This window comes from Pipistrellus kuhlii, unplaced genomic scaffold (assembly GCF_014108245.1).
Source record: "Pipistrellus kuhlii isolate mPipKuh1 unplaced genomic scaffold, mPipKuh1.p scaffold_m20_p_6, whole genome shotgun sequence".
In the NCBI taxonomy this organism is placed as follows: Eukaryota; Metazoa; Chordata; class Mammalia; order Chiroptera; family Vespertilionidae; genus Pipistrellus; species Pipistrellus kuhlii.
This window is the reverse complement of record NW_023425562.1, coordinates 71,635,916-71,708,004: the sequence shown is the minus strand read 5'-3', so window position 1 is coordinate 71,708,004 and position 72,089 is coordinate 71,635,916. Positions and strand designations below refer to the sequence as shown.

The window sequence follows — 72,089 nt, the reverse complement described above, 5'->3', positions numbered from 1 at the left end:
GCCCCTCTTGGCTTCTACATACTGCATAATGATGGAAATTATATCTTTAAATGCAGCTGTTAGAGCACATTTTTTTTCAACTGGGAATCTGATGTGACCAAAGCAAGCTTTGGGCTGACAATCCAGCTTGGTCAACCTGATGTGATGTGATTAGCAGGTCATGACTTGGCTTTGCTCCTTATTAGTTGTTACTAAATCTCTATGAACCCCAATTTCCTAACCCTTTTAATGGTACTAATGAGACTTTCCTCCAAAATGTGTTATGCAGATAAGATATAATATGCATAATGTTTTCAACATATTGAAGACATTTGTGAATCTACTAGAGGCCTGGTGCACGAATTTCATGCATGGGTAGGGTCCCTAGGCCTGGCTGGCAATCAGAACTGATCAGGGCCTTCTGACTACCAGCAGGGCCTTCCAACTGCCAGCCAGGGCCTTCCTTCCCCATCTGCTGGCTGCTGGCCAGGGTCTTCCTTTTTTCTGCTCCACTCCCTGGTGGTCAGTGCACATTATAGCGAGCGATCAAACTCCTGCTCTCCCAGTCAAACTCCTGAGGGGACAATTTGCATATTAGGCATATATATATATATATATATATATATATATATATATATATATATATATTGTATATTACTGTTTTGTACATATTGATGTGGAAGAGATGCTAAGAGACTTCATTTGTTTTATTTTCATGCATTCTGTTAATCTAAAGCAATGAAAAGAGTTAATTTCTGGTACCTCCAAACTTAATTTGAATTCATTAATTTCACATATGTATGCCTGATGGCAACCAAAATATAGCAAGAGGACCATAAACCTTGGTGCCCAAACTAGATTTGAGCTCAGGCTCTGCAAACATAGAAACAAGAGGCCTTGAGCAACTTACCTAATGTCCTCAGGTTCAGTTTTCTCATTTGTAAAATGGGAATATTAATATGCACCTCTGAGCATTGTTATAAAGGAATTAGGAACATACACTTTAATACCTAGCAAAGTGCCTGGTTCATTTTAAGGGTTCCATAAAACTTACCTATTTTTATTATAGGATCTGCATCATTTTAAAACCTCTCTTTAACAAGTCAAAAAAGTGGTCACATACAGACTAAATATATATTCATTTCAAATAGCTGGCATGCTCCTATAATCAAAGAATAACTGAGATTTCATGTCGGTATCAAAATGTTGACAAATTAGCCAAAACTGGTTTGGCTCAGTGGATAGAGCGTCGGCCTGCAGACTGAAAGGTCCCAGGTTCAATTCCAGTCAAGGGCATGTACCTTGGTTGTGGGCACATCCCCACTAGGGGATGTAAAAAAGGCAGCTGATCGATGATTCTCTCTCATTGATTTTTCTAGCTCTCTATCCCTCTCCCTCTCTGTAAAAAATCAATAAAATATATTTTTTAAAATGTTGACAAATTATATTTCACATGCAACTTATTTTAAGATTTAAAAGATATTTCCGACAGAAAATTGTTTTTATGTTAAATAAGTGAACCAAACACAAAGCATAAAAGAATAAAAGAAAGAGAAGTTTGTGAACCTTAGAATCTAGCCTGGCCTCTACTCTAATTCATTGAGTGACCTTGGATGCGCCCAGGCTTGGTTTCTTTGCCTGTAAAATGAAAGTGGCCCTCTATTCCTGGTATTCAGCCTTTTCGTGGAGGACCAAGTCAATGCAATAAGATGAAGAAAGGAAGTTAAAGGTGTCCACATGTTAAACTATGGGTCAGCATTGCGGTTATTTGTAGACAATATGATTATCTGCTACATAGAAAATTTTTGAAGATGGGCAAATTATTCGATTTAATAAAAGGCTTCACCAAGATTTTCAGATATATGATAAACACACACACAAAAAAAAATAAATGATGTTCCTTTACACCAGCAATGACCAATTAGAGATTAGGATTTAAAAGAAAAGACTTTTTTACAATAGTGAAAGCACTACCTAGTGCCCAGGAGTAATCTAATAAAAGAAGTTCACAACCTTTGTTAGGGAAATCATAAAACTTTACAAAAGGACATGAAATGAGATGAGAAAATGGAGAGGTGAAACACATCCATGTTTGAGAAGACTCGCTATTATAACAAGAGTGATTTTTTTCTCAAATGTAATTTGTAAATTTAACAGAACTTCAGTCAACACCCAAATCAAACTTTTTGGAAATTGATACACTTATCTTACAGCTTCTATAGAACTATAGTTGATTTTTGTCCCCAAATAAACATTGGACAATGTCTGAAGATCTAGCAGGTAGAAGAGATGAAAACATTGCTAGTCACCCTACCATGCACAGGACAGCCCCCACCAAAAAGAATAATTCGGCTCCAAATGTCAACAGTGCAAAGACCGAGAAACGCTGATAAAAGAGGAAAGATTCTGAAATATATAAGGCTAATTGGAAAAAGAAAAATGTGGAGGGAAGTTTCCTGACCAGATATAAAAACTAAACGTAAAACGTTAGCAATTAAAACCATGTGGAAGTGGTACAGGAATGGACACATTTTTAAATGCAGCAGGATAAAAAGCCAACCCACACAGAGATAGGATGTGATGGCGGGCATTATAAGTTGATGGGGTGAAAAGGATGCACTACTTAATAAGAAGCATTAAGAAAACAAAATAGAATTAGATCCCTTAGCGACACTGTACACAAAAATAAATTTTGGAAGGACATAAGAACTTTAAAACTTTAAACCTAATATAAGAGAGTACAACCTTGGGGGAGGGGGGAAAGAATTAATTTAAAAGGTTAACTATGTGAAGAGATGAATTTGTTAATTAACTTGATTGTGTTAAATATTTCACAAGTCACACTTATCAAAATTATCAAGTTGTACACTTTAAACATATATAACTGTATTCATTAATTATATCTCAATAAAGTTGATTAAAAAAAGTTATTTAAAATAAAAATGTTTTTAAAAAGTCATAATTTGTTCAACTTGCAAATTTTAAATGGATGTATGACAAAAGGCAACTTAAGCAAATATAAACTATTAGAGGCCCAGTGCATGAAATCCATGCATGGGGAGGTGGTGTCCCTCAGCCCAGCCTGCATCCTCTCCAATCTGGGACCCCTCAAGGGATGTCCGATTGCCCAGGACATCCCTCTCACAATCCAGGACTGCTGGCTCCTAACTGCTCACCTGCCTGCCTTTCTGAATGCCCCAAACTACTTCTGCCTGCCAGCCTGATCACCCCTTAACCACTCTCTTGCCAGCTTGATTGATGCCTAACTGTTCCCCTGCCAGCCTGATTGCCCCTAACTGCCCTCCCCTGCAGGCCTGGTCACCCCTAACTGCCCTCCCCTACAGTCTTGATTGCCTCCAACTGCCCTCTCTTGCAAGCCTGGTCCCTCACAACTGCCCTCCCCTGCTGACCATCTTGTGGTGGGCATCTTGTGTCCACCTGGGGACAGCCATCTTTGACTACATGGAGGCAGTCATCTTGTGTGTTGGAGTGACAGTCAATTTGCTTATTGCATAAGCACCATCCATGGAGAAATACATACATAAAACTATTTAGAATATATATTCCTATAAACAGCCAAAACTGGTTTGGCTCAGTGGATAGAGCATCGGTCTGCGGACTGAAAGGTCCCAGGTTCGATTCTGGTCAAGGGCATGTACTTTGGTTGTGGGCACATCCCCAGTAGGGGGTGTGCAGGAGGCAGCTGGTCAATGTCTCTCTCTCTCAGCTCTCTATCTCTCTTCTCTCTCTTCCTCTCTGTAAAAAATCAATAAAATATATATATTTTTAAAAAATAATGTATATTCCTATAAACAAATTTTAAAAAAGAAAACGAGAAGAGGTTAAATTAGAAGATCTCTAAATGCCTGCCTGCCTTAGTAGCCAAGAATTAGTACGTTCTAACAAAGGTTTAAAGTGTACACATACGAGTTTTCCTGACTATCCTAGCATTATTTCTATTCTAACATGAAATTGCAGCAACTGGGATGGCCCCCAACAGTCTAGCTGCAGAAAGGAACCCCACCAAAAGGTCACTTGTCATAGACTAAATGTGGTGTTCAGTTTTTCTGTCTAATGGTATATATTCCACAAGCCTTTATAATTTTTCTCCAATTTACTTACATTGTAATTGCCCTCTAGTAATTTGGTGTGCTAAATGGTGAATTCAAGCAAATAATGTGGTGAAAGGAAAAGACATGCGATATTAGAAGTCTTGGTAGCCTGGGCTAAGCTCTAGACAGTGTATAAGTCCATGAGCTGTGGTATCCTAGGTTTTCTTCATTTGGTATCAAAGGAAAAAGTAACTGTCTTCCTGAAAGTCCCTTTTCCTCTTGGCCATCTATATGCTCAACAATAAATGAAATGTTATATATACCAATCTATACTAATAAAAGGGTAATATGCTAATTAGACTGGACATCATTCTGGATCTCCTTCCAGATGAATCTGGGGTCTGGGTGAAGCCAGCCACAGTCCCGGTCCCAAGTGCCTGCGGGTGGCGGGAGGAAGGAAGCCCGAATCCCAGATGCCGGAGGGAAGCCGGTGCCAACAGTCAGGAGAAGGGATTTTCGTGCCTCAGGCCTCTAGTTAAGAAAATAGGAAAATGACTCAGATCTTCTGAACTTCCTGAGCATTAGATAGGATGTTAAATTGTGTTCCTTTAAGAAGTGGATCTTTCTTGTAAGGAGCCTAAAATTCCATTAAAGTACCTTAATCCTTAGAATCATAGAAATTTAAAAATAGGACAGGCATCAGAATTTACCCAATCCAATATCACACCAATATAAGCATTCTCCTCCTGATACATCCCACTCTAACCTCATTCCAATGGTTTTTGACATTGTGTGTACATAGCAAGCTAATTGAGAGTTAGACCCAGGACACAGTGCAGTGTACTGGTAAAGAGCAGGGACTCTGGAACCAGACAGGTGCTAGCTGTGTGGCCTTGGGCAAGTCACTTAACCTCCCTGTGCTCCCCCCCCCCGTTCCCTCACCTGCAAAATGATGATAAAAGTGGTACATCCTTCATAAGCAGTGGGAAGACCAGATGAGCTAAGTCAGATAAAATGTGAGAACAGAGCCTAGTACACAGCCAGAACTATGTGGATGCTGGATGTTGTTAATATTATTCCCTTCTTAAGGAATGTTATAGGTCCTACTCACCTAAAGGATTAATCAGACTGGAAAGAAATTAGTCATTTCTCAATTGTCTATACTACTGGAAACAAGCAGTAATGCAGAATATAAATACCACCAACTATGGACACTCTATAACTGCACTGTTCAGTACACTAGCCACACAATGTTATTTAAGTTTAAATTTTAATTAATTAGAATTAAATAAAATTTTAAATTTATTTCCTTGGGTGTATTAGCCATATTTGACATGCTCAATGCCACACATGTGGCAAATAAATGGCTGACATATTGGGCAGGGCAGATGGTAGAGTATTTCCATCATCACAGTAAGTTCTATAGGACAATGTTTATCTAAAAGCCATGTATTAAAAATGTTTCTTCTCGCCTAAACCGGTTTGGCTCAGTGGTAGAGCATCGGTCTGCGGACTGAAAGGTCCCAGGTTCGATTCCGGTCCAGGGCATGTACATTGGTTGCGGGCACATCCCCGGTAGGGGGTGTGCAAGAGGCAGCTGGTCGATGTACTCTCTCATCGATGTTTCTAGCTCTCTATCCCTCTCCCTTTCTCTCTGTGAAAAATCAATAAAATACATATATTTTTAAAATGTTCCTTCTCATTTCTATGTGACCAGAAAAAAAAGCCTGCATTGTCTAAGAACAGGTAAGCAGAGTAATGGGGGAGGGGACCTAGAGCATGCTGGGTAGCAGGGAGAGTCTTCTTAAGGTTAGCATTTCACATACCAAACCATATATTCCTAAGAAATCTACTTTGGCTCTTTCTTCATAAAAACAAAACAAAACAAAAAAAAAACACCATACTTTATTTTACCTTTTTAAAACTAAATTCTGTGCCAAAACCGGTTTGGCTCAGTGGACAGAGTGTCAACCTGCGGACTGAAGGTCCCAGGTTCGATTCCAGTTAAGGGCATGTACCTTGGTTGCAGGCACATCCTCAGTAAGGGGTGTGCAAGAGGCAGCTGATCAATGATTCTCTTTCATCAATGTTCCTAACTCTCTTTCTCTCTGTAAAAAATCAATAAAATATTTTTTTTTAAACTAAATTCTGTGAAGGAAAACAAATCCAGCCTCAAACATCTTTTTTTAAAAATATATTTTATTGATTTTTTTACAGAAAGGAAGAAAGAGTTAGAAGCATCAATGAGAGAGAAACATCAATCAGCTGCCTTCTACACACCTCTTACTGGGATGTGCCTGCAACCAAGGTACATGCCCTTGACCGAAATCGAACATGGGACTTTTCAGTCTGCAGGCCAATGCTCTATCCACAAAAACAAACCGGTTAGGGCCAGCCTCAGACATCTTGATAGGTCAGCATAACAATTAGCATGTCATTGCGGGTGGCAACTGTGACTCTTTAGCGAGGGTCCCGGTGCTTGCCTGAATGTCCCAGTCTGAGCTCATTACCAACCCAGTATGTTTGTGGCTCAGTAAGACGTCCTTACTTAGTTTCTCTATTACTGTTATCGTGATGGATCAAAACACACAGACGCATTTACTGGTTTCCCCCTAACAATAATAAAAAGAAACAGTTTATAAAATCAGATTACATAAAAAATTGCCTAATGATAATAATTTATAAGCTTATTGTGGAATAATGATGTATTCGAGAGTTGTCATTGTATGATGAAAGAAAGGTAATATGAAAGATTTTCTCTGTGAAGAATGACTACAGATGAATTGCGCCGAGATACAATTCTCCGATAAGGGACAATAAGAACCTCTAGAACACTTAATAATAGACTACTCAGGGTGAATTGAGAATTGTAATAAAAGCCCATAAATTAAAAAGTTTCCATATGATTTCTGATAAAAAGCATGCCAAGGTGAAATAAAGAATCATTGGAATCAACTGATATCCTGCCTATAGCCCAGTAAAAGGGAAGTTTCTGGGGTAACTATATAATTTCTTAAGCCTAGGAATTTTTAAAGCATAGGTTTTAACTGTATCAACTTAGAATTCTTTTTCTGGTGAAAAGAAAATTTTAGAAAAAAAGAAGACTGTTTCAATTGAACTTAAACTGTGCCCTTCACATGTCAAGCCCTGGGGAATGCATGGTAGATGGTGTCTGCGTGACAAACACATCTTCTTTTTTTTTTAATATATTTCATTGATTTTTTTACCGAGAGGAAGAGGGAGGGATAGAGAGTTAGAAACATCGATCAGCTGCCTCTTGCACACTCCTCACTGGGGATGTGCCCGCAACCAAGGTACTTGCCCTTAACCGGAATCGAACCTGGGACCTTTCAGTCCGCAGTCCGACGCTCTATCCACTGAGCCAAACCGGTTTCAGCGTGACAAGCACATCTTGTTGATGTATTGGAAGCAGATGACTTCAACAAGCTCACACTTTTTACAGTTAAAAGAACAAGGACAGAAATCAGAAAACCGGGACACGGGAAACGAAGCAACGTGCCCAAGGTCGTGCATGCTGTAAGTGGTGACGTCACACACGAAACCCAGGCAGGCCATCTGTAGGTGGAGGGTTTGTCATCTCTACAGCTGCCTGAATGCACATGTCTGTGCCAGGCTTCACTAGGCAGCAGCCAACAGGAAGAGGGGAAGCCTCCATACCAAGAAAAAAAGCTCTTCAAGACATGTCAAGTTAAAAGGAAGGGGTTGGGGGAGAAAGCTGCAGAATTATATGTACGATCAAACGGAAGAGGGCAATAAATATGAAGGCATCCCATGCCCACTTGTGCATTCAAAGGCATAGAAATCACATACATCAAATCTCTAAAACATACTCCAAATGTAACAGTGGTAACTCCTGGGCTGGGCAGGGTTTTGGGGAAAGGGGTGGAGGGTTCCATTGGGACTCTTTTCTCTTTTGTCTATGTTAAGGTGACCGGGCGTCCTGCTTTTGGCGGGACTGTCCCGCCAAAAGCGGGACGTCGGGTCACCTTACTATGTACTTCTTTCTTGCCTAACTGTGTGGCCCCCTCCCTAAACCACACCTCTCCTTTAGTTTGGTTGGTTGTTTTGTCTCCAAACATATAACTGGTGTCTATTGAGAGCTTACCATCTGCCATGCTCTGTGCTAAATGCCTTAATTCATTATCTCATTTAATCATTTCAACAGCCATATGAGGTGGAAATTACCTGGTAGGCCAACCTGGCATTTTGGACATAGCCAAGGGGTAAAGAGTGTGAAAAGAAAAATGAAGAAGTCTCATTTTACCCCCTGGCAATGGGCAAGGAGACACCTGATTGGTGGTGTTGCTCTTATATCAACCAGGGGCAAAGCAGATGTACAGTCCTTAGTTCATCCCAGCTTGATGCCTGTCAGTGGCCAGAGCTGTTTCATGCCTGAGACACATTTAAAAAAAAAAAAAAGTCTCATTTTGGTAAAATTCTTGAGTATTTTGCAATAATAAAATGTCAAAACAAACTAGGTTAATTTCATACCATTTTAAATTAAAATGGTGTTTTGTGTTGAACAAACTACATTTTATAATTCATAAGAAACAATTCAGTAATTGTCCCAATGATGTGTTTTTTGTTTTCTGATTTGTAAATATGTCACCTTTTGAGTAAATAGTCTGTAATTGATATTACTTTAAAGATAAGTAAAGTCCATTTTTGTTAGGTATATTACTCATTCTCTGGAAATTCTATAAACTATCAATTGGAAGACTCCAGCCTCTAAGAGAATAAAATGAGGCAAATAAAGATTTTTGGAAGCAAATGGATCTAGGTTCAATATGCCTATGTTGTTTTTCTAGCTGCATGATGGGAAATTTTACCTACTTTTTCTGAGCCTCTTTTTCCTCATCTATTAAATGGGGCTAATAATAGTTCCTTCCTCAAAACAGTTGTCTTGAGGATTAAATGAGACAGTAATGAAGGCCTGAGTGTAGCAGATGTTTGTATTCAGTGCACACAAGTCATCTTTCAGGGTTCAAGCAGAGTTTTCAGCACTAAATCCTGAAATGTGGGAGCTATTGATTCCATGGGTCCTGACAGATGGACTTGAATTTCTGTCAAGTTCTCACTTTTAAGCTGCTTTTATCTGGTAAATATACACATTACCTTTGATGTCTCCAGATAGGAGTTAAACAAATGATTAGATATTGTTAAAGGAGTGGGAATGCTTTGGGGGAAAGAGAGAGAGTGAGTGACTGAATCACCTTTATTTTGCTGCTCAGACACCTGGAGCCACTTCTTATCTCCTCTGAGATTCAGACCATGAGAACAGATGGGTTTAAACATCACCTGGAAGGATCTCATGCTAACGATGAAATCCTAGTTACATGAGACAGCAAATCTTTCAGGGGCTAATGGCTTTTGGAGATGTTGGTCCACAGAATAGATAACTAGCTTCTAAAATGGTTTAATTAAGGACTCCTTCTCCCATACCTCCAGACTCGAGCAATGTTCACTGAAGTATTGCTGGGAGGATGTCTTTGCTGCCTGCATCAATTCTGCACCCTCCCTCTCCCTTCTTTCTCCACCTTCACCCCCACTCCCATCCAAGGCTCCATCTCTTCTCTCTGGGACCATGGTTATAGCCTGATCAGAGCGATCACTTCAAACCACACATCTGATTGCAGCACCTCGTTGCTTAAAATGATCCGACGGCACCTCATTCTTATTGGGATAAAAAAAACCATTAGCACCTAGGAGGCCCCGTGTCCTCAGACTCCTGTTCTTTTCCTAAGTCCCCACCACTTGACCCATCCATTCTCTGCTCTCCTGCCACACTAGTCTCCCATCAGATCTTCTAATTCCCCCGTGGTCTCTGAATACACGGGAATTTTATACAAGATAGTCTTTCTGTCAAAAATTTTCTTCTCCCTCACAGCCCTCACCTCACCACTCCTTCCCAAGGTAAGTCCTGTATCAGCCTGAGTCCACTGAGAAGCTGACCTCAAAACAGGATCAGACATGCAAGAGTTTTATTGGGGGGCCTGCCTCTGAAGGATAGAGATAGAGGGAGCAGGAGTGGTCAGGGAGACTTGGATCATGGCGTGAGTCTGCCACTGTGACAGAGACAGAGAGAGAAGGAAGGATGGGTTAGAAAGAGCTTCTGACTGCAGTGTAATTCTGAGAAAGTCTTAGCCCGTGACAGGGTGCCCCCAAGCAAAGGTTGCTCAGTGGAGAAGTCCCACACTGGGCAGAAATGGGCAGGTTCTAGCAGCCCCAGCCTCCATATGCTCACTCCTGGGCTGGGAGCAGCCTGTGGGGAGTGTGGCCTTGAATGAATGTGACAACAGACCCAAAGGTGTGGTGGTTGAAGCTGTCAGTCAACCATGCTCCCTCAGCACGTTCTCTTAAAGGAAGAACTCTGCAGTGCACTGCACAGCCACCACCACCCTACTAGTCCTCCATCTAACCCAGGGTCTTCTGTGACAGCCCCAGGGAGACTTCCCACAGGGAATTTGGTTACATATGTCATTTGTTTAATTTGTGTTGTCCTGGGTGTCCTGTTGTTCACACCTTCCTGTGATAATCAGCTTTATGACAGCAAGGACTAGCTCTGGTTTTGCTCATCGTTATATCCCCAGCACCCAGTACAATGCATGGCATTAATAAAGATTTGATGAGTAAGTGAACAAATGAATGAATCAAGCCTGGAGAACGTGAGGTAGGATTCCTCTGAAGTAACAGCTTTGCTGGATCGGGTGGGCAGGATCTCCCCCGGAGACTATCAGCTGCTCTGTCAGTTGCCATTGCTTAAATGCCCTCATGAGGGGTCCTTGGTGAATCCCCTGGGCCACGAGGATACCCATAACCAACAATAGCTCACCAACATGAGGACTATTGAATTCTCTGGTTATTCAACCTGTCTGGGGGTTAACAGGGATAATGTTGGGGAATAATAACTCACGATGTCACTTTGGTGATTGTGATAGTATGTAGGACGTTGTAAATGTCATCTCTCCACATGCTGATCTATGTGAGGGAGAAAGGGAAGTCACCAAGGAGACTTCATCCTCACTCTCTCAGCCCTGGAGAAACAGAAAAAGAAAGAAAGTTCTCTAACTTCCCAATCTACACACTGGGCCGCTATCTGAACTGTAAGAAACAGTGAACAAGTTTGGAGTTTATCTTTCACCCACTGGTGTCCAGACCTATGCCACGAGGCCCTGAGGAACTTGTGCTCCTTCTATTGTGTGGTTTCACTGTGTGACCTCCATTCTCAACTTCGCTTCATGGGCCGAAGTGGCTGCTCCAGCTTCAGGGTGTCCCTCATCTCAGCCAGAAGGAATGAGAAAGAGGCGAAGGTACAAGAAGTCAACAGCACACACCAGCTGCCATTTAGGAGAGTTCTCAGATGCTGCCATAAGACATTCTACTTTTACATCCTGTGAAAGCCAAAACTTACTCCCACAGCCACGTCTAGCTGCAAGGGAGCCTGGAAAATGCCACCATTCTTCTGTGCTATTGCTGTGCTAGGTATAAATTTGAGTGCTGTTCCCATGGAAGAAGAAGAAAAGAGATAGGGGGTAGGAACACCCAGTCATGTCTACCACAGGGCACATTTCCTTGAACCACATTGGCCTTTGGGAACAATACCATAAAAAGAACAATTCCTTTTCTTTTTTTAAAGGTGCCTGCTCTTCTGCTTCATGACCCAAATTTCACACAGAGCCCTACTGGAGAGCCTACTCTCTCTGATTTCACATCAGTGACCTCAGGGATGGAGTCTTTGCCCCAGACACCTCCCCTTCTGGCAGCCAATGGGAGGGGCCATTCCTGGCTCAGAGGCCTATATAGTGGTCAGTCTTTCCCTTTGCCTTACTTTGTTTCTCTCCTCAATAAAATGCAACAAAATCCTTCTGTGCTCAGCTCAGATATAATCACCAGTCCATCCACCCCAGCCTAAATCTTTTGGAAATATAGTGAGTATCCAGGCCATGTCTATTTGCAAAAGTAAGAGGCAAGACAAAGCAGAGGAAAAGAACCTTGTAATGTGAAGTAACAGCATGTTACATTTTTTATTTATTTTTTATTTTTTTTAAATATATTTTTATTGATTTTTTACAGAGAACAAGAGAGAGGGATAGAGAGAAACATAGATAAGCTGCCTCCTGCACACCCCCTACTGGGGATGTGCCCACAACCAAGGTACATGCCCTTGACCAGAATCGAACCTGGGACCTTTCAGTCCTCAGGCCGACGCTCTATTCACTGAGCCAAACCGGTTTCGGTGCATGTTACATTTTTTATATCATCAATATAAACAATGGCTTTAAAACCAGAACAGTAATGGGGGTGATGCCAGCTCCTTGCCATTTTGTGGGGCTCCCTGGGGAAGATGGAAGAACAGAGTGGGAACACAAGAGACAAAGTATTAAATAGGAGGGTCTGGCATCCTTTTGGTGCTAGCAAAAGCCCTGTTTGCTCATGGCTCACCAGTCATAGAAGGAAGATGATTTATTATAAGCTGTTGCAGAATATATTATGCATGGTAGAGGCATGGAAAGGTCTTTGATATGTATCTGAAAGAGCTTCAAACACATAAAAGAGATAAATTTTGTATGAAGAGTGTCACTGAGAGGCCGGGAAGAATCTCTGACACATCTTCATATCACATGGAATAATGAAGGGCAGCTCTACTCACACAATCCGGGCATTAATTTCACGTAAAGAGGCCGTCGTTAGCATATCGATGCACCCGACTTCACATTGTAAGCCAGCCGTGCTATTGGGAAGCGCAACTAGAGACTTTCTGGTCAAAGGCCTCGAACCGTGGTCAAGGTCCAGCGTGTGTGTTTGGTCGATTGTTTTCCCTCGAAATACTGATCTCTGGCTTCTTCCTTTCAATCCTCCGAAACCACAATTCGAGTGCAGTAAACTGCCTTCTTTTGTTTTCTTCTGAACTCCCAGCTTCTGTGCGATTCCCAGATTCTGGCCAAAGCCCTTTGGCCTACAGCATTCCCAGCCTGCGACCTCATCTCTCAGCTTGCTCAGGTGCCTGTTCTCCGAGGCGGTCCCTGGTGTGGCCCTGGCCCCTCACACGTTGTTTCCTTCATCCTGCCCTTCTCCCTGGCCAGGCTTCAGGGAAAGCAGGGAAGAGCTCTCGGGAACTGCACACGACACTCTGGCACACAACCAGTTACTGGGCAAGAAACATATTTGTCAAAAGCGCCTCTTGTTCTTGAATTATGATTTCCCGCTCCAGGCCGCTGCCGCTGTTTGAGTTGGGCTATACCTAATTATGGCTTTATTGGCTTTAATAAAGAGACATCCAAGTGTGCAGACAGTTGCACACAAAACAATAACAACAATAAATGTAAAGTGTCTCTTTAAACATCTGCAATTTATATTCATTGTTTATGGCATTAGCCTCCCCCATGAAGCAGCTGGTTAGATTTCCACAACCAGGAGATGAGAAGGAGAATTCCCAGAAGCACCTGGGTTAGCAGCTTGCTGGACCCAGCCCTAGGTTACCAGCCCCCTGTGCAATAAAATGGAGGCTCATTTCTGCTGAACTCCCTGCCACCCTGGTCAGGACCGGGACCAAACTCCCTTCTGCAGGTTGAGTGAAGCACCCCAGTCAATGCAACTGCCAGCGAGACGCCTGAAGGGATGCCTGCAAGCTTATGGAGAGGCGGGCCTATTGAGATGCCAATCACAGCAGTAACAATAGTAATGCTTGGGTTCAGTCCAATCCTCAAGTCTCCAAAGTGAAGGACCTACAGAGCATCCCCTCCCGCTATGGTCGGAGGAGTCGTGTCTTAGCCTTTGCAAGACAGAACAGGTGAACTTGGTGGAATCCTGGTCCTCAATATTATTGCCCCTTTTCTGGTAGATTAATATGATTTTAACATGTTTCTGTGATGCAAAAATATTCTCATTCTCACAAATCCTGGAGACTCCAGTGCATATGATTTTCTATTGGGCAAATGAGAAAAAGAGAGCATGATGTGGAGGTATTTGACCTTCCCAAAGTCACAGTTACTCAGAGCTGGTACCAGGTGCCAGCTCTCTGGCTCATGCTCTGTGAGCCACTGAGTGTATGGCCACCACTTCCAAATGAGAGAGAGAGAGAGAGAGAGAGAGAGAGAGAGAGAGAGAGAGAGAGAGAATGAGAGAGAAGAGAGAGAATGAGAGAAGGTAAGTGAGCCTTTACCTCCTGTCCAAGGAACTATATCCCCAAGATTTATCAAAATTTTGTCTTTAATCTGCACTAGCAACTGTTATACTGATTCTCCAATTTTGGCTAACATTAATTGCATACCATTTTTTTAAATCATGAATAATAACAAGAATAAAATTTCATGTATTCCGTCAACAAATAGTTGTTGTACATTTCATGTGCCAGACATTTCACTAGATGCTGGAGATAAAACAAAAACAAAAATGAGATTCAGCTATGAAGCTTCCATGAGGAAGAGTATGTTAATCACATGTGACTGAGCTAAGTATCTGACAAGAAAAGCATGTGGTATTACAGAATGCATAATGTCAGAGGGCTGTTTATGGGAGCAAGGTGTGTGTATGGAGAAGAGGTGCAAAGAGAGGGGACAAATGATGACTGAGAAGATAAGGGTCTGGGTAGAGCTCAGTCGTTGGAAGGATCAGGGTGTGACTGGAGAACTACAGATGGCCAGTGAGGTTTGAGGGCAGACAGTGATTGGGAGAAGGGGAGGAGGTGAGTTAAAGAGGTGAAGTGGGCAGGGGAACACCACTGGAACGTTGAAGTGGGGGGTGGGGACAGGACCAGATGGAGAGGGAGACAGGGAAGGAGTCAGATGATGCTAGGGAGAGAATGTGTGGTGAGAGGGCATCAGGGGATTGTAGGGAATTCAGTTAGTTGTGATCTCTCCCTCTCCTGGCAGTTAAGAGAATCAGAAGGTGGCAGCAAGAGATCACTGTTGAAGCAAAATCAATAGGATTTGGGATTCGATTAGATCTGGTGGAGGACGGGTCAGTGATAGCTCTTGGGTGGCTCTCCTTGTGTTGAGGGGCTCCTAGGAGGACAGTGTAAGGAAAGAAGACTCTGAGCTTTGGTTTGGATATAAAAATTGTGGGTACTTCTGAGCCATCCCAGAGAGATACTCACCTGGGCATGAGGGTCTAGAGCTTGAGTAGAGTTGCCTATCAGAACTTGGATTAGAGAGTTACATGTGTGCAGCTGGAAACGGAAATCACAGCAGTGAGTGAGATCATCTCAAGAGAAGGTATGGAAAAGAAAGGAAGGCTCAGACCTGCTCCTCCAGCAACTCTGTTTAATTTTGGAGAAAAAGATGGTGAACTCGGCCTCAAATGAGAGAAAGAATAGACAGCCAGGGGGCCAGGTGGGGGAAACCAAGAGTTCCACCCCTGAATGTCAAAGAAGTGAATGTGCCGAGAGAAAAGGAGAGGTCGATATTCAAAGTCCCTGAGGGTTTAAGGAAAGTGACCATTGGAAACTGTCCTTTAAATTTGGTAGTTGGAGGTTAGTGCAAGGTCAGTTAAGATGGAGGGAGAGGTGGGGAAGGATCAGATGATCCAAGGGGAGAGGGAAGAAATGGGGACAGTACTCTTAGGATATCTGGTTTAAAATGAGGAGGAGAGCCAAAATCGGTTTGGCTCAGTGGATAGAGCATTGGCCTGCTGACTGAAAGGTCCTGGGTTCGATTCCGGTCAAGGGCTTGTACCTTGATTGTGGGCACATCTCCAGTAGGGGGTGTGCAAGAGGCAGCTAATTGATGTTTCTCTCTCATCGATGTTTCTCTCTATCCCTCTCTCTTCCTCTCTGTAAAAAATCAATAAAATATATTTTAAAAATAAAAAAATAAAAATAAATAAATAAAATAAAATGAGGAGGAGAGATGGGACAGTAACTGAAGGAGATTTTGTGGGGTTGAAGGCAGCTTTGGTTTGGTTTTTTAATGGAAGATATTTGAGTATCGATAAAAGCAAATGGGGAAAGTTTCTAAATGGTATATGTAAAACTTGTGCATTACACTACAGGTAAATTTTTACTCAACAGATATCAAAAATAAATATCAAAATCGAATCAATGATCTACATGCTGCTGTGTTTAGGGAGGACGTGTATTATATCTGCAACTAACTTTGAAATTCATTTAACGAAAACATGATTGGCAGATGGCTAGAGGGATGCACAGGACAGATATGTGATAAAGCAAACACAGCGAAGTGTCCATTTTGGCATCCAGGTGGTGAAGGTATGGGTATCTTCCATACAATCCTTCCAACTTCCACAGTGTTGATGGAAAAAGTAATAGGAAGAATCCTGTTGACAGAAGAAGAAAAAACTATTCACAAGTAAGAGGAAAATATATGCAGTATATTTCCCTAGGAGATGTGAGAAGAAGGGGTTGGTGAAGGCATTTGGCTGAAATAGAAACATAAGACCTCTATACAGAGACAAGACATAAGGAGGAATGAAAATTAATCTCCCTTTCTCAGGCATTTTGATCAAGTAATAGATCCAAAATATTATAGCTCTGCATGTGGCACCACTAATGAGCAGGGTTTTTCTCACACCGGTAATAAATTTGCAACAAGCCCCATGATTTAAGGCAAATTCTACAAGGTGATGAGAAACATGTTACTAAACAGGCTGAAATCCCTTTGAACTTTTCATCAAATGCTCCATCCACCTGCCTCCTCCTGCTGCCCCATTCTAGAAGAACAGTTGAGCAAATGAACGCATGCGCATCCCAGTCACTATTTCTCCACTGTTGGAGCCTCCAGGAGCACAAGCTGTGGGATCAACAGACTGGAGCTCCAGTCCCAACTGGGACCTTGGCTAGATGGGTAACTTTGGTCTCCTCCCTTCTAAAATTGGGGCAAGAATCGGGGCAAGAGGCTCCTACCTCTCCTGGTGACTGAGAAGGTTAAATGAGTGAGATCTTTCATATATATTAATATAAAAACCTAGGTCCATGCCTGGTCCACAGAAAGTGCAAAACCCAGATTGTTATTGTTTTAAAATGTGAAATGTAAGTGCCCTTCATGCATAAATATGCACTGTGGTAATTCAAAAGACACCTTATCGTGTGCGAAAAAGCAGTGGTGCTTATGGTTTGAAATCTCTTTTGCTCTCTGCTCACATCTCAAGCTGCATAAAAAGTGTCCTCTCTGGTGTCCCTGACGCCGTAGGTCATGTTGTTCGTCCACATAAAAGCCCGTTGGAGAATCATTATAAACCGAGCAGCTTTCAGATTGGCGGCTCCTCACTTCTGAAGGGTCCCCAGGGGGGTCACAGAGAAGTGCCCCGGGGCCTTATTTTCTTCCTGGGGTCAAAGATCCACCTGTGGTAATTAGCAAGATTGGGCCCGGGCTCCTCCGAAGCTGTGTGGCCACAACACCAAACAAAACACGTTGACATTCCCCATGGAAAGAGTGTCTCTGATTTCCTGCTCCCAGATCTGAAACACCAACTTCTATGAGCTTTGTGGCAAACTCCAATTCATTAACTGTTTTCAACAGAAAAAGAAAATCTCAAAAGGCTTGTTGACAGCCCCAGTGGCCATGGTGTAACCTTATCCTTATCTTTCATTATCTTGCTTTTATTAGGGGAAAGAAAAAAAAAAAGAAAAAAAAAGAGGCTTTTGTTTTCATGGCCATGACCTCAAGAATGCTTTCACATGCAAGAAGCACAAGGGGGGGAAAATGTACTTATTGGAAGAACCCGAGATATACTTGAAAGTGTAAGAAATCTTCCCTCTCCCCGTAGAAGTCAGATTTTCCTCATTTATAGTAAAAGTATTACAGTAAAAGCCAGTCTTTAGTCGTTATGGACTATGTACATATAGTGCCTGGTGTAAAAGTATTATTACTTTAATGTATCCCACTGGAGGCAGGCTTTTTAACCTACTACAGCTTACACCTGCCCTCAGTACGGACACAAAGTCACATTCCCCGCCGTATGGGTCCTTTCTTAAAGCAGAAATATTTGCAGATCAGTGGACTACACGCATCAACAATAAACGAATGGACGGGCAATGGGCACGTAGGTTACCTGAGCTTCCATCAGATTCTGACCTATATCTTAGGTGACAACCACACCGAAGGACATAGCAGACTCATTCCAAGTGATTCCCACTCTATTTGGCTTGAACAATGTTTTAGGGGGTGGTTTTTTAATTAATTGCCTATATTTTAAAATTCTGATATTTCAAATAAAAATCTGTAGCCCAATGGTGTGGTTCAGTGGTTAAGTGTCGACCTATGAATGAGGAGCTCACGATTCGATTCCCAGCTAGAGCACATGCCTAGGTTTCAGGCTCCATCCCCCACAGGGATGTGCAGGAGGCAGCTGATCAATGATTTTCTCTCATCACTGATATTTCTATCTCTCCCTTCCTCTATGAAACCAGTAAAAACATTTTTTTTTTCATCTGTAGCCTGGCCAGCATGGCTCAGTAGTTGACCAGGAGGTCATGGGTTCAATTTCTAGTCAGAGAACATGCCTGGGTTGTGGGCTTGATTCCCAGGGAGGGGGCATGCAGGAGGTAGCCTATTGATGACTCTCTCTCATCATTAATGTTTCTATCTCCCTCTCCATTTCTTCTCTGAAATCAATCTACAACTAATAAAAGGGAAATATGCCAAATTGACCATCACTTCACAACAACCACAGCCAATCAGGAGTGAGTATGCAAATTAACCCAACAAAGATGGTGGCCACTCTGGACCTCTGGGCAGCACTCATGCAGGTTTGGAGCAGCCAGGGGGGGCAGGACACCTGCTATGAGGGAGAGGAGGGGCGGAGGGAGCTATAGGAGCGGCACTCCTGCTGGAGCAAAGACAGAAAGCAGGGGCCAGAGGGAAGGCCTGGGTCCCAGGTGCCAAAGGAAAACTGGTGGCAGCAGCCAGGGGAAGGAAGGCCTATTGCACAAATTGTCATGCAATGGGCCTCTAGTAAAAGTATATACAATATTTTTTAATATGCTTTTTCATTAAAAATCAGAAGCTCTGAGAAAATGAAGTCCTGGGGTAAGCATCATGGGGAGCACAAGATCCCCATAAACCTCATCAGCACCCCAAATCCACCTCCAAATAAACCTCAAATCTCTGTAATCCAGTTTCCCCAAGTACATATGATGGGGTCCCTGCCCCAACCTGGCTTACAGCCCCAGAGCAAGAATCATCTGGAAGGAGGAGGAGAGCCGTGCCTCCTTTAGGAGAGGCCCATGCTCTGTGTGTCATTTAAGTTGCCGCCAGACCCTTACCTGGCCTGCCTGGTGGCCCCAGAGGCCATTCCCTTGTGAGACCTGGGACCATGGTGAATAGACAAGTGAGGAAAGAACATTGTTTTAAATAGCAATTATCTCAAAATACTGACGATCCTCATTATATGTGGGTTCCGTACTTGGAAATTAGGCTACTTTCTAAGATTTACTTGTAATCCCCAAATCAATACTCAAGGCGCCTGTTATTCACAAAGGGAGAACGGCGAAAACGTGAGTCCCCCAAAGGGCAGCGTGCCCACGTAACCGAAGTGGAACCAGGCCCGCTCTGCCTGCCTGTCTGAGCTCTCACTCTGAACACTGTCCTTCCCGTGGTCCAGTCGTGCCATGTTTTTTCAAGCTGGGGGGACTCTTTTGGTGGTTTCACTATTGAATATGGCTGCGCTCTGTTGGGCCTGGGCACAAGAAGGCTGGGAGGCAGCTGACAGGAAAGGTTATGTGTTAGACGAGCTTCCTTGGGGCCTGAGTTACAGTGTTATTGGCTGTGAGGTCAATGTAAATGACTCAACAGCGTATGTTAAATAAAGCATCTTTAAACGGACACACACAAGATGAAGGTATCATTTCATCGGTTGCTGAAATGTTCTGACCAGAGGCCTGCAGGAAGCTCACCCCTTTCCCCAGGGGCAATGGCTCAGTCATTTAACTGCTAATTCCGTGTTGGCTGCGACTTCACAGAGCACAGCCTCTGTGAATAACAAGACTCTCCTGTCAATCTCCCGTCACACAGAGGCGCCGCCAGGAAGCAGTGAGGCCGGGAGTGCTAGGCCTGGGCCTGTAGCAGGAATCTGCTTCCACGTTGTTCTAAAAGCGGACATGGCATTTATGTGAGTCAGGTATGGTAAGACACACAGACATGGAAATGACTGTCATAAAGAAAGTTTAGCCAGAACCAGTTTGGCTCAGTGGATAGAGCGTCGGCCTGCAGACTGAAGGGTCCCAGGTTTGATTCCAGCCAAGGGCATGTACTTTGGTGGGGGCATATCCCCGGTAGGGGGTGTGCAGGAGGCAGCTGGTCGATGTTTCTCTCTCATCAATGTTTCTGACTTTTTGTCCCTCTCCCTTCATCTCTGTAAAAAATTAATAAAATATATATAAAAAGAAGAAAGAAAGAAAGGAAGAAAGGAAGGAAGGAAGGAAGGAAGGAAGGAAGGAAGGAAGGAAGGAAGGAAGAAAGAAAGAAAGAAAGAAAGAAAGAAAGAAAGAAAGAAAGAAAGAAAGAAAGAAAGAAAGAAAGAAAGAAAGTTTAGACCAGCTGGTGTGGCTCAGTAACTAAGCATTGACCTATGACCCAGGAGGTTGCTGTTTGATTCCCGGTCAGGGCACATGCCTGGGTTGTGAGCTCGATCCTCAGTCAGGAGGGGGGGAGGGGGGTGACGGGGGTGGCATGCAGGAGACAACCAATCAATGATTCTCTCTCATCATTGATGTTTCAATCTCTCTCTCCTTCCTCTCTGAAATTAATTAAATATATATATATTTATTTTTAGAGACAGAAGTTTATGCTTACACTCCCTAAAAGGAGGCAGGCCTCACAGGGTCATGTGGGGAAGCACCAGGGTTCATCACGCGCTTGGCTGAGAGGACGTGGAGTTCTCACGGGAAGGAATGGGCGAGGAGGGTCAGTACCTGAGTAACCTCAGGGTCACGTAGCTGGAATAGTTTTGGCAAGCTCTGGCCTACAGAGGTGGTCCCCTGTTGCCCAGTACCTGGCCCTGGGTGATTAGGGCGAGGTGCGGGGTGTGTGTGTGTAGGGGGGGGGGGCGGATATTGGCTTGACCTGAAGGGGTTTGCTAAGGGAGGTGGTTGGTTTGTATATCAAAAGCAGGCTCCTGGGGGTGCTGTTTGCTATCTCTAGGAATAGCCAGCCTTGGGAGGAGCAGTATCTTCAGGATAAAGGCCCCAAATGCCGGAGCATCAACAACACGGAGAGTAAGAAAGCACAGTGAGCACACATGTTCATTTTCATCTTAACCATTTAACATCAGCGGACACAATTTTCTCTTTTAATTGAGGTGTAATTGACATATAATAATACTGTACTGGTTTCAAGTGTACAACAACATAATTTGATATTTGTATATATTATGAAATGATCATCACAAATCTAGCGAATATCTATCACCACACATAGTTGCCACTTTTGTCTTGTGATGAGATTCTTAAGAACCCCTCTCTCAGCAACTTTGAAATGTACAATGTATTGTAGTACCATTTGCTATAGTCCCCACCCTGTACATGAACATCCCAATTTTCAAGATGATAATTTTCAAGAGAAATGAGAGGCTCAGAAATGATTCTTGGTGTGTCCCCCAGCTGCCAGAACACACATTTACTGCCTATCAGGCCCTGAGTGGGCCCTGAGGTTACAAAAATAATTCAGGCAGGGAGCCTACCCTGCCATGCCTGTGGGAGGGGAAGAGAGAAGAAAGCCAGGTGACATGGTAGAAGGTGACAGGGAGTTCATAGGACTGACCACACCCATGGCTGAGCTTGAGGAGGGCTTGATGAGGGGAGGACAGCATGAGAGTGAGAGGCATATACAGGAACATATACAGCATATCTGCAGGGGAGAGCTTCCATGACCCTCAGTGTGGATAGTATCGAACCCTACATATACCATGTCTTTTCCTATCCATGTATACCTATGATAAAGATTTCTAATTTATAATTTAGGCAATGTAAGAGACTAACCACAATAACTAATAATGAAATCGACAAAAATAATAATATACTTTGAAAAAGTTATGGGAATGTGCTCTTTCTCACTGTCTCAAAATACCTGGAATTTTCCACTTAGCACCTTCAGACCAGGGTTGACTGCAAGTAACCAACACTGAAAAGCAAAACCCGGATACAGAGGGACAACTGTGGCTCCTGTTTGCTGTAAGAAAGCCACTCGTACTCGTGGATGAGTGGGCCATGCCCACGGAACACGGGAGCACTGCGTGGCCATGGAGTGGAAGTCAGCGCGCCGTAGCCACGGGTGGAAGGACATAGGACCAGGCCTGCTCCACACCTGTTCCCACAAGCAGACATCCCTCAGGAATTGGTCCCCGAAGTGGAATTGTGGGGCCCAAAGTGGAATGGCTTGGTGGGAAATGGAGACAGGAAGAAATTGAGGGAGAATGAAAAGATGGCAACATTGGGATCGAGTCCAAAGGGAGAAGAGCCAGATGGAAGAGTGAAGAGAAGAGTCACACTGTTTTCCAAAATGCACATCACGCCCTAAGGTGCAGCAGCCCAGCGAGGGCGTGTATAAATTCTCCCACGAGCCTCACTACTCTCTGGCTGATTTCTAACACTTCTCATACTTACAAGCTTTTGCAGTTCAGATTTGAGTTTCTATCTCAAATGAGAAGTTAGAAACATCTGAGTAACTATCCTACAGAAAAGCTCACATATACACAAACTTCTAAGCATTTTTGTAAAAGAGATAAATGAAAACAATCTTAAGTTTCCTCAGTAGGTGTCAAACTACACATAAGGCTGCCATAATCAAATAGCGTGCCACTACATACATGCAAAAATAAATCTAGACCGCCTTCTTATATCATATGCAAAAATAAACTCAAAATGGATTAAAGATGTAAATGTAAAACTCACAATCATAAAAATACTAGAAGAAAACATAGACAGTAAAATTTCTGACATCTCTCATAGCAATAGTTTTCCTGCTCTATTTCCTTGGGCAAGGTAAACAAGAGAAAAAATAAACAAATGGGACTACATCAAACTAAAAAGTTTTGGCACAACAAAGGAAGCCATCAACAAACGAAAAGACAGGATAGAGCGTCGGCTTGGGGACTGAAGGGACCCGGGTTCGATTCCAGTCAAGGGCATGTACCTTGGTTGCAGGCATATCCCCAGTAGGGGGTGTGCAGGAGGCAACTGATCGATGACTCTCTCTCATCGATGTTTCTAACTCTCTATCTCTATCCCTTTCTCTCTGTACAAAATCAATAAAATATATTAAAAAAAAAAAAAAATGAAAAGACAACCTACTAAATGGGAGAACATATACACCAATGTTACAGCTGCTAAGGGGTTAATATTCAAAATTTATGAAGAAGGTATACTACTCAACACCAAAAAAACCCCACAAACACCCAATTAAAAATGGGCAGAGGCCCTGTGGATAGAGAGAGCATCAGCCTGCGGACTCAAGGGTCCCAGATTTGATTCCCGTTAAGGGCATATACCTTGGTTTCGGGCACACCCCCAGGAGGGGGTGTACAGGAGGCAGCTGATCGATGTTTCTCTCTCATTGATGTTTCCAACTCTCTACCCCTCTCCCATTCTCTCTGTAAAAAAATAAATAAATAAATAAATAAATAATCAATAAAATATATTTAAATAAATAAATAAATAAAATGGACAGAGGACACAAACAGACACTTCCCCAAAGAGGACATACAGATGGCCAATATAAATATGAAAAGAGATTCATGGTCACTATTCATCAGAGAAATGCAAATTAAGACCACAATGAGATATCACCTCACACCTGTCTGAATGGCTATCATTAATAAGTCAACAAACAGCAAGTGCTGCCAAGGATGTGGAGAAAGGGGAATCCTTGTCTACTGTTGGTGGGATTGCAGTTTGGTGCAGCTAATATAGAAAACAGTATGGAGATTCCTCAAAAATTAAAAATAGAAGTGCCTTATGACCCAGCAATAAATACTTCTGGGTATTCATCTGAAAAAAACCATAATGCTGACTTGAAAGAATATATGCACCCCTATGTTCACACAGTGTTATTGATAACAGCTAAGATATAGAAGTAACCCAAGTGCCCATCAATAGGTGAATGGATAAGAAGTGGTGGTATATCAGCGCAATAAAATATTACTTGGCCATAAAAAAGAATGAAATCTTACCATTTGTGACACCATAGGTGGACCTGGAGGGTATTATGCTCAGTGAAATAAGTCAGTCAGGGAAAGACAAATACCATATGATTTCACTTACACGTGGAATCTAAAGAGCAAATTAACAAAGAAACAAAATTAATTGAAAGAGAATCATAAACTCAGAGATAAGATTGATGGTTGCCAGACAGGAGGGGGTTAGGGGACTGAGTGAAAAAGATGAAGGGATTGAGAAGTACAAGTTGTTAACAGGCTAGTCTCAGGGATGGGAAGTACAGCATCCTGAATATAGTCAGTAATATTGTAATAAGGTGCCAGGTGGGTCCTGGAAATATCGGAGGACCACACTGTAAAGTATATGATTGTCTAACCACTATGCTGTACTCCTGCAACTATGACAAAATAATATTGAATGTAAACTGTGATTGAAAAATAAAATTTTAATTGTGCATCAATAAGGGAGGAAGTCAAACAAGTCAAGTTACATCCACATTTCAAAATACTATGCAGCAGGAACACAGCCCCCTTTTGTATTTTAAAACTTAGCAAAGGTATTTATATCTAAGGGGTTAACACACAAATATAGAGAACAGCATAAACTTTTTACTCTGCAAACACGTACTTAAGTTTGCCTGTGTAGGGGTGTGTGCAGCTGCATTCATTGTATTAAGATGCGCCTAACATTTACCATCTTAGCTATTGTTAAGTATACAATTCAGTGCCATTGAGCGCACTCACACTGTTGTGCAACTGTCATCCCTATCCATATCCCAAACTCTCTTCTTCCCAATCTGAAATTCTATACCAATTACAGGATAATTTCCCCCTCCCCTCAGTCCCTGTCTGCCACCATTCTTTCTGCCTCTATGACTCTGGCACCTCGAATAATCGTGCAGTATTTGTCCTTTTGTGTCAGCTTGATTTCACTTAGCATAAAGTCTCCCGGTGTGGGTTTTTAAACAATAAAAATTAATACCTTGGTACCTGGCATGACAAATATTGGCCACTAGAGGGAACTAGAGATTGCTAAATGTTTCTCAGGTTTATTTGGGGGTGGGAAGGCCCTGGCGCAGTGGGTGGAAAGGAAGCTCCTTTACCTTTTTTTTTTTTTAAGGCGCCCTTAGCACTTTCTGGGAGGGGAACTAAGCCTAACCTTTAACTGAGGCTGGGCGTGGCCGGCAGACTGCAGCCCTTCTCTTCCCACTCTCACCAAGGGAGTGGCTATTTAAGGGGGTGGGAATCTGTGACCCTCCAGGATTCACAGATTCGCCCAAGGTCATGCTCCAGGGTAGAAAGTGGAACTGGTATCAGAGTCCATGTCAATAAGTTCTTTCCATTGCTTCATTTTGTGTCAATAGTCAAGGGGATGCCCTGAAAAATTTGTGGGGGCATTTGTGAGTTCTCAACTATAGCAAAGAGACTCCTGGGGTTTGGGGGAAGCAGAGGGAGAAGAGAGGAGAAGAGACGTTTGGTTTGGTTTGGTTTGGTTGGTTGGTTGGTTGGTTGGTTAGTTGGTTGTTTTTTCAGAAATGTCCAAGATTCCGCCTGACATGCATGCATGTCCAGGAGCAGCCTGTTTATAATTCCCTACCCGAGAGACTAACTCTTTCTGACATAGAATCATAAGTGCTATTGTCTGGCTTAATTTGTGTGAGTTGTGCAAGAATCCAGCCAGAGGGTGAGTCAAGGTGCTTTGTTGTGTCAGAAACTTTACCATAAGTTTTTCCAAGGCTGATAAGTGTCTGAGTGACCAACACCACACTCCAGGTTTGGTCTGGATTTAGGGCTGTGACAGTCACATTCTGACAGAATAAACACCTGATCCCCTCATTATGTTCTCTAGAATTGTGCCCATGAATTCATTTACCTATATATTTATAAATAGGTATAATTATTTCTTTATAAACTTACCAAAAGTTACTATTTTATTTCTCTTATATTACAGAAAGAACACTATTTTACCTTTCAAAATGATGTATATAAATAGGTTATAATACCTCTAAAATATTTGTGTTCTTCAACTCTGGTTTCCCTTTATAATCATCTGTGGAGCTTTTTTAAAAAATATTTTTATTGATTTCAGAGAAGGAGAGAGAGAAACATCAATGATGAGAGAAAGTCACTGACCAGCTGCCTCCTGTATTTCTCACACTGGTGATCGAGCCCACAACGCAGACATATGCTCCTACAAGGAATGGAACCGTGACCTCCTGGTTCATTGGTCAACACTCAACCACTGAGCCACACTGGCAGGCCATCTAAGGAATTTTTTTTTTAAAGTGATATTAATGTCATAGCCTGTCAATCTCAGTGCCAACAGAAATCTTCAATGTGGACTGCCCTGGAGAAGGAAACTTTATTCAATGCAAATAGCAAAATTGTGATACAGCACAACAGCATGGCTGTGGAACAAACAGCTCAGTAGTGTTACAGTCCAATTATGAAGCAGCACAGCTGTGGAGCAACAAGGCTGCAAGGTGACCCTGGGGCCAGGCCCCTCTTCAGCTAAACAAATCTGCTCTGCTCCTGTACTCCACTGCAGCAAGACATCTGTGCCAGACATCTTCACCTCAGTGACTCCTGATATTCAGTTTCAGTTCCAGTAGGAAACTAAGAGGCAAGTGTGCTCTCAGAACAAGAGGAGAGCTGGCTTATATGGACAAAAGTCCCTGCCCCCCTCCCCCCCACCTAGTTGGTCCATCCTCATGCAAAGGAGAACTCCAACTCCTCTCAGTTTGATTGGTCCAGAAGGCACTGACTGTCCTGATTGGCCAAAATGGAGCCACACTGACTGGTCAGTGAAGATACTGATGGGGCTATAGCTACACAGCTCCAGTTGGCCAGAGAAACAGTCAGTCCAATTGGTTGAAATAGGACTCCGGCAAATCCTCTATAAAGACTTGACTCAGAGAGGAGAAAATACAGTGCAGACCGGCAGTTCAGTGCATGGGCAGGTAGTTCAGGGCAAGCTTCTCCCTGAGGTGCAGTTTGCATGACAAGCCCGTATCAAAATCTTTGCTAGGGCTCTTTTTCTTTTTCTTTTTTTCTTCATTTGAGCCCTATTAAACACTGGGAGCCCTTCTTAGTAGGTATCTTCTCTCTCAGGGTCCACAGGTGCCAACTCAGACCAACTGAATTAGTTTCCCAGGTGGGTTCAGGCTTCAGAAATGTTTGAAAGTTGCTGAGGTGAGCATCACCTTGTTAGACCTTCAGACCAACTGAATCTGGATCTCTGGGGGTCCAGGTATCTGCAGTTTTAAGCATCCTCTGGGTAACACTTCGGCCTGCTGAGCTTTGAGGACCACTAACCCATAAACACAAATTTATCGAAATCACAGCCTGCATTTTTTTTTTTAACTTACCAGAGGATTCTTTCCAGTGAAAGATTTGTTCTCTGGCCACTGCTTTTCATTCTTATGTCAAATAAGTGCGTTTTCCATGAAACCATCCGGGAATCGTGTACCAGAGAATCCAAGCCCGTGGGAGGCAGAAAGGGAGCCCTTGGGGCAAAGGTTTCCAGAGGCACTGGAGGAGCCCATGGCCAGCTGAGACATAGTGAGTGTACAGACTCTGGTGCCACAGACTCTGGGAGGGTTAGACCTCAGGCCATCTGGGTTCAGTTCCCAGTTTGCTAGGGTCTTCAGCAGGTTCTGTGCACCTGTTTCCTAGTAATCCCCCTGCAGCAAGAGGAGACTGTGAAAGACAGAGGAAATGGAGAACAGATCTCTGGGTGCAGCCATTAGCCTGTGTACAAAAATGCGGCCAGGGAACCTGGATTCAAAAAAGCAAGACATCTTCATTCATTTCTTAAAAGAAGCAGCCCTCACATAGACTTGCCCCTTATTGGTTCCCAAAGAGCTCAGTGTTAGACCCTGAGTGCCCCCTAGCAGAGATGGCTGCTTCCATTTACTCTTGGCCATCCATCACCAAAGAGGGTCTCAGAAGTGGTTCCATGCACATTGTCCTTAGTTATTTCAAAGGGGACAGATCACCCATCGAATCCTTTTTCCACATGCATTAAAATCCACATTAGATTATACATCCTATTATATCCCAATGGCCATCACCATGCCTGGGCCATAATAGGTGCTCATTAAATGCTTGAGTGGATAATTAGATTATTAGCACATGATTATAAAAATCATTATCATTTATTGGGCACCTATTGTGTACCCAGCTCAGGGCTCACTACTTTATATGTGATTGTTGCATTTAACCTTCCTAACACCTTCAAGAGGTAAAAAAACAGTGAGCAAAGCTTCAGGATGGGTAAGAACACTAAAAGATCAGAGAAGTCAAGCAAGTAGCACACATGACAAGTCAGTCAACAGAACCATGATTCGGAGTGGTCTCCAAACTCTACATTGATAAAGGTTTTATAATGCAGTTTTATAATTTATTATGTAATTTTTGTAAAATTGTAACTTATGTGATTTTTATCTAATTGTAATTTTAAAATTGTAAGTTTTTATAAGTATGTCATAATTATAATTTTGTAAAATTGAAATTATGTAGCTGTGTAAATGTTAATGTAATTTTGGGGATGATCTTTATTATGTAATGAGGTGAGGTTGAACATTTGTGAATACCACAAAACATTTAAGTGAGAAATAACTTCAATCTTTTATTATCTCTTCCAGAAAAATGAAAGAGTTTATATTCTTCCACCATCTGAAGAAACTAACATAATAGAAGAAAGGAAAAGTTACAGATGTATATCATGTGTGAATGTTAATACAAAAATCTAAACAAAAACATAGCAATTTGAATCTGGTGATATAAAATAGGAAGATATTTAATTACTAAATTTAATTTATCTCAAGAATGAAAAGTTGACTTAATGTTAGAAAATCAATCTATGCAATCCCTTACATTATGAGGATAATATTGCAATAGCCATGTATTAATATGATGCCAGTGAGGTACTGGAAATCCCCAGAGGAACACTATCTAAAGTATGTGATTGTCTAGCCACTGAACTGTCCTCCTGACACCAATACAAAATAATATTGAGAGTAAAAATATAATTAAAAATAAACTTGAGATATCAATAAAAAAATAAAAATATATAATTTACATTTACATCAAATATACATATATGAAATACCTAGGAATAAATCTAACAAACAATTTCAAGATCACAAGGCAGAAACTAAAATTTTCTTGGGAGAAATTAAGGAACACCTAAAAAAATAAAGAGCAACATTATATTAACTGATTGAAATACTCATAAAAATACAGATGCTACCCTAAGTTGTGATGTATTGATTCACTGTAGTCCCAGTTGAAATCCCAACAAGCAGATTATAAGATGCATATGGAAATGAAAAACACTGACAATACTCAAGCTTCTCCTGAAGAAGAAAGAGCAAATTTGCTCTACCCAAGATCAAGACTTAAAATAATACTAAACTACTTAAAGCAGCACTGTGGAGTTTGAGGATGGATAAAACAATTAATGGACTGGGATAGTCTCCTTTAGACATATATGGGTGCTTGATTTTTGACAAGGTAAAATTGAAAGGCAATGGGAAAAAGAGCGGTCTTTAAAATGTATGTGGCTGGTGGAAGTATGGTACAGAGTGGAATCGGGGAGGGAAGGCAGAAGAGGGTGGGTGAGTGCGAGGTAACCAGCCAAGGACCTTATATGCATATATGCATGGCCCATGGACACAGACAATTGGGGCGGGGCTGGCTGGAGGGAGTCAATAGAGGGAAAGGGGGGACCTATGTAATACTTTCAACAATAAAGAATTATTTTTTTAAAAATTATGTGAACTGGGACAATTGAGCATTCACAAGAAAAATATAAAATGGATCCCTACAAAATTCAATTCCAGGCGAGTTAAATGTGAAAAGCAAAATGAAATACAAATAATAATAATAATAACAACAACAATAGTAAAGCTTTTAGAAGGTATCATAGAAAACTATCTCCTTAACCCTCAGATAAAGAGTTCTTAAGCAAGACATACAAAACTACTAATCATAAAGGAAAAAACTGACTTTTTACTACATTAAAAAAAATAATTCTATTCATTACAAGATTGAAAAGGTGAGTCAGCGTGGGAGAAAATATTTGAACAACATAAATTTGATAGAGAGTTCAAATTACATAGAGAATGCCTATAAATTAGTAAGGAAAACCAAAACTTTCACAGGAAAAAAATGGACAAAAAAAGTTCTTGAATATACACTTTGCAAAGGGAAATCCAAAAAGTCAATAGATAGATGAAAGATACCCATTCTTATTAGTAATCAAAGAAATGTAATTTAATATAATGCGTATATTAGCCAAAAACTGAAACAATCAAATGTCCACAAACATCGAATAAGTGAGCTATAGTCATGCAAAAAAAATACTATACAAACAGTAGTAATAAATACTATAGCCACAACACAATAATATGGATGAAAACACAATGTATATATTTTTTTTCAAATGAGCCTTGGCCTGCATCAGTGGTTAGAGCATTGGCCCTCACCATCAGTTATGTCATTCTATGTGACCTGTGAAGATTTCATTTGTGTTTAAAGCTCAAGACAAAGAAACAGAAGATACACAGGGAGGCGATTTATTTTGGTTTGGAAAATGCACACTGGAGTTCAAATCTGAAAAATTGTACTAATTTGAATCACACCTTTAACATTGACAAGTATTCTTATGCTTTAAATGTTCGTTTTCTAGCCAAAAGGGGGGGGGGGGGGAGATCAAGAAAACAACGACTAGTTCTGATTATGATGGAAGGGTTCCTGAAAGTAATTTTGTCATCTCAAAGAACAGGTGCCTCAAATGACATGCAGATACATCCGCAGGTGTGTACTGACTGCTGCTCGGAGGTGACCATGTCTCCCCTGGCCCGGCAGCACTTTCTGGGGTTCCCCACAGTCCAAGCCAGACCCACAGCCTTCGCCAGGGCACGCCACGGGCCCTGGGAGGCAGAGAGCCAGACACACTGCACGCACAGTCCGTGCCAGCCCGGGGGGGCAGTGTTTGCCTTCCAGGGCAGTGTTTTGCTCCGATGAGCTCAGGGGGAAGTAACTTCTACAAACACTGACCTCGGCTAAAAATGCCTCAGTATGAGCACAGGAGGTCAGAGTCCAGGAGGATCTCTGGGGAGAGGCAGTCAGCTGGAAACCTGTGGCAGGTCTAGGCCTCTGTGCTAGTTCTGGTCTCAGCTCCTGGAGGACCCATCTTTCCTACATGCTTTATCCCGTATCTGTAGCAGTCCTGGTCTGGCCCTGGGCGCTCACGTCTCCACTACACGGCTGGCTGCTCTTTGTAAACGCCTGCAGCTCTCCGTTCCCAGGACCATCTGGTCTATCTCACAATCAGTCCTCAACCCAGAACAGTGGCCGTGTGATGGTTAGGTGCCCAGCTCCTTTGGTGGCCCCTCAGGTGGAATGACACTGTCATGGTTGTTATACTGTCCACAGAGGGCCACCAAAGCCGCTCAGTGGGGCGTCCAGCGCTGCCTGCCTGGCCTCCCAGCCTCACGTTCCCACGTCCTCACTCGTGGCTTAGCATCACCTCCTAACCAAGCTATTGTGTTTGACCCCTTATCTCAGGATCTGCTTCTGTGCGTTCCCAACCGAAGGCGATATTTCCCACACCCTTGTTCACGCGGGGATTGGTGCCAAACGGAGTAGTTGCTCAGTAAACTTCACACCGGACCAAGAAGCCAGGGCTTGAGACATATCATCTCCTTTCTGCCCATGGCTCTGTGCTGTTAAAACAAAACACGTAGGAGGGGCACTTCCTTTGGCTGAATTTCTCGTTGAACTTCCAAGCTGAGGATGCCCTGGCCTAATTTGGGGGGTTGCAGAGATGGCCTGTTAAGTTTCCTTTGACCTCTGAACCTTTGGTTTGCAAAGTAGAAAGTCCATGTGGTTGTCTTCTATGAACTTGAAGCTACGAGATGGAAAATTTATTTCTTATCTCTGCTTGATCCTACACTGTCCCTGCGAGTATTGGTCCTTCGAGGTACTTGTAGATAGTTGAATGGACACTACCCTATCATCATCATTTGTCCTGCAGACCTTCTCATGGCCTTTATTGTGCTGCTGTGCATCTGGGTTCACTGTGGTGAGCATCACTATCCACAGCATTTTTATGAACAGATCATCAATACCCTCTCTGCTTTTGAAAATCTAAAACACCCCCTTACCATCGTGTGGATTAGTGTCTTGTGGAAGGCAGGTGGGGAAAGGTTGTACATGGCATTTCTGCATCAGCGTGTCTCTTCAGCATCTGAAACTGAGCATTAGCATTTTTCCAGAGTCAGTTCGCCCCCAGAGCATCCTGTTCCACAGTTTCCTCTCTACGGTCAAAGTCTCCCCCACCACAGCCAGCTCCCCAACTTTGAAATGCTGGTCTAACCATCTCCAAGTTCAAATGGTTACTCTGTCTGAGAGGAGCCTGAAGTCTTTCCTCCTGCCTTTTTTTCCCAGAGGAAATACCCGCGAAAGCCCTCCTCTGCTCCAATCTGCCTCCCCCAACCCCACCCCTGCTTCACTTCCTGACCTTCAATCTCTGCTTAAACCCGGTCCCGCATAGCACCATCTGTCAACCCCTGTGCTGGAGCTGACGTCCTGCCTGAATTAAGTCCAATCTAAAACTCTTTATTTTTCTGGACTGGATCAACTTACTCACCTCTTTTTCTTCCTGCTCCTCAGTCCCAGCCAGTTCACTAACATTGTTTCCTTCCTTTTCCCCCATGAAATCTCTTCTCCAAATACATTGTGTGTTTGCAACTCCACCAAGTTTGGCCCTTTTCTTTTTTTTTTTTTTAACAACTTTTTTTTCTTTTTTCTTTTTTTGTTAATATATTTTATTGATTTTTTTTTTTTTTTTACAGAGAGGAAGAGAGAGGGATAGAGAGCCAGAAATACTGATGAGAGAGAAACATCGATCAGCTGCCTCTTGCACAACCCCCACTGGGGATGTACCCACAACCAAGGTACATGCCCTTGACCGGAATCGAACCTGTGACCTTTCAACCTGCAGGCCAGCACTCTATCCACTGAGCCAAACCGGTTTCGGCTAGTTTGGCCCTTCTGAAGCCAACGGACATTGTGCCATCTTGTGCTAAAACATCACTTCACTTCTCTGGTTTGGGGTTGATTTTTTTTTTTTTTTTAAATAATAGTTTCCACTTCATTTTTTTTTTCTATATTTTATTGATTTTGTACAGAGAGGAAGGGAGAGAGATAGAGAGTTAGAAACATCGATGAGAGAGAGTCATCGATCAGCTGCCTCTTGCACACCCCCTACTGGGGATATAACCGCAACCAAGGCACATGCCCTTGACCGGAATCGAACCCGGGACCCTTCAGTCCCCAAGTCGACGCTTTATCCATTGAGCCAAACCGGTCTCGGCAGTTTCCACTTCATTATGAGGCCCATCACAGCCACAGCCCATGCTTCTGCTTTGGATTTGAAGGTAATAGGTCTGAGAGCTTTCTCATTGTACAAATAAGGAAACTGAGGGTTCGAAAAATTAGTGCATCTTCCGGGGAGAGATAAATTTTTCTTTTAATCCTCACGCAGGATATGTGTCTGTTGATTTCGGAGGAGGAAAGGAGAGGTGGAGAGAGAGAAAAAGGAATCAGTTTGCCTCCTACACATCCCGTAACCCAGATCAAACCCACAACCTTTCAGTGTGCTAGACTCGTGGTCCGCAAGCTGTGGCTCGGGAGCCACGTGCGGCTCTTTGGCCCCTTGAGTGTGGCTCTTCCTCAAAATACCATGGCCTGGGCGAGTCTATTTTGAAGAAGTGGTGTTAGAAGAAGTTTAAGTTTAAAAAATTTGACTCTCAAAATAAATTTCAATCGTTGTACTGTTGGTATTTGGCTCTGTGGACTAATGAGTTTGCTGACTGCTGCCCTAGACGATGCTCTAACCAACTGAGCCACAGCAGCCAAGGCCCAGGACTGGGTTTTCATTTTCAAGTCTTCTGAATTCACCGTCTGTGTTCCTGCTACCACACGAGGGACACTCAGGGACACCTGGTATAATGTCAGCCGGTGCCCAGAGGAACTGTTCTTGGTAACTCCATCCTTACTTAAGGTGTATTGAGAAAGCAACAATGCCCTGACACCAGCAGCATCCACATCGCCTAGGTCCGTGGTCAGCAAACTCCTTAGTCAACAGTGTGGCAAACCAAGGCTTGCGAGCCGTAGTTTGCCGACCATGCCTAGGAAATTGGTAGAAATGCAAAGGATCAGCCCCTCCTCACACCTACCAAACCCCAGGAGTGGAGTGAAGCCCTCAGTGTTTTAACAAGACCTCCCGGTGATTCTGAGGCACACTTAAGTTTGAAAACCACCAGCTATAGCAAAGCAAATTTTTTAAAAAATGGATTTAATGTTTATTAATGAAAAACACAAAGCAAGTGCAGGTGATTTGTGAGTGCAGCAGACATCAGTAAATTGTGCAGAAGTGACTGAATGTGGGGGAGTGCCGTCCTACAGCACAGAAGCCTCCATGGGCTCCAAGGCAGAAAGGCCTGTCTCACCCTAAGCAGATTAACCCCGCCCCCAAACTTTGCAAGAGCCCACCCTCCCCCCAAGGCCAGAAGGGGACCTTTATTATTTTAGTTTGTTTGGCTTAGAGACAGAATCTAAATGTTTGACTCTGGCCACTTACCCCTCGCTATTTGGACAACTATAAAAGGATCCTCTCATTGAAAATGACACATCAAAGAAAATAAAAGATGCACCCAAGCTTGGGACTCCCCTCTTTCATATAAAGAAATGCGTGTTGGCCCCAAAGAGGTGACTCTTTCCCAGTGAAGAGCAGCAGTTTCCAGTTACACGCACCCGCCTCCCCTTGAGCACCCGAGAGCCCGTAGCTTCTCCTGGTCACGTGGGAAGGGTGGGCTTGAAAGAGCCTTCACAATCACAGAGCATCCATTCGACCTTGAACACGGATTCTTAAGGACAACCAGGGATACACGTGGTTTCCTTGATAATAAGAGAGCAGACTTCAGACGGGGCCCTTGATGCTTCCACCCAGCTCACCACCGGCCTTGCGTCCTGGGTAAGTCTGACGTATCTCTCACAGTAGCCTTGACCCACACCCACTGGACCCACCTCCCCACTGAAAGGTAAGTAGAATGCTTTGTTCCACCCCCTTCCTGAAGGTTTTTTTTTTTAACCAGGTCAATGTGGATGTGGGATTCTCAGACTTGCATTGGTGAAGTCTGTGGCTTTGCAGGTCACATCTCTGTGTACTCCTCAGTTCCAAACACAAAATGTTACTTGTGAGCATAAAAGGTCTACAGAAACTTCCAGTCACTGGTGGGGGCAATGTGAAAAATCCTCAGGTGCTGTCTCCAGAAAGGGTTCGTCTGCTTGTAGCAGCAAAGACACAAAAAATGATTATTTTGCATTGGGAGACATTTCAGATATTGCATAATTGGTGTGAAAATTACAAAATGCCTGTGTGTGTTTTATTTAATATATTTTATTGATTTTTCACAGAGAGGAAGGGAGAGGGATAGAGAGCTAGAAACATTGATGAGAAAAAAACATCAATCAGCTGCCTCCTGCACACCTCCCACCGGGGATGTACCCACAACCAAGGCACATGCCCCTGACCGGAATCGAACCTGGGACGTTTCAGTCCACAGGCCAATGCTCTATCCACTGAGCCAAACTGGTTAGGGCTATATTTTTTTGTTTGTTTGTCTCTTGATAGTCTATTTCTTTTTGTTATTGTTATTTTATAATTTTTAATTATGGTAAAATACACATAACATAAAATGTGCCATTTTATCATTTTACCATTTTTCAGTGCACAGTTCAGTGGTATTGTTGTGCCACCATCATCATCATTCATTCCCACTAACTCTTTCCATCTTGCAAAGCTTATGCTCTGTATCCATTAAACACTAACTCCACATTTCTCTTCCCCTGGGCTCCGGTAACCAGTATTCTATTTACTGCATGAATTTGAGTCTATTTCTGAGTGTGACATTTATATGACTCATGGCTCAGTAAATCCCAATGAGAAGATGATGCCTCATCCATTGGGATTTTTTATTCTAGCATGTCTGGGATTCTCAGCATGACTGTCAAGAAAATTCCACAAAATGGGGCCACAGGGGGATTTTCTGTTCCTTATTTATTGGAGTTTCCCTGGGATAGTGACAGGGACATTCGATTTCAATTCAGAAGACTTGGGGTTGAAGACCCAATACTGGGGAACTTGGAGAAGCCACCAAATCTCCCTAAGTCTCTTTCACTGGGTCCTATTTTAAAAATCAAGATTCTGTGCAAAAATCTCAATTTCTGAATTCTCTTGCAAAGTTCCAGAGCTAGCATCTAAACAAACCTCTCCCATTTTTTAATTGGATTAATTGTCTTTTGAGTGTTGAGTTTTGTAAGTTCTTTATCAATTTTGGATATTAACCCCTTATCAGATGTATCATTAGCAAATATGTTCTCCCATTTAGTTTATTTCTTTTCATGTGTTGACGGTTTCCTTTAGTGTGTGAAACCACTTAGTTTTATATAGTCCCATTTGCTTATGTTTTCTTTTGTTTCCCTTGCCCAAGGAGATATATCAGAAAAAATATTGCCACAAGAAATGTCCAAGATTTTACTGCCTATGTTTTTTTCTAGGATTTTTATGGTTTTGAGTCTAACATTCAAATCTGTAATTCATTTTGAGTTTATTCTTGTATGAGGTGTAAGAAGGTAATCTGGTTTATTTTTTCTTTTTTTTTTCTTTCTTTTTTGCACATCTCTGTCCAATTTTCAGAGATATTTATTGAATAAACTATTTTTAGCCCATTGTATGTTTTTTGCCTCCTATGTCAAATATTAACTGACTTTAAAGGGATGGGTTTATTTCTGGGCTCTCTATTCCGTACCTTTGATCTATATCTGTTTTTGTGCCAATGCCATGCTGTTTTGATTACTATGACCTTTTAGTATAGTTTGATATCAGGTAGCATGATTCCTCCAACTTTGTTCTTCTTCCTCAAGAACAAAGAAAGAAGGGGTCTTTTGTGGTTATATATAAAATCTGATATGAATTGCATTAAATCTATAGATTGCTTTGGGTAGTATGGACATTTTAATGATGTTAATTTTTTCTAAACATGAACACAGTAGCTGCTTATACTTACTTGTATCTTCTTCAATTTCTTTCTCCAGTGTCTCATAAGTTTTTGAGTACATGTCTTTTACATCTTTGGTTAAATTTATTCCTAGGGATGTTATTCTTTTTGAAGCAATTGTGAATGGGATTGAGGTGGGGGTTTTGTGTGTGTGTGTTTTGTTGTTTTTTTGTTTTGTTTTGTTTTGTTTTGTTTTTAGTTTTTCTTTCTGGGAGTTCATTATTGGCACATAAAAATGCAACTGATGTCTAGACAAAGGATCTGAATAGACACTTCTCCAAAGAGGACATACAAATGACCAGAAGACATAGGACAAAATGCTCACTGTCACTAATAATCAGAGAAACACAAATTTAAAACATGGTTGGCCACGCAGGGTAGTGCTGGCCCTTTGAGCATGGAAGCTCACCTCCTTCAGCTTTCTTACTTTGAGTTCTTCCTAGCAGCTCCAGCAATCAAAACTGGGGTACAAGCAGTTTATTTGGGAGGGGTCCCAGAAAACAGGAGTGAGGGAAGTAAGACAGGGAGGGGGGAAAGCCAGTAAAGGATGGGCTAATTACACTGGGGTGTGCCTGTGCCTGACTCCTTTGCAGAACAGGCCTCCTGGTTGTCCATTTGCAGGACTGGAGGTTGCCGCATCTATCAGTGTCTCTATCCACAGTGTGAAAACCCACGGCAGCGCTCAGTGAAGATAAAGGTCCCTCTGCTTAGGAGGAAAGTGAGGCATGGCAGCAGGATCAGCAAGTGCTGCACTGAGCCAGGCAGGTGTGGCCAAAATCGGAGATGGTCAGCGTGGCGTGACAGAGGCCACTCGATTTGTCCTGGCTTTGGTCTCTGAGGGCCAGGGTTGAGTCAACCAGAGGAGAAGGTTTTCATTGTTTGTTTTTGTTTGTTTTTTTTTCTAATGAGGGGCAGAATAACATGACCAAGATACCCAAATACTCCAATGCCCTCTCCTTTCACTCTCTGTCTTCTAACCCTACCCCTGTAATCAAAGAGAGCCAGACATCCCGCCCCACAGTCTTTGCAACAGGCTCTTTCACTCTGAGAAGCTCAGTTCCAGTTCAGAATCACTCTGAGTCCTGAAGTGCTCCATGCAGAAGGCCCTCTCTCTCAGAGCAGGAGACCCAGAGAGACAGGAAAGACCCCTCCCACTGTATTGTCCGACTCCTGGACCGCCTGCCCTGGAGGCCAGCAGGGCTCAGGCTCAGCACTGAGCAGGGACTCGTGTCTGACCGTACCCTGGACCAACGCCAGGGCTTCTGAACAAGTCCTTTGAAGGCAAAGAAGCCTGACAGTGCCATTCATCACACACACTGCCGAGATCCCCGCAGTCACTTCCTGTGAAAATTATTAGGATGTTTGCATCAAAATCACAACAGTCCGTGACCAGAGAGAAGAGGCATGGGGGCATTGAGGGGGGAGACAAATACGGTGATTTCATGATATTTTATTTAGCATTTCTTGCATTTTAGAAACCGAGAAGTAAGAGAGGGAGGAAAAAAAGAATTATAGATTCGCTTAAACATTGAAGATTATACTATTGAAGAAGCAGCCTTGTTGGGGAAAAATAAGTCAGGATAAACCCCTCCCAGATGAACTTGATGCGAGTGAGGTGCTTTTGTGGACTCACTGACGTTTTCATTATCCAGCCTGAATCGCCCATATTTTTGTATTCACAGCAGACAACGAGTCCTTGTGACATTCTGGCATACATTACTGTGGGGAGGGGGGACGCAACCTGCTTTATTGGTTCCATTTTCCACTCTTAGACATAATGGGAATGTTAACATGCTTAACCTCCCTGGCCCCTCTCCCAGCCTCGCCTCACCTTTCCCAGTTAGCACGGGTCTCGGTGAGGGTGGCCCGCGCTGGCAGACAAGGGGGTGCGAGCTAATGCGGGCACCCACGCCGGCCTGTCCTGTATCCTTCACCGCGCTCACTCTCTCCGTCCATTCTTTTAGAGATGTTCATGGCATAAAAATCTCCATTGTCATTAAAATTATTTCATCTGTCCTTCAGACAAGAATGCGAGGCTTTTGACTACATGAACCAGTTCAAGGAAAACCTCCCAGGCGCCCAGGACACGAGAAAACATTGTTGAACCTCTTTTACATGCATTCAATTCCGCCCGGATGCGAAGCCCGCTCGTTCCTGTCACTGGGCGGATTTCTCTTACATTAATTGCTAACACTCTGAGTGTTTCATTTAAAGTTCACGCCTAAGGTGAGAGCTATAGAAATAGACTATTTCAGCTTGGTGGGAGGAGGAGGAGGAGGAGGCCGCAAAATTATTCATATTTTTTAAAAACCCTCTTGAAGACTAGAATTTGCAACAGAATGCCCATTCCTCCTTAGTGGCTTGCCTTTCCAAGCAGTGGACGTGAATGATAGAAAAAGAAAACAATAAATATGAATAAAATTATGATGGAGATCACAAACCTGAAAGGACACGTCTGGTAAGCTGCTGAATATTCTTCTGAGATCTTCCCCTGGTGTCTCCCCTTAAAGCCCTTCCCTTAGGACAGATGACCCAGCTCACTCTCCCTCCAGGGAGCATGACGGATTCTTTCTCTTCCTCTTCTCCTTTCCATTCCCCCATCCTGTCCCCACAGGCCATTTAGCTTCCTCACTCCCAAGTTCCATAGAGCCCTTCCTTTACCTCTACAACTTGTTTCCTCAGCCCATTTCTTCTAGGAATTACTACTTCTACCTCTGTGATTGACTCAATAAATGCTCTCTTACAGTTAAAAAATATATATACCACCCTGGCCTTTAAGAGCAGCCAGAGCCCAACAGGTGCCACCTGTAGGACTGAGGCTGGAGGGTGCTGCCTCACCAGGTCTCTCTCTGCCTTCTCTGGCGCCTCTACCCCTCAGCCCCAGAGGCCCTTTACTTTCCTGAGGACTTCTCCACCAAAATCCAAGATTATGTTCTCAGCTCACTAGAATTATTAGTCCTCAAGTGGACAAACAAGATGAGACAATATTCTTCTTTGTTTTTTTGCTGTAAGACTTTTTTTTTTAACAAAACACTTTTATATGATTATAATAAAATAGATTAAGCATATTTTTAAAATCCAGTAATATTAACAATAAAATAAATTAAAATAACCTACAAGGCTGGCATGAAAATTTTAACTGATACTCTGTATTGTCAAAAGTTCAGAAACACTGGCCCTAACCAGTTTGGCTCAGTGGATAGAGTGTTGTTGGCCTGCAGACTCAAGGATCCCAGGGCACATACCCAGTAGGGAGAGTGCAGGAGACAGCTGAACGATGTTTCTCTCTCATTGATGTTTCTAACTCTCTATCCCTCTCCCTTTCTCTCTGTAAAAAATTAATAAAATATATGTTTTTTTATAAGTGCGAGAACGCTAACACTCCTCGTGAACCATACTGGAGTAGGTCTTTCTGGAGGACAGTGTGACAATACATGTAAAAGTCTTAAAAATCCGCACACACTTTGACCCAATACTTTTCAGGAACAAATTGTAAGAATTTATAATGAAAAAAATTATCTGAAATTATTGCAAAATTTTTACACAATGGTGTTCTTTAAAGTGCTATTTAAAATGGGTTAAATGGCCAGGTCAGTGTGGCTCAGAGGTTGAACACCAACCTATGAACCAAGAGGTCATGGCTTGATTCCCAGTGAAGGCACATGCTTGGGTTGTAAGCTCAATCCCCAAAGAGGGGCATGCAGGAGGCAGCCAATTGATGATTCTCTCTTATCATTGATGTCTCTCTCTCTCTCTCTCTCTCTCTCTCTCTCTCTCTCTCTCTCTCTCTCTCTCTCTTTCTCCCTTCCTCTTTGAAATCAATAAAAATATATTTTCAAAAAATAAAGTATAAGATAAAATGGGTTAAATGGAAACAGAAGATCTAAAACAAGTAGCTGGCTAAGACAATCATAACATGTTCATGGGGCTATTTTGCAACCATTATATCATGTTACATGTGCCAAACTAATCATAAATTTAGCACCATCGCAATCAAAATCTGAAAGAAGAATAAAATTTTAACTTTAAATTTTAACTTTAATCTGGAACACTAAATGTGAAGAGGAGCCCATGTTTCTGTGTAAAGAACAATGTGGAAGATCTGTCCTACCAAATGTCAAAACATACTACAAAGTGACTGCAATTAAAAGTGTGGTCCTATTGCAGAAAAGGGTACATTGATCAATGAAGCAGAACTCAGAATAAGCATGTGACACAATGGGATCTTGAACCTCACTAAAAACACCAACCAAGCACAGTCTGGTCCGTAGGAGTGGAGGTTGCTGGGGATTGCTGAGGAAATGTAGCTTTACTAACGCAAACACAGTCCTTGACCTTTTAATTTTCTTGTTGTGAAGCTGAATGTGGTGCAACCATCTTGCCTCATGGGGACCAAAGACATGCTCTGAAGGATGGAGGATGGAAAACCAGAGATGTCTGGAAAATTGATGACACTGAGTCTGGGTGGGATTACTTACAAGTCATATGATGGACCATCCTGTACAGCCACATGTTATTTTGCTATTCTATTGTTGAACATGTAGATTCTATCCAATTTTGACTTTATAACTCCAGCTGGCATGTAGGTATGACGTACACTGACCACCAGGCAGCAGAAGCTCAACACAGGAGCTGCCAAGGGACAGCAACTTTACAGAGTGTCCTCTCCCTGTCCAGGACCCCTTGGGCGATACGAGAGCAAGTTTTGTCCTAATCCCAGCATGCCAAGCCTTGCAAGGGACCCATTACATTGTAGACTCCCTTTGAGCTACAGTGTTGCCCTAGGTGCAGCTGGCTGGTGAGGGACCATGGAGGGGGTGTCCAGTCCACCAGCCCATTAGTGTATTATAAATGGAAATGCTCAAGGTATAAACAGACTTGGACTTCAGCCCTGGAGCAGTCAGCTAAACTTTTTATAGCTTTAGTTTCTTTATCTAAATAATGGCCTCTATTTCTCAGACAGATGAGGAGATCATGAAACGGGTGATGTGCTAACAGCGGCGGGGGGGGGGGGGGGGGGGGTACGGGACACATGACACACACACAAGAGAAATATTCTATTTATAGAATATTTTCAAAATATTACTTTCCCATTTTTCAGAAAGTTAATCATTCTATAAATATCAATAATCCCAAAGTGATAAAGCTATGCAGAAACCAAAATTAATGTCCATATATTCTCCTTTTAAATGCTTATAAGTAAACCAATATCTAACAGGCCACCACTGACAATCAATCTGTGATTTCTTTCATTCTTACTGCAATCTTATCATCCAAGCTAAGTCTCCTCCAATATAGTTAACTGGAGGCATTTATGCACGGATTTCATTAAATTTGTGGCAGAGAGAAGAAAAAGAGGGATGAGGGAGAGGAGGAAAGAGGTCTATAGAGGGTTAAAAACAACATCCATCTTTATTCTATTATCTCTTTGAACATAAGATATTGGGTATAACTCTTATTAGGATTAATTCCTAGAAGTTGAAATCAATGAATGAAAACTATTTTATTTAGGACAAATGTCAATTACCAATTTAGATACACAGAAGTTTATGAGAGTGCTGATGTTACTGCTTCCTTGTCGGCATTAGCTATAAACACTTTTTTCTTTCATCATCTCCAATTTTATATGCACATTTGTTCTGTGAGGCTTTTTTATGTCTTTGATTAAGTGTTTTTACTTACTTGTCAACTGGATTTCCCTTTCTTTTTTTATTTATTTATTTATTTATTTATTTATAAATCAATCTTTATTGTTCATATTGTTACAAAGGTTCCTCATTTCTTCCCCCCTCCACCAGGTTCCCACCCCTGGATTTCCCTTTCTGTGAATCATAAATTAATGTCATTTCCATTTTCCTATTGGAAATATTCTTTTTTAATTTTCTCTTTTTTATTGAAAATCCTTACAAATCTTTTTTACTTGTAAGGTTTTTTTTTTTTTTTATTGATTTCAGAGAGGAAGGAAGAGGAAGGGAGAGATAGAAACATCCATGATGAGAGAGAATCATAAATCGACTGCCTTCTGCAAGTCCCCCACTGGGGATCGAGCCCATAACCTGGATATGCTCCCTTGACCAGAATTGAACCCAGGACCCTTCAGTTCAAAGGCCGACGCTCTATCCACTGAACCAAACTGGCTAGAGCTGTAAGGTATTTTTTACATATTAGGGCTCTTCACCTTTTGTCTACCATATATTCACATATTTGTACATTACAAATGTTTTCCTTAGATGGGCAATTGCTTTTACTTTATAATATGATAGTTTTTATGTATCAGTCCTTTTCTCCCAACTTTCTTTAGTAAGAAATGATGTCTTACTATGAATATGTTGGTCCATTCAGAAAGGAATCAGGCCATGATTACAGAGCCCAGGCTCAGGACTGGAATAACCTGGGCTCTCATCCTAGCTCTGTCATGTTCTGTGACCTTCAGCAAGTTTCCTCATCTCTAACGATAGCAGAATCTTCCTCTAGAGCAGATGTGTAAAGTTGAATGAAATAATGCTTATTATACCAGCTGACACATTATCGTTCTCAAGAAATATTAGTGTATCAGCTAGGATGCTAAGTCACAGAAAATCCAACTCAAAATGGCTCCAACCATAAAGAAAAGGTATACTCTCACATGACAGAAGATAGATCAGTGGCAGTCGGCTAGGGACTGCTATCCAAAAAAAAGATATGTGGAAAAGAGAAAGGAATCTTCCCCAAACCACCCGGTCCTGCCCACCAAACCTGCTCATCTCATTGGCAGTAGGACAGTCACATGCTCATTTCTAACCCATTCTCTGGCAAATGGGATCGTAACCAGGGTTTACCCCTGACCTATGTTGGAGTTTTTAAACTCAAACTCCATCAACTATTTTGCAGTTACATTTCAGTGATCCAGTCACAGCTAAGGTGTTTCTACTTGGTCAGCAAGTAAGGACAAATGTGGTAAATTTAGCTAAAAATCTGTGAGCCCCACGAGCCCCCATCTGCTTGGCTGCTGAGCTCCCCTTCCCAAACATGCCTGCATCACACTCAGCCCCCCAGTTATTTCCAGGTGTTCGCACGTTTTCCTCCAAAATGAGCCTCTTGCACTCAAGTCCTAGTCTTACTGTCTGCTTCTTGGAGAAGGCCTACACATGCCTTATCAACGCATGTAGAGACTGCCCTACCTTTCCTGACTGCTTAAATCTTCAGTTCCCTGTGCACGAGTTATTGCACGTGAAACTTATATAGCAACAAGATAAATACTTTATTTTTAATAAAGTATAACAGTAAAACGAATTATTTGTACTTTTTTTTAATCCATAATTCTCAGAAGTGTTTATAAATGGCATCAGGCAGGATGTTACAACAAAGCATCACATGGACTCTGCCTCTCTGGGGCCGTATGTCCAGCACCAAGCACCATGCCCAGCACACAGTGGGTGCTCAGTAATTGTTTGCACAAAAATATTGTTAACAAATTACGTAAATATATATGTACACATTGCACAGCTAGGTTAAAAGTTGAAAATGGTTTGCAGAGGCATATTTACTGCCTATATTATTTGACCAGATATTATTTATCCCCCCAAAAAAACAAAACAGCTGCATAAGAAAGCACAGTTTGTGAAGCCGTTTCGTGACCATTTCCTCCTCTCCACACAGCAGCAGTGAGGCCATTTCCATCCCATTTCACAGATGAGAAAAACTAAGGCCTCAGAGAGATTGACTGACTAGTGAAATAAACGGAAGGGTCCTTAAAGTGACCTGTTCATCCAGTGTAGGTCATCCCAGCTCTGCTCATGGCCTGGGTGGAGGATTTTGTCTGCCTCTTTAAATCTGCCCCCAGTCCCTAAACCAAACCAGCCAGTGGCTGACTCCCCCTGTGACCTCTCCCATTGCCTGGTCCGAGGTGAGTTTGGCTCCCCAGAGTGCTGTGGCCACACATGCTCCTTTGAATTCCCTCCCTCTCTGGAGCATGAGTACTCCGCTTACTATTCCCTGCACTTAATTGGAGAATAGGTGTTCAACTTGAGTATATGTTGACCTGCCAGGTATCTGTGAAACAAAATAACTCCTCCTGGTAGCTTCTTATCAAGAGTAATTTAAAGCATCCGTCACCTGCTGCTGAATGTCAACATAAAGGTTGAGAGAAATTCCTCTTTCCCTAAATATGTTTTCTTTTCACTCTTGTCAGCATCATTGTCAATCCTGAAATTATAGTGTGCCAGGGAAGCTCTCAGAAATTGAGGCCTCAGAAGTTGTTACTATGAGCACATACAAATCAGCCTGAGGTTCCCAGGGTCCCTGGGCAAAATAGCCCCGGTGGAGCAGCCTGGGTCCCACCTGTGCCAGCAGCTCTGTGGCTCCAAAGGGCTCATGGGACCCAGAACAAAACATGCATCCTGGGAGGCAGGCCCTCGCTGCAGCCCTGGTAGAAGTTGAACAGTAAATTCGTTATTCCAGGCCCCTGTCAACATGCAGACCATCCTACACCCTCCTGACAATCCTATCACTCTCCTAACCCTCTGAGTAAGCGGAAAGGGAAAGACAGGGACCAATATACTTCAAAAGCCCCTGCTACTTAAACAACCCTATGATTTTCATCAGCTGGAAGTGAGAGAGTGTGTATTTTTTTAGTTTATTGTATCACCAAGTCAACTACTGAGTATATCTGGGTGCACCTGCCAACAGAGACCCAGCAAGAGATGGAGGGTGAAAGGTAAGGGGTCAGAATAAAGCTTCAAGCCCCAAGAAGGAACTTACACCAGGTGATGTCACTCTCTCTGCCACTGTCAAGTGTTCTTATGTTCTAACCCAAGTACTCCCATTTTCTAGTCTCAATGATCAAGCAAGCAATCTAAATGTCCACCAATGGGTGAATAGATAAGGGAAATATAATATACTAGAGGCCTGGTGCATGAAATTTGTGCACGGGGGAGGGGGTGCCCCTCAGCCCAGCCTGTACTCTTTCTAATCTGGGACCCCTTGAGGGATGTCCAACTGCCCATTTAGGTCTAATCTCACCAGGATTGGGCCTAAATGGGCAGTCGGACATCCCTCTCACAATCCAGGACTGCTGGCTCCCAACAGCTTGCCTGCCTACCTGCCAGCTCAATTGCCCCTAACTGTCCTCCCCAACAGGCCTGGTTGCCTCCAACTACTCTACCCTGCTGGCCCAGTCACCCCTAACTGCCCTCCCTTACCAGCCTGGTCACCCCTAACTACCCTCCCCTGCAGGTCTGGTCACACCCAATTCCCTCCCCTGCAGGCCTACTCACCCCCAACTTCCCTCCCCTCCTGATAGCCCTAACCACCTCTGCCTCAGCCCCACCACCAGGGTTTGGTCCGAAAAAACATCGGAAGATCTCTTGGAAGGTCTAATTAGCATATTACCCTTTTATTAGTATAGAAACTACACACAATGGAATATTATTCAGCCCCATCAAACTTCCTGTGATGATGAAATCATTCTACACCTGTGCTGTCCAATATGATAGCCACTAGGGACTTACGACCATTGGACATTGGAGTGCTACTACTATAACTAAACAACTGAATTTTTTTATTTTAGTGAATTTGAATTAAGTAGCCCCATGTGGCTGGTGGCTTTCTGATGGGTCAGCACAGTGTGGAATATTAAAAAATAGTGGCAAGTGTTCCCTCTCTTTTCTTCATCAGGTCAAATACTTTTAGTTCTTTGAAACATAATCCAAATGTAATCACCTGAGTCCTGTCCTCGGAATTCATTCTAATTTTCCATATTCCTGTGAGCATGTGCATGTGTGGCACCAGAACTGAACCCTCTGCAATTACCCCAAATATAAATACCATATTTCCCCGAAAATAAGACATCCCCTGAAAATAAGACCTAGCGCAACTTTGGGAGAAAAATTTAATATAAAACATTGTCTTATTTTCGGGGAAATGGGGTACCATATCCTGAGGAATAGGTGAATAAATAGCAGCAGCATCTCTGGGACTGGCACTGTATCTTATTTATTTTTGTATCCCACTGCCAGCCCAGAAGATAGCCTATTAATAATTAATGAGTGGATGAATACATTTCCTCAGTAGGGTGGAATGCAGTGGAACTCTCACTTTTCACTTCCTTCCTTCCAGAAATGAATTTCCATGAATGAAATCTACAAACACATTCTTTTTTAAAGCTTAATTCATTAGGGTCAACGAAAGCCCTCATGTCCTCTCTGCTCTGCACTTGGGCTATTAGATTTTGAGTTTACAGGTAACTCTAAATAACTTTGTCTCTGATGATGAAGACCTTGGAGGACTTCAACTTACACCGCCACCCCAAGACCCGAGGGGCCTCTGTACCCATTGGGAATGGCTCCTCCTCTTTCTGGGCTCATGACGGAACAGAGAACAGCTGTCCCCCTGGGAGACTGACTGGGAAACAGCACCCCTCTGGGAGGGAACAGCCCGTAGGTTTGCCAAGTGAATACATGTGTGTGAAAAGAGAACGCTATCCCTACATTGAATGGCATCGGGTTCCAAGACACTCAGCTTGGTGGTGGGAGCAGAGGCCAGATCCCAGCGTCCTCCACAGTGCCTGCTGCTCCGATCCATGTGCTAGTCCACCCAGTTGTATCACTCACCACTCTGACAATTGAATCGTCTATAACATCCAAACTGCCTGAGAGGAAAAGCCAATGTTTTCTGAATTTTCCAATGAGTCTTGAACCAATATTTTTGTCATATATAATTTTTAAAATTATTACATTTTTAAATTAAAATGAAAAAAATACAAGCTCAAATTTAATGTTTAATCAGACATAAAGTTATATTTTTATAAATACAATCAAAACAAACAAAATAAGAAAAATAAAAGAATTATAAAAACTAGACAATGTTCTGCCAGGACCGGTTTGGCTCAGTGGGTAGAGCGTCAGCCAGTTGGCTGGCCAGCCGGCTAATAAAGGCTCCCTAAATTTTTATTTGGTCTGGGCTCCAGTGATCATTTCACCCTCATCAGCTCCACAACAATTTCTTACTTCATAAGCAGCAAGAAGAGACCACCCCTGTTCTGGGAAATCTCTAACTACAATAGATAACCTTCATTTCTGTCTCCCATTGGCTCTGTAAACTTTATTCAGTGGGGGAAACCCTTTCCTACCACGGATGAAAACTTGCCTTGTCTTTCTAGCTCATTCTTAGGGGAAAGAAGTCTTATGATCACATTAAGCCACAAACACAGTCCAGTGTCAGAAATCAGCTTGCTCCGCAAGAAACGTTAAGCAAAGCCTTCATTTTGGAAACAATAGACTTTCCCCACCTTTTCCCTGCCTCCTCTGCCCCCTTTCCCGGAAGAGTGTGGGTAGTCCCTGCTCTCTGTCCATCTACACTCCCCACCTCTCCACTCACTGGTGCTGCTTTGGACCCACCTTCCTTCCCCTCATGCGCAGGTATGAGTGTGTGGGGGCAAGGCAGCCAATACTGCTTGCGTGGCCAGTGGCTTCGTCCCTTCATCTGGCAAATAATAAATGGGACTTCCTCTCGGGAATTTCCTGGAGCTCTTGAAAATTCCCACTTCTTTGCAGGCCCCCACTCCCACCCCCGCCCACCCCCACTCCTTTCTCCTGCAGTTTCCTTGGCTCAGGCCAACACACTCTATCCTGGGGGCCCTTGGAACTTCTTCCTCAGCCTCTGGGAATCCAGAGGTGGAGTTAGGTGGATTTGGCACATGACTTATGCAATTTAAAACCTTAAGGCCCATCACTTGCACAGAACATTGAAGTTTATTAAATAACTGTTGACAACTCTAGAGATTCTAGTATCAATTTTTCTTCATTGCTTTATCAATAAGGTGAACTACATGAAGAGATTTTGGATCATTAGGTGGAATTAAGCCATAATTTTATGTGTTTTTTAATTAAACTAGTGATTTGTCTGTCATTGATTGTTTCAAAGAACCAGTGCCTGCGTTTTGTTTTGTTTTTTAATGTGGTTGGTTTTTTTGTTTTCTGATTCACTTGTTTCTGATTTTATCTTTTCAGTTTCACCCTTCTGCTTTTTTGTTAATTATTATTATTATTATTATTTCAAAGGAGAGTGAGAATGCAGTCCCCGGCTACCACGAATCATGCTATCGAGTGTCCCACATTTGGGGAAATCGCACGGGTCAGCAATTGGGAGAACAATGGGTAAGCCTCCACCTGGGAAAGCCACCTTCGTGGTATCTCCCCTGCCAGGTGTAAGTATGTTGATCTGTTTTATTAACTTCTTGAATAGAATACTCATTTATTTAATTTTATTCTTTCTTATTTAATAATGAAAGTGCTAACTTTCTACATTCTGTATTATGGGGGTTCTCTTTGTGCCTTAATATATACATTTAGTGTGTGATTGTTTTATGGTGTCTGCATAAAAGTATAGAGAATTTGTTACAAATCTGTGATGTGCCAATCTATCATGTAAAATGGATCTATCTTATTAATTGTTAATATTTTTACTTTTATCTTTTTTGTAAATATATTTTAATTAAATTTATTTGGTGATATCAGTTAATAAAATTATATAGGTTTCAAATGTACAGTTTTATAATACATCATTTTATTTTGAAAAAAAATTAAAACTGCAGAAAATTTGCAAGAATAGTATCAATGAACTCTCATGTACTCTTCACCAACTACTAACACTTTGCTGTTTTACTTTTGTGTGAACCATTTAGAGTAAGTTACAGTTATAATGACCCTTCACTCCTTGGTCTTTTCAGCACATGCCTCTGAAGAACAAGAACCATCCTATATAATAAAAGCCTAATATGCAAATTGACCAAACAGTGGAATGACAGGTTGTTATAATGCACACTGACCACCAGGGGGCAGACGCTCAATGCAGGAGCTGCCCCCAGCCCACAGGCCCCAGGTCAGCCAAGGTGAGTGCCAGTGGGGACCCCTGGTCATCTGCCAATTGTCCCGCAGATCAGCCCTGATCACTGGCCAGGCCTAGGGACCCTACCTATGCAAGAATTTCATGCACTGGGCCTCTAGTCTCTTATATAACTGGAGAGCAAATATTAAATTCAGAAAATTGAATATTGATACAATGTTGTTATGTAATATCAAATATATATAATATTATCTTTATTCACATTTAATCATTTATCCCAATGCTGTCCTTCAAAGCAATATCTTTTTAAATCTACAATCCAATACAATATCCTTATCTTTTATTCTCCATAATCTTTAGGATTGAGAGAGATTTGGCAGAGCTATTGTAAGTCATTATGTTTTGTGCATTTCCCCTCTTATTTTTTGTAGGCCTTGCTCTCTATACATTGATGAAGATCAACATAGAAGTATAGAGAGGAGACATTAGGGCACTGCTTTTTGTAATCAGAAGTAATCTACAGGAAGGTCTCTCTTGCCACAAGGACACTCTTAAGGATGAGATCAGTTCTACAGCTGATTTCTTCTAGGGTTGCATGGTGAGCAAACAGGTTTGGTCCTTGACTAGAGCAAGGGACTCCATTTGAAGCCAAGGTGATCCTTAGATCTGGAACTTCATTTCTGTAGCAAAGAACACTTCTGCAGGTCTTCTGGAGACAAACTTTTATTAACATATTTTCTACCTAATATGGATAATTAGGGGGTCCCTCTGCCTGGCTTATGCCCTCTCACAATCTGGGTCCCCTCACGGGATGTCAGACTGCTGGTTCCAGCCTGATCCCCACAGGTCAGGCCAAGGGACCTCACCAGTGCATGGATGGGCCTCTAGTACCCATATAAGATCTTTGGTAAATCTCTTTCTACCCTCCTTCTCTCTGAGATTCATCAGTCTGTTCCATGTTTCTTTGCCTGTGCATTGAGCATCAGGTGGTCAGTATGTGTCATAGCTACCAGTTGAATGGATGAATGGTCAAAAGGTCAAACGGTCGCTTAGACTTTTGCATATATAGATAAGGATAATTTGAAAGGATTAAAAAGAAAATTAAAACAGGATAAATGAAACAGAAACAAATGTACCTAATTGTATTTCAAATAAATAACATAACCACACAGGAGAAAAAAATAATTTTTAAAAACACACCTAACCCAAGTAACTGAAAACAGTACTCTGTTTACTCTCAGTCTAAAACCAAAAAGAACTATAAATAAATATTAAACTCTAATTGGGATGCTTGATTCTCTCAGTGGTATATATTTACAATAGTGGATCTTTTTATATACTATATAGCATTGTGCAAATGAGTAAGTCATGGGAGCCAGGTTTCCCACTGTTGGGGAAGGGAGATAAAAATAATAAACTCATGGTGTCAGAATGGAACAGATTTCAGGATGAACTTGCAGTGTTTAAGACAGATAAATGGTTCGATAGACAGAATAAAAGGGAAAGAGGTACAGAAGAATGGAGGGAGCAAAAGAAGTAAAGAAATGGAGGGAGCAAGAGAGGAAGAAAAGGAGGGGGAAAAAACTAAAAAGCAATCCCATTTACCATTGCAAAAAAATTAAGGTACCTAGGAATGAACTTAACCAAGGAAGTAAAGCACCTGTACTCGGAAAATTACAAGACATTGAAAAAAAGAGATGGAGGAAGACAAACAAATAGAAGAATATTCCATGTTCATAGATTGGTAGAATCAACATCATTAAAGGTCCATGCTACCTAAAGCAATCTATGGATTCAATGCAATCCCCATCAAAATACCAATAGCATATTTCAAAGAACTAGAACAAACTCCCCAAAACTTCATCTGGAATTTTAAAAAGACCCTAATATCTGCAGCAATCTTGAGAAAGAACAAAATTGGAGGGATCATAATACCTGATATCAAGCTATATTACAAATCCAATGTTCTCAGAACTGCCTGGTACAGGCACAATAACAGATATATAGACCAATGGAACAGAACAGAGAACCCAGAAATCGAACCAAGCCATTGTGCTCAATTAACATTTGACAAAGGAAGCAAAAGCACACAATGGAGTCAAGACCGTCTCTTCAATAAATGGTGTCAGGAAAATTAATCAGATACATGCAAAAAAATGAAACTAGACCACCAACTTAAGCCAAACACAAAAATAAGCTCAAAATGGATAAATGACTTAAACATAATATGGGAAACCATAAAAATCTTAGAAGAATCTATAGGCAGCAAAATAGCAGGCATATGTCCTAACAATATCTTTACCTGACACTGAAAACTAAGGAGAAAATAAACAAAAGGACTACATCAAAATAAAAACCTTCTGCACAGCAAAGGAAACCATCAACAAAACAACACAGAGCCCATTGCATGGAAGAACGTATTTGCCAATGTTATCTCTGATAAGGGTTTAATCTCCAAAATTTATAAGGAACTCATACAACTTAACAAAAGAAAGATAAACAATCCAATCAAAAAATGGGCAAAGGACCTAAACAGACAATTTTCGAAAGAGGACATACAGAAGGCCAAGAGACATTTGACAAAATGCTCAAAGTCACTAATCAACTGAGAGATGCAAATTAAAATAACAATAAGGTATCATCTCACACCTGTTAGAATGGCTATTATCAACAAATCAACAAATGACAAGTGCTGGCAAGGATAAGGAGAAAAAAGAACACTCTTGCACTGCGGGTGGGAATGCAGACAGGTGAAGCCACTGTGGAAAACAGTGTGGAGTTTCCTCAAAATATTAAAAATGGAACTCCTATTTGACCCAGTGATTCCACTTCTAAAAATGTATCCCAAGAAACTAGAAACACTAATCAGAAAGGATATATGCACCCCTATGTTCATAGCAGCACAATTTACAATAGCTAAGATTTGGAATCAGCCTTAGTGCCCATCAGCAGATGAGTGGATTAGAAAATTGGGTACATCTACACAATGGAATACTATACTGCTATAAAAAAGAATTGTTTCCATTTGCAATAGTGTGGATGGAACTGGAGAGCATTATGCTAAGTGAAATAAGCCAGTCAGAGAAAGATAAATATCACATGATCTCACTCATTTATAGAAAATAATGGATGAACTGATGAACAAAAATAGATCCAAAGACAAGGAAGCATCAAACAGTCTGTCCAACACATGAGAGAAGGCGGGAGGTGAGGAGTAAGAGATCAACCAAAGGACTTATATGCATGCATATGAGCAAAACCAATGGCACAGAGAGAAGGAGATGAGGGCATGTGCTGGGAGTTGGGGACAGCTGGGGAGAGGTCAATAGGGAAAAAAGTAGACTCATGTAATGTTTTAAACAATAAAGAATTTATTTTTTAATATATTTTATTAATTTTTTACAGAGAGGAAGAGAGAGGGATAGAGAGTTAGAAACATCGATGAGAGAGAATCATCAATCAGCTGCCTCTTGCACACCCCCTACTGGGGATGTGCCCACAACCAAGGTACATGCCCTTGACCAGAATCGAACCCGGGACCTTTCAGTCCGCAGGAAGACGTTCTATCTAAACCACATGTGTCAAACACAAGGCCCGTGGGCCAAATCCGTCCCGCCAGGCCTTGCAATGTGGCCCGCACTGCGCTGTCATCACTGCACTCCGCTGCGTTTCCATCACAATGACAGTTTATGACTGTTCAGTAAACCATTCGGCCCGCGATTTAGGCTGGATTTTAGATTTTGGCCCCTTCTCTGATTGAGTTTGACACCCCTAATCTAAACAATAAAGAATTTAAAATTTTTTAAGTGGCTTATACCTAAAACCTAGGTATTATGCTTAAAATTTTTTGGAGAAAACATCAAAACACCTGTAATAATTTATCCTAAGATGATAATTTAAAATCTATACCAATGTGTCTACAAAATAATGACAGCAATGTTGGTTACAGAAGTGGAAAACTGGAAATCAACAAAATATATGTCTGCAGCAGGCTAGTAAGCTAAGTGATGGAACATCTTTATTTAAATATATTTTTTATTTATTTCAGAGAGGAAGGGAAAGGAAGAGAGATAAAAATATTAATAATGAGAGAGAATTATTTATCAGCTGCCTCCTGCACACACCCTTCTAGGGATTGAACCCACAACCCAGGTATGTGCCCTTGACCAAAATCAAACCTATGACCCTTCAGTTCGCAGGCCAACATTCTATCCACTAAGCCAAACCAGCTAGAGCTGGAACATCTTTGTAATGCCATGTCTATATATGGAAAAGAAACCTAGAGACCTGGTCAAATGAAAAAGCAGCCTAAAGCAGTGCACACAGAATAACATCATTTATTTTATTTAAACATATTTACTTACATCTATGCATTTAAAAATCAAGAAACATTACAAGTTGTAATCTCTGTGGGATAGGATTACAGAGAGACCTTTTTTACTTTATACTTTTACATTATTTAAATTGCTTCTAATAAGCATTTAATTTTCTTATACTTAACAGCAAAAATTAAGCTATTTCTACTTTGAGATAAAAAGTAGGGAATGTTAGAAGAGGATATTAATTTCTCTTTTGGTCAATATGTATTACAGTCCAATTTTTTTTCTCTCCTTTAACTTTTTATACAATCTTATCAAACAGTACTAAATTGAGTGTCCTTTAAGAAAATAAAATTTGAGTTTCTCGCTGATTGAAACAAGTCTCTGAAATGTTTCAGATGTGTGTAACTATAGCACATGTAGAGTAATTTGCACTCAAAGTAGAAAACTATAATATATACTTCTAGAACAATATGGGGATAATCTCAAGCTAAACCAAAAATCATTTATGCACTACAAATCTATTGCTTGCTTATGAGTTTCTGATTGATTTACTCTTGAAATTTGTTTATTCCTTCCGTTAAAATATTGCTAAATCCATCAGCCAGTTCATCTTTAAGAAAATGAACACTGACTCTGGTGTCATACTGATTTCTCAATGTGTCATTACAGTTAAGTTAGTCTGCACCAAACAATGCTAATACCCTGAAATAATAACAGCATTCAGCCTTGCTATGGTATGAGCTTCCAATGTGAAGCTGTCTTTGCATGTTAAGAAGAAATTACAGAAAACAACTCTGAAACCATCTGGATTCCTGTAACAGAGAGGAATAGACAAAGGTGCTCCAGCCATGAAGACAGAAGAGAAACAGTTCAGAGATGAAAGACACTGACAACGACTCGCCATACCAGCAGACAGCAGCTGTGGGTTGCTGAAGGATGCCCAGGACCAAACCAGAGATGGTTGGACCTGCATCACCACCATTGTCCACCAACCAGATCTGAAATATCATGGCTGGCATGTACACATAAGGAACTGTTTGACATTGAAATTGGGACTCAAAAGAACTGTTGGCCCAGAAAGGAACTCACTACAGACTGATTCATTTGCATCTCAGCATAATCCATTATGGCTTGTCTCAGTTTCGGTTCTTAGAAGGGTATTTCTTGGATCACATGACCTCACACATCTAGAGGAAATAATGAACAACATAAACTGATGAACAAAAACAGACCCAGAGAAAGAGAAGCAGCTATCAGACTCTCAAACCTCAGAGGGAAAGTAGGGGAGGGGGGGGGGGGTAAGGGGGGAGAGAACAACCAAAGGACTTATGTGCATGCATATAAGCCTAACCAGTGGTCATGGACAACAGGAGGGCAGGGGCATATGTGGGGAGGGGTTTGGGATGGGAATGGGGGGATGAGGACAATTATGTGATACCATAATCAATAAAATAAAAATAAAAAGAATTAATATAGCCCACCAGGAGCTTCTCCTCAGCTGGCCTTCCCAAGTTCTCATACACAGGCTATGTGCTTGTCAGTCAGACCTTTCTCATGCAAGTAAGTTTTCCAAGTAGTCATCATTTGGAAATATCAAATAAAAATGTATACGACCTTCACGAGTGCAAGACAGCAGCTCTGGCTGCTGTAAACAACAGACATTCACGATCCAGACAAGCAGCGGCCGGCCCCCAGGAATGACCGGAAGTGCCCTGAAATCACCCAGAAGGGTCATTCTATAAACACCGCTTCTGACCACCTCAGTGGTCCTCACTTCCTCCGTGAGGAGGAGCACACTCGACTCCACCAAGATGGAGGGATCCTTCCTTGGGGGACACAGTCCCGCTCAGCTGCGCTGGTCCTCATGCTGTCCTAGACTGCCATTTGCCATTCAGCCAGACTGTAAATAACAGTAGCACCAGGACACCATCTGTTCCCCCAGGTGTGTGTGCTCTGAAGCCCTGCTCAGCTCGCTGGGCGGGAGGGGGGAGGGGGGGGAGAAGGTTAGTGTCTCAGCTTCTGTTTCGTTTCCGTGATGGAAAGGTGCCTCAAAGTCTCTCTGGGCTACAGGTTTGTGCCAGGTATAATACTTGGGTGTCATTACGTGCCACCTCAGAAGATGGCGAGCTGCCTATATGTGTTTGCGTGGGAAACAAACACAGTATGTTCACCTTAAGTAATGTAACGCCAGTGAGTTCCGCCCTAAACAAGGGTTGCCTCTGTTCCTGAGGAGAAGTCCTTCCTCCTGGAGCATTCAGAGGCCTGTTCAGAGGACCCCTTCCCTTTTGGGTTTGAACTCTCCAAGGAGAGCCCACCTCAGTGACAAGCAGGAAGGAGAAGGAACGGCTGGCCAGCTTCAGAAACAATTCGAAAGCCAGCAGGTGCATTCAAGATCCTCAGGCTACTGGTTTCTCCTGATTTTCTTTAAAAAAAATGTGTCTGCACCAGCAGATGTCATGCAGTGAGAACATGAATTCCATAAAATACACATGGACCCTTCGCCTGAGAGTGGCCAAGAGGGGCATCTCAGTGATCGTGTAGTTATTAAAAAAAAGTAGTCTAGTTGCCCTATCTAACATTCCAGAAGGGAATGATGGTGAAAATCACAGTCTAAAGGACATGGAAATAAACATGTTAGTTCATTTGGCTAATACAGTTTGAGGCAACCAGCAGCAGGTTTGAAATTTCCTAGACAGCTTTATTTTATCATAAAAACCCACATAAATTTGGCCCTCTCTAACAAATCCGTAATGTTTCTTTCAAAAACATTATGTAAGGGGAAATGAGGGGACCTCTTACCGGTTTTGTTGCATAACTGCCAAGATTCTGTATTTATACACGTCTTTGGATTTTGGAAAGCTAGCCCCTTGTATTAGAGCTGGCATTTAGGCAATTTTTCTTCTTTGCTATGTTTGGAGAATCCCAACTTACAAATCTTACATTAAGATAATTCTCCAGGAAAATGCCTATTGTGTAGGCATGCACACATGCACATCCACACACACACACACTCCTACTTTGTACTGTGCACCACAATAAATGACACCAGAGAGCAGCATTCGACTTAAGGATAAGTGAACTCAAGCCAAGCAGACCAATAGGTCTCAGATCACACCTAATCATGAAATTGCCAGCATCCTGTCTCCTGGTATTGCCACCTTCTTTGCTTCTTGAACCTTTTTTCTGGCACCTCCTGTACAGTCTGATTCTTTCTGCAACACCATTTCCTAAGTTCCCTGCATTCCAATAAGCACCTCTCCCAGAGTTCCTCACTGTTCGCAGCATCTCATCTTCTCGGGCCCCCAACTGTGCTCAGTCCCGCTCCTGTTCTGCCTCCCAGGGTCACAGAGTCGCATCCATCCCATGTTCCTCAGGTCCAGAGGATTTCCCACACATGGAGAACTCTCTCCTCACCTGAGTGCAAGCCTGGTGAGTCTTTTCCCCCACCACCACCACCACCACCACCACCACCACCACCACCACCACATCACCACCACCACCACCACATCACCACCACCACCACCACCACCACCACCACACCACCACCACCACCACCACCACACCACCACCACATCACCACCACCACATCACCAACACCACCAGCACCCTGACATCCTCTTTCTTTGGGGAGAACTTAAGAATTACTTTGAAAGGGCAGAGAAAGTTCTTGCCATCCTTTACTAATCAGCAAACATAAGGCAGAACTGACTGTCGAGGGGCAAGGGCCAGATCAGGGATACTTCAGAAACACTTCCTCTCCTGCACATGCCCCAGCCCACTGTGGTTAATAAATGTTGGTCAGGCCATGAGAGAGTAAGGGTGTGACTGGCACGGTCATGGATGGAGGAAAGAAATTACTTTCAAATGCTACAGTTAAATGTTTGGAACACTTGTAGATTTCAGTATTCACTTTCTTAAAATCTACTTTCTCGCGGAGCTACGTTATCAACTGACAATGTTGTGGCTGCGTAGACAAATGCCTTAGATTGGCAGTATGTTCTAAGTGTTAAAGTGAGATTTTTAACCCAGAAATTCTTCTCCTCAGAAACATTCGAAGTAAATACTCTCTTGTATTAGTTCAAATATTGGTGTATTCAAAGATTTTTTTATTTTTTTTGGCCTGGCCAGTGTGGCTCAGTGGTTGAATGTTGAAGCAGGAGGTCATGGTTCGATTCCTGGTCAGGGCACAGACTCAAGTTTGGCTCGATCCCTAGTGTGGGGTGTGCAGGAGGCAGCCGATCAATGACTCTCATCATTGTTGTTTCTACCTCTCCTTCTCCCTTTCTCTCTGAAATCAATAAAGATATTTTTTAAAAAGACTATTTGGGAAGCAATATCCTAAAAATGGTCATTGGTTTCTATGGGAAGTGACATCCTAAAGGATAGTCATGGCTCCAGCAGTTTAACTGAGTGGAACTAAGCTAATCAGAACCACACTCATTCTCAATATGCCACCCCTTAGAGAAAGCTGGAAGTGTATCAAAGGGATGGACTTTGATGAGGGACAAAGACTCACCTCCCACTCCCAAGAGGAAATCCAGGCAGCTTCCTAATAGTAGGACATGGTCTCACTGCCCACTCTGTTTGTTTTCCAGAACTGTACAATAGCTCCAGCAATGTTATGATCCTAAATACATAATAAAATTATCACTTGCCCTGGCAGGTGTGGTTCAGTTGGTCAGAGCAACATCCTGCACACCAAAAGGTGACAGGTTTGATTCCCAGGCAAGGCACATACCCAGCATGCAGGTTCCATCCCCAGTAAGGATGAGTATGGAAGGCAACCTAACTGATCCATATCTCTCTCTCTCTCTCTCTCTCTCTCTCTCTCTCTCTCTCTCTCTCTCTCTCTCTCTCTCTCTCTCTCTTCCTCTCCTTCTCCTTCTCCCTCTCTCTCATCAATAAAAAACATATCCTTGGGTGAAGATTAAAAATAAAAAGTAAATAAAATTATCAATTATCTTTAGTATTTTATAATGACTTTGGGAGAATGTGGACGAATATATTTTAGAAATACTTCCAACTACAGAAAAAAATGAAAAAAATTATATTAGTTCTAAATTAAATTTGAATAGTTATAACCATAAAGACACAATTTCTCAATGATTTATTATTATATAAATTTTTACTCTTAAAGTATTATAGGCTAGGAGGGAATAAAATGAACATTTGGACCAAAATCCCACTAATTATTTATCGTGTGGGTTAAAAAAGAAAACATTTTTTTTCTAAAAGATTTTAAAATGTAGTTGCTGTTGGTGAATGTCATACCATCTTTCCTCAGAAAAATCAGTAAGTGGGCTTTAAAGACTCATAATTCATAACCCTCATTGTCTCACACACAATCTGAGATTCTTCATACATCCTTTTCAAAACCAGTATTTATTAACTACCCTAGAGGAAAAGGCCATGAGGACATGTTTCAATATGTATCAACTTTTGCTGTTGGAACATCTTGTCCCCCCACGTCCTTCATGCTGCCCCAAAGTGAATCTCCTTTCCTTCCTATCACACCAGAGGGAGAAAGCCAGACGCCTGCTCTTCCTCCTGGTGGTCTTTGATATACTTGAAAACCAATAAGTTTCCATTACTCCCCAAGAAACAAACGCCTACCCTATTAAAGAGAACATAGATACAGTTCCCGTTTTCTGCATATCCTCAAAAGCGGGCGATGGAAAGAGTAACCCACCTCCACCCTCCATCACAGAAGTAAGCGGCATCTGTCGCGTCCAGCTGGAATGAATAGTACTGGATGCTTGCCTGGACAAACAGTCCCTGCCAACCCCAGGGGGCACTCTGCATATGCATCCTTCGGGGGTCTATCAATATTGATTCTGTGTTTACAAAGTCTCTCTCTCCCCTTCTAGTCTGCCATGTGTAAGCACCTCTGCGATTCTAAGTGTGGGCTTTCCAGAAAGCAGTATGTTTTGTAAGCAGTCCTTCCTGCCATGAGGAGGCCGGGGGGTGGCAGTTCAAGACTGCCATCCACCTTTTCCACCTGAAAACCTTGGCCCTCCACCTAAATGACCTTGCAGTTCTGCAGACTTGGGGACACAAGAAAAAGCATGTCCAACATCTGGCTACAAACAACTCCTCCGCCCTAACAATGAAGTGGCATTTCCCCCAGGATGGAAACACGTGCTCAGGAGGATAAACAAACCTCTGAATGCTATCTGTAACAGCTCCATCTGCTGGTTCCCAGATAATGTTACAGATCTGACAGGTGGACATCGATCATATTGATCCAATAATAAACAGTGCATTATAATAGAAGTCTTGTCCTTTTTCTTCTCAACTCATCCAGAACTGCTCCTGCCCCAGACGCCAGGCAGCATACACAAACAGCCACTGGGGATGCTGAAATAGAGCATGAGGGCTGCTTTGAAGACAATCTAGATAGAGAATGACTCGGAATAAAAGGCATGACAAAGGGACAGTGTGGCCCTTCCTATCCTTTTTGTGGGGTTAGACAACAGACTTTCCTATCCTGAGGCATGGGTTTTCTCCTCCAAGATGGAAGTAAAGATGCTTGCAACTCAGGTCCAAGTGCTGGTAACAGAATTCTGTAATGGGGCCATGCTCAATATGCTGAGAGCACCTAAAAGTCATAAGTCATATAAACATTAAGGCACTATAATTACATTAAATAGTCACTGGCCATTATCAAAAAGGCCTAAAATCTCCCACTAATTCAGTGCTTAACAGAGTCATACAGTTAGATGCTTCAATATTTTTTAAATACGTTTTATTTTTTTATTTTTATATATATATTTTTATTTTTAGAGAGAGGATGGGAGATGGAGAGAGAGATAGAAAAATTAATGATGAAAATGAATCATTTATTGGCTGCCTCCTGTGTGCCCCTACTGGAGATCAAGCCACAACCCAGGCTTGTGCCCTTGACCAGAATTGAACCCAGGACCCTTCAGTCCGCAGGCTGACATTCTACCCACTGAGCCAAACCAGCTAGGGTGATACTTTATTTTTTTTTTTTTTAATAATGAGTAAAAGCTGTGACAGAGAGATAGCAGAGTTCAAATATATAAAATTTATAGCTGTTTCACCAGCAGGAAGAACAATCCTAGATAACTTATTTTCCCGAAGCTATTTAAGACATGTATGCCCATTTTCCTAATGGAGTTTTAATTCTAAATTATTATTTTCATTCATTTAAAAGTCATCTATCTTGAAGGAAAAAAAAAAAGTCATATACTTTGAATGCCCATTGTCAATTGCACACCCAACCCAAGGCCTTTATACTCAAAGGCAGGTGCTAGAGTTAGATTAAACTTAGTCATCACAAGGGCATGGCTTGGGGCTTTGGGACTTCCATAACATGATCTTCATCACTCCTAACCTAAACCCATCCCAAGCATTTCAGGTTGAATGGTGTCCTCTTGAAAAAGATATGCTAAAATCCTAACCAGAGAATGTGACTGTACCAGAGAGGTAACCAAGTTAAATGAGGTCATTGAGATGGGCCCTAATCCAACATGACTGGTGTCCTTAAGAAAGGAGGAAATTTGGAAACAGGGCTCTGTCGTTTCTCTGTAATGGGGCTGTGCTCAATGTGCTGTGTGACGGAGACAGGCATGGAAAGAACACCATGTGAGGAAACACAGGGAGGAGACGGCTGTCTACCAGCCACAGAGAGGAGAGGGGCCTGAACAGATCCTTCTCTGACCACCCTCTGATGGAGCCAATGCTCGGACACCTTGGTTTTGGACTTCAAGTCTCCAGAGCTATAAAACAATAAATTTCTATTGTTGAAGCCACCCTGTTTGTGGTATTTGTGACTGTAACCCTTGCAAACTAATACATCAGGTAAACAAATAGTCTGTGTAAAACTAGCTTGTTAACTGGTTGACTGATGGATTGAATAATTTTAGAAGAAATGGAAGTCATTCTATTCCAATGACCTAGCAAATGTGGTTTAGTAGTTGAGTGTCAACCCATCAACCAGGAGGTCATGGTTCAATTCCTGGTGAGGCCACATGCCAGGGTTCAGGCTCAATCCCCAGTAGGGGGCATGCAGGAGGCAGCCGATCAATGATTCTTATCACTGATGTTTCTATATCTCTCTCCTTTCCTCTCTGAAATCAATAAAAATATTTTTTAATTTTTAATAAATAAATATAAGAAAGCCACTCAATTCCCTCTGTGAAAGGAAAAACAATCATGTCATTTCCTCCAAAATGAAATCCTCAGCATATAAAAAGTTCATATGCAAACAATTTTAAATGTAAACCCAAAAAGATTTATAAATTCTCAGATGATCTTTAAATTGACAAGACAAAAAAATGAAACTTTTTCCCTTTGCCACGTCCTTTATCAGATCATTTTCATGATGCTTCCCATTGAAATTGAAAACTGTCAAAGAATCATTGAGATTTATGATGAGTTTATTTTTTCCCAACAGCAATATCAGCACATGTTAAAATCTGACAACCATAATCTAGATGGCAATTTTGTGATTTGAATGCAATTTATTCTCTCTCCACTGCTATAATTGCCCAGACCTTATCACTTATTTTACTGTGATATCAGCCATGATACCTTTTTCCCAAAAAGATCACCCAAAGAGCTAAACTCACCAGGATCAGATAACTATTAACTTCTCCAAGAAAACACTAGAGGACTCGAAAGCAAGAATGTAATACAGCCGATGGATTGCTGCATCGCCTATGGAAAGATGCTCAGGATGGGAAAAGTATAACCTAGTGTAATTTTCTACCATCATTCTCCTATTCCTAACATGCTGGCAGGTCGGGGAGCCAGTGACCAAGTACCCAGAATAATTAGAGGAAATGCCAGTTCACGCACTCTCTGGGTTTTGTTCTAAAGTGTTTTACTTCCAATATTGCAGTGAGATCCGATGCCTCCTAGGAAAACCGAAGCCAGTTGTTTCTTCTCTAAGTAATACTAAGGCATTCACTTCTTAGTGGGGACCTCATCACCCTCAAGAGGAAGGCAGGACAAAGGAGTAACTGGGAGATGAGCAATGACTCATGCAGTAGGGGAGATAGGGAGTTAACCCACAGAGAACCCAGAGCGATAAGAGCCACCTACCCTCAGGGTTTGACTCAACCAAGTCCTACTCCTGCCTAGTGGTCCTGTGCACAAGAAACAGACACCGTGGAGACAAACCCTCCAACCAGAAACCAAAGAATCACACTTAACTTACATTTAAAATACTTACTTAAACCGGCGTTGCTTGAAAATGACATGATTTTTCCATCTCCAGAGTCGTCTGCTGCAGCCTTTTACTGAAAAGTAATAAAACCATCCACTTTTCAGAAAACTACTCCAAGACCATGGGGATTCCTGCAACAGAGAGGAGTTGTCAGGTCTGCTCCAACCACAAAGACAAGAGGAGAAACAATCCAGAGATGGAAGATGCTGACAATGCCTGGCCACGCTAGTAGTCAACAGCTGTGCGTCGCTGCAGGTTGCCCAGGACCAAACCAGAGAGGGTCGGACCTGCATTGCCACCATCTGTCCATCTTCCAGATACCATTGCTGACATGGACACATAAGGAACTATTTGACATAGAAACTGGGTCTCAGAACTGTTGGACATTGAAATTGGAACTCAGACGTTTTTTCTTATTGTATGTTTATTTCTAGTCTGCAGTTGCAAGATTTTTCAAAGAAAAGAAATGGGGGGAAATAGTTATAGAGATTAAGAACCATTGAACAGACTGTCAAACTATAGCGGGAAGGCAAGGGAGGTTGAGGGGGGGTGTAAGAGATCAACCGAAGGACTTGTTTGTGTGCATATAAACATAACCAATGGATACAAGACACTGGGGGGGGGAGGGCAGGTGAAGGCATATGTTGGGGGATAGAGGAGGCTGGCGGGAGGTCAAGGGGGGAAAAAAGGAGACATATGTACTACTATTTGTAATTCTTCAAACAATAAAAAATAAAACACCATCCATGAGTCCATTGTTTATTTAGTCCTGAATGCCAGCAGCCGAGACAGTGTGCCTCATTGCCACCAGTAGAATAGATCAAACATCATGGGAGGGGCCAGTGTAAAAAAAAAAAAAAAAAAAAAGGAATGGAGGAGAAAAAAACAAGAACATTCACTCTGAGGAAAAGAAACTTTGTGGAACATCTCCAGCTGCCACTCAATATCAGTCCTATGACACACTATATGCTGGTCAAGAGCATGGCGTCTGGGGTCCGGTAGCTCTAGGTTGGAATGCAGTTCTTCTGTAACCAGAAGTAATAATGAGAATAAGGAAAGCAAGAGGTTATAGAGTATCCACCATGCACCAGGCAGCAGCAGACGGCACTTTACATACATTATCTCATCTCATCCTCACAGCACTCAGAGCAGGTTCTAGTACGAGCTCCATTTTACACAGAAAGGAAATGAGGCTCAAAGAGGTTACGTAATTTGCTGAGGTCAGAAGAAAGAGAAGAGATTTAGGCCCGTGCACTCTGGCTACAGAATCTGTGTGTTTCCGTATCTTTAAAATAAAAATAGTAATTGATGTCCCTTAACTCACAGGAAGTTGTAAAACCTAAGTGAAACGACACACATGAAGAGCCTTAGCACAGTGCCAGGGACACGGTAAGTGTATAGTAAACTATATACTGCTAGGATTGAAACCCCTACACTGGCTAGAAATTCAATAGTAACCACACAACATGGTCCCAAATCGTAGTTGATTCCCATTTTACAGTGCTCATCATTCTCTTACAAAAATTAGCCAAATATTAAGCATGGCTTACCCCAAATTTGCATTGTTCTTGGAATCCGATATCCCTATTTGGAAAGAAGGCTGTCATATGTCCCCTTCACCAGTCAGGGCACATACCCAGGTTACAGGTTGGATCCCTGGTGGGGGCAGGTGCTGGAGGCAACCAATTGATGTTTCTCTCTCCCACTCTCTAAAACTCATTTTTTAAACATTTAAAATGTTGGCAGGTCTCTTAATTCACTCGTAGAATCAAGGCAGAGACCAATGTTGTTTCAAAATACAGCACAAGAATAAGATGATTAAAGATTTAGGGATCCAGTTGGTTGGAGTGTCATCCCATTGTGGCTTCAGTTCCTGGTCAGAGCACATACCTAGGTTTCAGGTTCAATCCCTCCATGGGGGCGCATATAGAAGACAACTGATTGGCAACTGATCGATGTTTCTCTCTTACATAAAATTTCCTCTCCTTCTCTCTCTCTCTCTCTCTCTCTCTCTCTCTCTCTCTCTCTCTCTCTCTCTCTGAGGAAAGGAAGGGAAGGGAAGGGAAGGGAAGGGAAGGGAAGGGAAGGGAAGGGAAGGGAAGGGAAGGGAAGGGAAGGAAGGAAGGAAGGAAGGAAGGAAGGAAAGGAAAGGAAAGGAAAGGAAAGGAAAGGAAAGGAAAGGAAAGGAAAGGAAAGGAAAGGAAAGGAAAGGAAAGGAAAGGAAATTTCAATAAAACGTATCCTCAGTAAGATTTAAAAAAAATTTTTTTTAAATAAAAAAGATTTAAGGATTCATTAAAAAAAGACAGAGATCTGTGCATTCAGCCTCCATGGGGCTAATTTTGCCCTTTGAACTCAAAACAAATTCCTTGATCTTCCCCCCATCTACAAATAACTTGGTATTTTTATGGACTGCAAAAGGCATTATTTGGTCAAATGTATTTGTCTTATAGGAAGTGCATCTGGTATCTGATTCAAAAGTCTGAATTACAGCCAGTGGGTATGGCTCAGCTGGTTGAGTGTGGTCCTGGGCATCAAGAGATCACTGGTCCGATTCCCAGTCAGGACACATGCTTGGATTGTGGGCTCCATTCCCCAACAGGGAGCATGCAAGAGGAAGCCAATGATGTTTCTCCGCCATCAATGTTTCCTCTCTCCCTCTCTCTTTCTCTCATTCAGGAAGGAAGGAAGGAAGGAAGGAAGGAAGGAAGGAAGGAAGGAAGGGAGGGAGGAAGGGGAGAGAGAGAAAGAGAGAGAGAGAGAGAGAGAGAGAGAGAGAGAGAGAGAGAGAGAGAGAGAGAAAGAACCAACAAAAACATATTTTTTAAGTCTGAATTACAATGAAGAGTATTTATCAGGAATGTTACAATGAGTGTCCAGGCCAATGCTAGGAAACAGGAAGGGCAAGATTTGGAGCAGAGGACATGACATCGGGTGGCATTGGTAGCTGTAGCTGCTCAGAAACTTAGCTCAAGACTTTCCAGAAACACTCCTGGATCCTGGGGCAAAATCTCTAACATCAGTTAATCAGGAGTATGATGATTAATTTTATGTGTCAGGTTGGCTGGGCCACAGTGCCCAGATAGGTGGTCAAACATTACTCTGGGTGTTCCTGTGAGGGTGTTTTGGATGAAATTATCAATTAAATTAGTGGGACTTGAGTAATGTAGATTACCTTCCACAATATGGGTGGACTTCACCATCAGTTGAAGGCCTGAATAGAACAAAAGGTGGGTATCCCTCCTCTGAGCAAGATGGAATTCTCCATCTGATGGTCATCAGACTTGAACAGCAACATCAGCTCTTCCCTGGCTCTTCAGCCTGCAGGCTGGCCAGCCACTGTCGTCTCATGGGCCTTGTGGTAATGGTATAATACTTGATAAGCATTCTGGGCTTTGATTGTTTTTCATCTGTAACACATTTGAGCACCCTGGAAATGTGGAATAAGAGCTTTTTTGTGGTTGGTGATGAGCCACTCATTGTTGGTTGGAAATATACACGGAAGTCTTCTGTGATAACTTGAGTTGCTGCGAATCACTAATAATTGCTTATTCTGTAAATTCATGGGCTCTCCAAGTTTTTCATCATTTTCTACGTCTGACTGTTCCCTCAGCACTTTCAAGAGCATTGCTGTGCATTGAACAATTAGGATAATTTAAGCATCAAAAGAATGGTGTTAATGATTGTAACATGTTAAAAAATTTTAATTCTGTGAGCCCATGATGGGGGCTCAGAAAAAGGAAGCTTTTCTTTATAGAAAAATACCAGCAAGTTATGTGGCCTGAACAATGCTTGGGTGCTAAAACCACTGGATGAAAATGAATTGGGTAATATGGAAGATATGTACACAGTGATGAATAATATTGAAACAATACCAAAGCAACATTTACCCATCAGATTGCTTACTAATCCCATACTAATTCACATGGAATAATCTGGCTGTTACCTCCTTAATCAAGTAATCAAACTTAGCTTCACTAATAGGGGCACATGACTTGTTTCCTGATTAGATGCAGTGTGACATGCACATATGTGGCATTCCTATCACAAATGTGTAGTATAGGCCTAATGCAGACCTTAGATCTAACATCCAATCTGTGACTGTGCAGGGGGTAGAGGAGTGAGGGCAATGACACAGGAGAAAACAGTCTAGAAAATCCAGAAGGCGTGGAGTATTCTACAAATGGTCTGGGTTCTCAAGAGTCAATGCCAGAAAGGAGAGAAGGATGGAAGGATAGAAGGAAAAAAGGAATAAAGGAAGGGAGGGAGGAAGGGAGGGAGGGAGGGGAAGGGGGAGGAAGGAAGGGTGGTCATGGTTATAAATTAAGATAATATGGAAATAAAAAAACTACAAAATAATAATTATGAAATGTAGTAATGCAGTGGATAAACCTTGAGTAGGTTCTGGGTCTGAAAAAAGAGTAAACTGGGAATAAAGATATATTTTGGGGGGTAAAATTTGAGAAATTTGAATAAGGAATGAGTATCATATAAATTATAGAATTAAAGTGTGGTGATGGTGTTGTAATTATGTTGGAACATTTCTAAAAGAAGGCACATGCTGAAATATTCAGTGGGGAAGTATCGTGATGTCTATAACCTTAATGCCAAATGCTTTAACAAAAAAGAACATGCATTTATATACAGTGATGAAACATATGTGACAAATGTTAACAACAATTAAATCCAAGTAGGGGTATTAAAAGGCTCACTCTACTATTCTTTCAACTTTGCTGTGTGTTTAAAAATAGAGCAAAAAATGAGGAAAGGAGCCCTAACTGGTTTGGCTCAGTGGATAGAGCATCTGCCTGCCATCTGAAGGGTCCCAGGTTCGATTCCGGTCAAGGGCATGTACCTTGTTTGTAGGCACATCCCCAGGAAGGGGTGTGCAGGAGACAGCTGATGGGTGTTTCTAACTCTCTATCCCTCTCCCTCCCTCTCTCCCTCTGTAAAAAAACAATAAAATATTTTTTTTTTACATGAGTAAAGGAAAAAACAACTTTTAGGATCACTTGTCTTTCATCCCCTCCTAACTTCTAAGAAGAAGAAAACAGATGCCTTTTCTTTTTTAAAAACAGCTTTATTGAGATTTAATTCTCATACCATACAATTCACTCAATTTAATATGTACAATTCAGTGGCTTTTAATATGTTCATAGAGTCATGCAACCATCAGCACCACCATTTTTAGACCATTCTCGTTACCCCAAAAAGAAATCTCCCCATCTTCAGCCATCACTCCCAGCCTTTCCATGCTCCCAACCCTAGGCAACCCCTGTTCTAGTTTCCATCTCTAGATGTATTTGATTTTTACTTCTTGAAAATTTGACACATCATGCCAAATTCCTTGGCTGCTGCCAATGCTTTAACCAAATGATCTGTGTCCGGCTGTGTTTGCTCACCCAGATTCTCTGCAGGAGATAAGAGGAAGCTATTATGATTCTCAGCCTCTGGGGGCCCAAGAGCCTCCTAAGACCTTGCTGTTTGCCTTCCGACTCTGTTGACAGATGCACCAGAGGAAAAGCAGGTCTGCTGTCAAATATGTCAGATGAGCTCAGCTGACCCTTTCACTGGTTGAGGACACTGGAAGAAGAAGGGGCATTGGCCATCCACAGTGTCTGCCCCTCACTCCATTCTGCATTCTGATGGTATTTGCAGACGCACAGAGCTTTCTTACAGCGCCCCAGTGTCAGGGGCGGTGGACACTGACCTTGCTCGGAGTCTATGTCAGACCTTACCTCCATGTAGAGCCACTCTAGCCACCGTGCATGATGCCGAGGGAAAGTGTGAGCGAGTACCTATCTTCCTGGATTGACTGGACTGCATAGAGGTCCACGCAGCTGTCAGGAGGGAGGAACTCTCTCTGTGAGAACTACTGTATAAGTCTTCTCAAAACAATGCAACGATATCCTACCTTGGTTCAAAGCAGTCTAAAGTTCTGTTTGCTTGAGTTGGCTTTTACTGAGTCTGAGAACTGCTCGCTCACAGAGGGGACAATATCAGCACCCCACAGAAAGTCTCCCAGGGACCTTCATGGAGGAAGGTTTCTCCAGGGTGAAAAGTCCATGAATTTTGAGTCCATGGGTTGAACACGAATGTCTCTGAGGCAAGGATAATATACATGACTATGGAACTGAGAAGACACTGCGTGAAATCTGTTTGGATCTGAGGATGCTTGTGTGTATCAAGTTTAGTCCTGGATTGCTAGATAAGCCCAAAGAGAGGACACGTGAGTTGTATCTAAGCACTGTATTTCATTGAAATCTTGCTCCCAGCTACGTCTCCTTTGTAATGGATTTTTATTATCAGTTGCTTAATTGATGCCCGTGTACATTCATTATTGTAAACTAGGGTTTCCATGGAGACTAACTTGATACACTCTTTTCTTCATCTCTCTCAGTTTTCCACTCTGAGACTACCCCACGTGGACTCCCCATGCTCGTTGCTTTCCTCTCTGTGCACTGCATAGCAGGTGTTGGTGGTATTGGCAGGAAAAATACGTGAGCCTCTCTAGAGGAAACTTCCTAGTCAAAGACACCCATCCCCATGAGGACTACATATGTGAAGGTCAACTTCCCAATCCTCTCAACCAGGAAGCAGATTTTTACTCAAAGTAGCTTGGTGACCCCAAAATTTACACTTGGAGGTGATGTAAACCCAAAAATACACTCTAGATTTTTTAACCAAAAAAAAACCCATAAAATCCCAGGGGGGAAAAAGAGTGAAATGCAGTAGTGATTTTCCAAGATAATTCCTTCAGGCTTGCCCCAGAGTTCTCTGCAATGACTAAAGGTTTCTGGGAGCTCCCACTCAGGCCCAGGAGAGCAGACCTAGAGAAGCACTGTTTGTGCTTGGCACTCAAGGGTAAGAGGTTTGCTTTATAGCTCTTTTTTGGCACCTGTTGGATGCGTTCCCTCCTTGCCACCTCCACCCATATCTGCTCTCTTCTCCTTTCCCACCCCCTTTCCACAGCATCATTTTCCCACCCTTAGCTGCTACCTAAGGACAGTCATCCGGTGAACACAAGCCCAGGGTAACTTGTAATAGTAAAGTCAAATGCTTGTGTTTTTCCCTGCAGTAGGCAACACTTTTCCTCTCTTCTTTTCCGTGGCCCGAGGAAGGAGTCACTCAGGGAACCCCAGGTGTTTTGAAGATGAAAAGGAAGGTGGGGGGCCTGGCTCAGTGCTTATTAACCACAGAGAGAATTTGGTTCACTTCAAGAAACGGTAAAATAATGGCACAGGAGAGACGATGATTCCTAATGAATTCATGTGAGCAAAGCGTGAGGTGACTCATTTGGGGACAGGGAGTCCAGAGGCTGCCTTCCTTCTGGAGGAGAAAAATGAAGCAATTGCTTCCTCTGACTGCACGCTACTCGCCTCCCTTTCCTGTAACACACGGAGCATCCAGGATCTCACGGCCAATGCCAGGGCTGCCTGAGTGCCTCCGCTGCCCCTGGATTTAAATAAGATGCCTCCCGGGGGACACGGAAGCCCACAGTCAGGCTTGAGGTAGACATAGTCTCAGCTCTCTCCCTTCAGCACTGCCATCTCTGCCTCATCCCTCCAAACTGCACCCCCCCCCCCAGAGTCACCACCCCCAAATCCCACCCATGCGCAGGCTTGAACATCTTCAGCTTAAACATACCACCTTCAGGGTGCAGACCAAAGTCTCATGGAAGGTCAACAACCGCCTGGAAAATAAAAAGGAAACAGACAAGCTGCAGAAGTAAATCACAGAGGCTGCCTCTAATACTGGACAGGTGGCACCTTGGCACAAGTGCCCCTGAAATCACTCTCTTCCTGGGCCTCCCAGAGCCGACTCCCTTTCCCAGAAAAGCCAACAGCCCTCAATCTGGAGCTGGCTGTGCAGGAGGCGGAGCCTGGAGCCCAGGGCGAGAGGTCCGTGACCTCCCGCGAAGTCGTGCTATCGGCCTCGGGTCGCCCTATCTAGTGTAAACTCGGTTTCACACATAAATAACGTGCCACATCTGGCCCTCTGGTTTTATGGCGTCTTAGCGACCGAGCAATTTATAGATGGCGACCTTGTGAAGCCAGCAGCCTGGGCTCACCGCAAGCGGCGTGGTCCAAGGCAGAGCCACCAGGGACGGCGGCGGAGGGGCGAGGGAGAGGAGAGCCCGGGGTCCCAGAACCCCAGCCCACACGGGGCGCACAGGAGAGGGAACCTGCCCGCCTGGGGGGGGGGGGGGGTCTCGGGCCCCGCGCAAGGTGGCAGCCCCCCTCCCCTCCCCCAACCCGGCCATGTGGCAGCTGAAAGAGCCATCGAAGCCCAAGTGTGTTTGCGCTCAGACCCAATTTATTACCACCGAACATATGGCCAATATTTTGACTCACGTCAGTCGGGCAAGAAAAACAAACAGAGAGCGCGCGACATGGGGGAGCGGCCCCCTTCGCTGGGGCTGCGCTGTGCCGGGCCCGGCCCGCTAGGGGCGCGGGGGGGG

General features: G+C 42.5%; 1 non-coding gene and 1 pseudogene across 1 annotated transcript; one reads left to right on the top strand and one right to left on the bottom strand.

Annotated features, from left to right (window-relative positions):
• Positions 1 to 8,314: 8,314 nt before the first annotated feature.
• On the top strand, positions 8,315 to 8,457 carry LOC118708564 (annotated as a pseudogene).
• Positions 8,458 to 49,324: 40,867 nt separating this feature from the next.
• Positions 49,325 to 49,483, bottom strand: LOC118708589. Its single transcript, XR_004984654.1, has one exon. It is a non-coding gene; the product is annotated as a U1 spliceosomal RNA (small nuclear RNA).
• Between the last annotated feature and the right edge of the window lie 22,606 nt (positions 49,484 to 72,089).